At 37.4% G+C, this 50,635-nt stretch overlaps 1 long non-coding RNA gene and 1 pseudogene across 1 annotated transcript; both read left to right on the top strand.

The window, feature by feature from the left end:
* The first annotated feature begins 6,933 nt into the window (after positions 1-6,933).
* Positions 6,934-9,116, top strand: LOC119783755 (annotated as a pseudogene).
* Positions 9,117-10,604: 1,488 nt separating this feature from the next.
* LOC119783824 lies at positions 10,605-14,437 on the top strand. The gene is made up of 2 exons (XR_005280864.1): positions 10,605-10,974; positions 14,201-14,437. It is a non-coding gene; the product is annotated as an uncharacterized LOC119783824 (long non-coding RNA).
* The last annotated feature ends 36,198 nt before the right edge of the window (positions 14,438-50,635 follow it).

Below are 50,635 nucleotides of genomic sequence, written 5' to 3'. Positions count from 1 at the left end.
GCATGTGCAGCGCTGTGTCTGTCTCCCTGCCAGCTCCCAGATCAGCTTCTGTAAATGGTTGTTGTGGCGTGTTGAGCAGCATAAGTAAGAATTTTCCAACTCCCACAGTTGCTGCTTCTGAAGCACATCAGATGCGCCAGATGCTCATGACGCGCTGCTTCGGCTGCTCAAAACGCGCTACGGGACCTTTTGCTGCGCCAAGATTTGCGTCAACCATTGACTTTGCATGTAAACTAGTTGCTTCTGCTGCCTCTGCTGCTCGCAGTGTAAATGTAGCATTATTTATTCCCAAAAACTAAGACTGTTTATTTAAATTATTGGATGCAAATTACTGGTACATACCAGGAAGCAGATTTCTCATCTCTATCAAAATATTTATTTTATACAGAGAGGCTTAAAAGTTTAATCAAATCCAGTCCTTTCAAAAGTGCCTCTCACAACTTCAATAGAAACTTCTTATCACAGGCAAGGATGAAGAGATGTTGAGTTGGAAGTAGAGAACAAACAGATTTTGTATTTTTATCCCTACAATTATTACAAAGACCCACAAGAAAAATAAAATGTTTGGATAGAAACGTGTGCTATTGATGCTGATCGTGAGATTTAATTATTTCATATTAAATTAAAAGTTCATTACTGCATGTTTTTGTCCTATGAATTAAATAATATAGCGCATGCTCTCCTTGAACTCCAAGGACGTTTGAGCGGAGCAAGTCAGGAGGAACAGCGGAGGATGTAGGCTTTGCTTTGCGCTGGCGGTCTGGAACGGAGCAGGCGGAGCGGAAGATGTCGGATCTGGGGGACATCCGTGGAGTACTTTCTTGTGATTGGTTTATACAAGGGAGCTCTGCTTAAAAAAATGCATTTATGTATTGAGGCATGTCAATGAATTCTCAAAAACCACACACAAATGCATTGTAGCTTAAAGACCACTGGTATTTTTTCATTTAATTTATAATTGTTTATGGACCAGAAATACTTTGGTGAATCTTGTTCTGTGCATGTATGGATCTTGTACTGTGGCTGTGGATTTTTTTTTTTTGGTGTTTCAATGAATCATTCTGTGCATGTGTGAATCTTGTCCTGTGCCTGTATGAATCACATATGTATATTTGTGAAAATTTAGACCGATCTGGATTTCAGAACAAGTACCTCCCAGATCCAACTCTCTTACCCTTTCATCCCTCAACCCTTCCTCACCTCATCCCTTCCCCCTACATCCGTTATCCTTTCATCCCTTCATCCCCTCATCCTTCATCCCCTCATCCCTTCCTCGCTTCATCCCTAATCTCTTCCTTCCTTCATCGTTCATCCCTTCGTCCAATACCCCTTCATCCTCTCTCCCTTTCAACCTTTGATCCCTCATCCCTTCATGCTTCCATACCCTCATCCCTTTATTCAAGATTTTTTCATCCCTTCATCCTCCATTCAATCAATAAACCTTTAAACTGATATTAAGTTTTGGTGTGGTCCTTGCTAGGGAAAGGGAGTTAATAGGCTAACTTAAGTTCGGGAGCAGGCCCACATCCAAACCACCTTTCCAATTATTTAGTACTCTATTTATACTCCACTCACCCCTTCCTCTAAGTCTGTTATGATTCGTCAACCCCTCATTCCCTCCACCATTTTCCCTTTTTTCTCTCTGTTAATCTCATTACCTCATCTTGTTCTTCTCTGTTGCATGGTCCATCTAGGGGGTTCAATGCGAGCTCAGAGAAATGAACCAGAACCAAATTCTCTGGGAGATCATACTCCCACACAGACATCTTCACGCATTCTGTTTACTCCTCAGATGATGCCCACCCCCATACTCCCACCCGCTCATCCCTTTATTCTTTCCTCCCTTCATCCCTTCTTCCCTTCCTCCTCTCATCCCTTCATCCCTCATTCCTTCATCCCTATATTTCCTCATCCCTTTATGCCTTTCTCCCCTCATCCCTCAACCCTTCATCCCTTCCTCCCCGTATCCCTCAACCCTTAATCCCTAATTCCTTCATCCCTCATCCCTTCATCCCCTAATCCACTCCTTCCTTCATCCCCTCTTCCCTTTCTCCCTTCATCTCCTCACCCCTTCATCCCCTCTTACTTTCATCCCTTGAACCCTCATTGCTTCATCATTTCATACATTCATCCCTAAATACCTCATTCTTTCACCCCTTCATACTCCATTCAGTCAAACCTTTAAACTCATATTAAGTTTAGGAGTGGTCCTTGCTACTGAATTTTCTTTTGATGAATATACAGGTGCTGGTCATAAAATTAGAATATCATGAAAAAGTAGATTGATTTCAGTAATTCCATTTAAAAAGTGAAACTTGTATATTATATTCATACATTACATACAAACTCATATATTTCAGATGTTTATTTTGTTTAATTTTGATGATTACAAATGACAACAAATGAAAATCTCAAATTCATCATATCAGAAAATTAGAATATTGTGAAAAGGTTCAAAATTGATGGCCCCTGGTGCCACACTCTAATCAGCTAATTAACTCAAACCACCTGCAAAAGCCTTTAAATTGTCTTTCAGTCTAGTTCTATAGGCTACACAATCATGGGGAAGACTGCTGACTTGACAGTTGTCCAAAAGACGACCATCGACACCTTGCACAAGGAGGGCAAGACACAAAAGGTCATCGCTAAAGAGGCTGGCTGTTCACAGAGCTCAGTGTCCAAGCACATTAATAGAGAGGCGAAGGGAAGGAAAAGATGTGGTCGAAAAAAGTGTACAAGCAAGAGAGATAACCGCACCCTGGAGAGGATTGTGAAACAAAACCCATTCAAAAATGTGGGGGAGATTCACAAAGAGTGGACTGCAGCTGGAGTGAGTGCTTCAAGAACCACCACACACAGACGTATGAAAGACATGGGTTTCTGCTGTCGCATTCCTTGTGTCAAGCCACTCTTGAACCACAGACAGCGTCAGAAGCGTCTTGCCTGGGCTAAAGAGAAACAGGACTGGACTGCTGGTGAGTGGTCCAAAGTCATGTTCTCTGATGAAAGTAAATTTTGCATTTCCTTTGGAAATCAAGGTCCCAGAGTCTGGAGGAAAAGAAGAGAGGCACTTCATCCACGTTGCTTGAAGTCCAGTGTAAAGTTTCCACAGTCAGTGATGGTTTGGGGTGCCATGTCATCTGCTGGTGTTGGTCCATTGTGTTTTCTGAGGTCCAGGGTCAACGCAGCCACATACCAGGAAGTTTTAGAGCACTTCATGCTTCCTGCAGCTGACCAACTTTTTGGAGATGCAGATTTCATTTTCCAACAGGACTTGGCACCTGCACACAGTGCCAAAGCTACCAGTACCTGGTTGAAGGACCATGGTATCCCTGTTCTTAATTGGCCAGCAAACTCTCCTGACCTTAACCCCATAGAAAATCTATGGGGTATTGTGAAGAAGAAGATGCAATACACCAGACCCAACAATTCAGAAGAGCTAAAAGCCACTATTAGAGCAACCTGGGCTATCATAACACCTGAGCAGTGCCACAGACTGATCGACTCCATGCCACGCCGCATTGCTGCAGTAATACAGGCCAAAGGAGGCCCAACTAAATACTGAGTGCTGTACATGCTCATACTTTTCATGTTCATACTTTTCAGTTGGCCAACATTTCTATAAATCCTTTGTTTTTATTGGTCTTCAGTAATATTCTAATTTTCTGATATGATGAATTTGAGATTTTCATTTGTTGTCAATTGTAATCATCAAAATTAAACAAAATAAACATCTGAAATATATGAGTTTGTATGTAATGTATGAATATAATATACAAGTTTCACTTTTTAAATGGAATTACTGAAATCAATCTACTTTTTCATGATATTCTAATTTTATGACCAGCACCTGTAGATCTATGAATTATTTCTAAGTAACACATTAAATAGTTTTTTTAAAGTTTTTAAAAATTTAAAAGTCATGGTAAATTTTTTTTAAGCACTTTCTACAATGTTGACCAACTGCTCATTAAAGAATACAAAAAAGTTAAATAGATATTCATTTAGATTCTAGATGAAACGATTAATATTTAAATTCAATAATATAATTTTCCCCATAAAATTTTTATTTATCTTTTAATATTCTTAAATTAAACATTCTGTTTTTTTCTGTACTGCTTTACTGAAATTTGTACTATTGTGTTGTCATGACAGCTGTTGAAAGTACATGTAGACTTGTGTCTTATGTTACCATTATTATGTTTTTATGTTCATTTCTTATGCTTGAATGACTTTGTCTTCCTCAAAACCACAAGGTTTGGGTACACCCAAACAACTTTACACACATCTTCTTTTTTTATGTATTTCAGCTTCATATGAAATGCAAGAAAGGTTCTGGTAGAACTCTGTTATTTCAAAGAAGAAAAAAAAGCTACAACCAACATATAAATTTCCAAGTTTTGGGTCTTAACCTTTAAACACGATTGGTATTTATTTTACTAATTTCTTTTACAAAATTTTAAAGAAACTCTAGCTCTGATTTGAGACCTCATCCTACTGGCGACTTGACCACATGGCAACAACTGATACCTTCATAAAATTTGTAAACTGCCCTGAAATTCTTACATTTTGGGAATTTCTTGCACATCTCTAAAACAGTGGTGTCCAAAATTAGTCCTAAGGGCTGCTATCTGCTATGTTGAAATTGCATTTTAAGAAAGAAAAACAGCAACAGCAGATTACAAAGTTAACCTGAGCAAAAGTAACTAGCAGCTTCTTGGCAATGTAGTGGAGTAGAAAGTACAATATCTGACTTTAAAATGAAGTGGAGTGAAAGTTTAAAAGTACCCCTACAACAAATTACTCAAATAATGTAAAGATACTCAAAAAAGGTACGTACTGTAAGTACATCAATCAAGTAAATGTACTTTGTTACTTTCTACCACCACTAGTCATTTGAGGTTCAAGTACTTTTTTCATGTTATTCTACCTGTACACAGTAGCTTCAAAGTGCAGAAAATAGCACATTATAATATTCATTAATGTAAACACAGTAATGATGTCCTAGACACCATAGCATTTACTTTTAATGACACAACAAATATTTTGTCCATGGAAGAGTTCCTGTAATACGACACTTAAAAAAAGAAAATCTGACCTAAGACAAGCACAGATCTCTGATTGACATGCCAACTGGAACAGTGTGCTGAAGTGCCAGGGACAAACAAGCATGTATAGTCTTTTTTCATATAAAACTCATTAGGCTGGTGTAAGTCATATGTTGACAACACATGTATAAAGATGCATTTAAAGAAACCCATAACTGTACTTTAAGGGTATTGTGGAAGATGTCCTCTTTCAACAAAATCATTAAAATAAGTGGTCCTCCTAATTGTCAATCATTCTGATTATTTATTTACGTAAGGCCGTCCTATGTGCTGGTCCCCATTTTCATTTACTGGTGGTGAGTCTGACATAATGAAAAAATTGCAAATCTTCTTTTGGAAAATAATGCAAACAGCAAACAGCAACTATTAAACAGAGCGAGCATGAGGAGAAATTTGCTAAAGCATGCTCTTTTTAATAGACATTCCCTCTCGAGAGCGGGTACAGGGTTGTGCATATGCAATTTTTTTGCACAAGTGGAGAGCATGGGTCTTTTTTTGCGAAGATCCTCCATTATACCTTTAAGTTGTGATTTATTAGAAGTGTTTATTCAGCAACTGTGGAAATTCCAAACTTGACATGCACATGCAGAACTCTGTACATCACACTCCTAAACAAAATCTTAAGAAAGTACAAAAAGGTACTGTAATACCTTCTGAACTACAATTTTTTTAATATAATAATACATTTAAGAGTTGGATGAACATGTTTATTAAAACATCAGTGTCCTTTAAAAAAAGTTCAGCACAAGTTCTTATTCAGCACATCAAAAACCGCTACAGATGCATAAATAAATAATCCAAAGGGAAGATAAATATGTGGTGGCCCAAATTGTTTACTAATCTAGGCTTCCAGAACAATGAAACTGCCCGGTTTGTAAAAGCCCTGCTATTCAACATGCACACACCAGACGCATCAGTTCATAGAGCAGCGCAATGCTCCGTCTATACTTTATTTTCCTGCTAAATTCAAGTACACAATGAAGCAAAATCATACTCAGGAGTCAGTCTGCACATTCTCAGATATGGTGGCTGCAGCACTTAGATGTGAGAAACTAAAGGAGAGCTAACAGCTGGTGGATATTTGTGCTACATTTAAAGCATCTACTGCTGATTGTGAAAGAAGTTCTAGTGTAATGAATCATATCAAAAAAAGCATCCAGAAAGCTCTTAAAACGGAAAATTTGGAGAATTAATTGAGAAGTGAAAAGCACAGATGTAAAAAATAGATGCAATTTAAGAAAAATGTATTCTAGTGAAATGTATTTCTTTATGTATGGATATCAATCACAAAATGCTTATAATATTTTAAAATATGAGTAACAGGAATTTTCACTGCATCAGAAGCTTTAGCACACAATTCATTGTACGATATGTGAATGTTTTAAAGTGAACAAAAAGTTAGGTATGAAAGATGTAACATCTTGGAGAGTTTGAACATTCAAATTCAGTGATTTTCATGACACAGAAGTACATTGTTATCAGAATATTGCGGAAGGGGCATAACACTTCAAGTGAATTTGTTTTTGTGCCCCTAAATACTTTGAAACGGCCCTGCTTTCTTTTGTGGCATTGAAGTAGAGACTGTGCACTTTTTAGAATTGCTAATTTAAACATTGCGTTTGAGCTGGGTAAACTGCTTCTTAGGACTCTGCCCATCAGTAATTGTGCAGGAGAAAAATCCAATCCCATGATGGGTGTGTTTTTTAGAGCCAGTAGAGCAAGAAAATGATCAGGGTTAATTTGCATATGCTTTTTTAAAAAGTGTTTTTTAAACCTTTTTTTTTATAATTAATTTACTAATATTCTTCCTTTCTTACAGATACCCTTATGTCAAGATGATTAGCCACTTCGTCGTGCACTTCTGTATTTTGGGTACTTTTATATTTTAATATTCTATAGTGTGACATTATATGCCATCTGCATTGGAAATAAGTAATGCATTTTTACTTCAGAGTTTTTATTTCTTGCAGGTTCTCTTTACGGCACATCCCAGGCCTGGGATGTTAAAATGCCAAAACACATCAAGGGATTGTTGGGCTCCTGCCTCACCATCCCTTGCAGCTTTGACTATTATTGGAATCCACCTAGAAGACCCGATCGAGTGGTTTGGTACTAGTATGTAAGCAGGGGATATCCTTTGGTCTATGACAAGTGGTACCCAAATGATGTCATACCATTATATAAAGGAAGAACCAGCGTATTAGGATATCGGAAATCTTGCAACCTTAAGATTGAAACTGTGAAATGGAATGACCACAGACAGAAGCTTTATCCTTGGGTGGATCCAGAAAATGTTGGCAGTAGCACATGTGCATTCTATGAGACAACTGTGACGATTGAAGTAGTTGGTATGCTCTCAGTTAAAACCTTGAACACAATTACATAATAAGTTGTAAGATATATTTTCAAGTCTCTACATTTCTTCCATAGGCTCACCAAAGGATCCAGAGATTACGATCACCGGTGAAAGAAAAGCTGGAAATACTGTAACTGTAAAATGTTCTGCTGAACACACATGCTCCACCAATCGCCCAAATCTTTACTTGAACATCCCACTGAGAAATGAATATTTAACTCACAATGTGATGTCTGATGGCACTATTATAACCTCTTTAACAACAGATTTAGTCTTAGATAGAAACTACCAAGTTGTGGAGTGCACTGTCAGGCATCCAGGTGGTAAAACAGCAGAAAAATCTGAAACCCTTTATGCAGAATGTTAGTGATAACTCTTAATATCTAAATCATCAACCAAATGTCTGTAAATGTGTTTCAGTCATGATTCTCCTCTTTTTATTTCAGGTTCTTTTTCATCATTGACTATCAGCTCCTCATCAAGTGAATATCTTGAAGGAGTTGCAAGCACGGTAACATGTTCTGTTTCATACACTTGCTCTAACAATAAACCGACGTTTACTTGGAACTATGCTAACATGCCAGCTACCAGCAATACTTACAAAGATGGTACTTGGTGGAAAACTACTTCTACACTGACATTCACACCATCAGCCAAAGACCATGGAAATCATCTGAGATGTTCTGCACATTTTCCTGGACGATCAACCCAGGATAGGAGTATCCCCATATTGGTAAAAAGTAGGCACCAATCACTATTTGTATTTAAAATATTAAAGTATTTAGATTTTTATTATAACTAGTCTCTAGAAAATATTTCCCGAATTTAAAATGTGTAGAATGTAATGTTTTTTTTTTTTTATTATTGTGATATGTCATGAATGTGTGATCCTGATATAACCTTAGATTTTCCCTCCTTTAAAGCAAGCATTGTATGGTGGAGAAAATTTAAATACATAATTTTTTCTTAAAAAATTTTTTTTCTTTCTTGTTTTTTCTAAAACAATTTAAGGATTGTCATTAAGACGTTCTTTAGCTGAGAAACCTGCGTCAAACACAGCACTGCAATTTTATATACAATTTGACAGAAATATCCTCCACTATAGCATTTTATCCCACATACATCAGGTAAAATAATTATTAAGCACACCACCATTTCTCTCAGTATATTACTAGAGGTGCTATTGACATGTCAGATGTTCGTATCAATCCATGCCGTCCACACATACAAAGAAATCAAACCATAGATTTCCAGAAATTAAGTGAGTTGTAATAATGTGGAATGGAACAGGGAAAAAGTATTGAACATATAAAGGAAGGGAGGGGCAAAAAGACATGGAAAGCCAAGTCACCAGCCGTAATTAACTAATATCAGCTGGTTCAGTCTCAAAGGATGACTTATAAAAAGGTGTCTCTGTTATCACACAAGAAACATCTCATGATGGTTAAAGTAAAGAGCTTTCTCAAGACCATCGCAACCTTAGTGTTGCAAATCATAATGATAGCATTAGTTACAGAAAGATTTCTAAACTTCTGAATGTTCCAGTGAGCATTATTGGGACCATAATCCGGAAGTGGAAAGTACATCATTCCACCATTAACAACCATGACCAGGTGCTCCTGGCAAGATTTCTGAAAGAGGAGGGAAAATAATTATCAGAAGAGTTGTCCAAGAGCCAGAGCCCACCTGTCGAAAGCTTCAGAAAGACCTGAAATTAGCAGGTATAATTTTTTCAAAGAAAAAAAAAATAAGTAATGCACTCAACTACCACGGCCTGCATGCATGCTCACCACAGAAGACTCCATTGGTGAAGAAAAAGCATGTTGAAGCTCGTTTAAAGATTGCTTCACAACATTTAAAAAAGCTTGTGAAATACTGGGAGAATTTAGTCTGATCAGATGAAGCCAAATTTATCTTTTTGGATGCCATAATACACATCCCGTTTGGGGGTCAAATGGCACTGCACTTCACCCCAAAAACATCAGACCAACAGTGAAGTTTGGAGGTTAGAACATTTTGTTGTGGGGCTGTTTTTCAGCATATGAGTCTGGTAAACTTTAAATAATTGAAGTAAGGATTAACAGAAAAATGTAAAGAGACATTCTTGATAAACATCTGCTGCCATCTAAGAGGATGATGAAGATAAAACATAGGTGGACATTTCGGAAAGAATATGATCCCAAACAGACAGCCAAGGACACTCTCAAAGAATGGCCCAATCACCTGACTTGAATCCAATATGAAATCTATGGAAATAACTAAAGATCAGTTCATAGAAAAAGCCAATGAAACCTTCAAGATTTGAAGACTGTTGGTGTGGAAGAATGGGCTGAAGTCACACCTAAGCAACGCATGTGACTAATTTCTCCACGCAGAAGGTGTCTTGAAGCTGTCATTGCCAACAAAAGCTTTTGTACAAAGTATTAAATACATTCCAGTAAGTGTTTTCAGTACACTTTCCCTGATTTCACCTTGGTAAACATAACTTAAGCTCTGGACATTTATGGTTTGATTTCTTTGCATGTGTGAATTGCATGGATTGTTACCCACATGTGGTGAAAATAGGTTAATAATGCCTCTAGAAATATATGTACTGAGAGAAATGGTGGCATGTTTAATACTTATTTATCCCGTTGTATATGACAATTTTTGGATTGATTTATTTCATATCTTTTATTACATAAAAAAACAGGCAACGTGATCCACAGTCTGCACATGCAGTTTTTTTATTTCTGAACTTGACAGGATCTACTTTGCTTTTCATCAACTTTGTTTTTCACCAATTGTCTTTCTGCCTGAACAATCAAGCGGCTAAAATAAAACAGCTTCCGGCACCTCTAGAATGCACCGCAATGCATTCAATGGAATCACTCTGATTGTCTAGAATTGCAAGAATTACACATGGCGAGTCAAGATTTAAGAGTCAATATAGCTAATTGCAAACAACAGCCTATTCATTTAGCAGCCACAAGGCACAAAGAAAGACAAGACACTCTAGTAGCAACATAAAGTTGCGAATATAGATGTAGGCTTACAGTTTTCTCCTTAGCATATCTGTTACTATTTATTGATAATGCTAATTCTAATATGTAACAAAAATTGTTACCCTTTGGATTTTGCTTTTTTCAGGAAACATGCTCAATCTGGGATGGTCTGTCACTACTCCAAGAAGCTTGACAGGATTAAAAGGGTCATGTATCATCATTCCTTGCAAGTTTACCTACAGTAATTCCCAGCCAGGTGGCCTCCAAGTTTTATGGTACTTGTACCAGAGTAATGGCTATCCAGCTGTATTCAACCAAAAAGGAGGAAATATTTTGAACAGATATGATGGGAAAACAAGTTTAACAGGCTCTGTGTCAGAGGGGAATTGTAGCCTTAAAATAGAAAGGCTGGAGATGTATCACAATCAGGAACGACTTTACCCATGGATCGATGAGCACCCAATTACTTCCTACCATTCACAGGGACACTCATTTTTGGATAAAAGCACTGAGATTATGGTTTCCGGTAAGTATATACATATATAATTAGCAGTGATGGGCAGTAGCGCCGCTACATGTAGCGAAGCTATTAGTTTAACTACATTTTCCAGTAGCTTGACCGTAGCGTCGCTGCTTTATTTATCAAGTAACTTTCCTGTAGCGACGTTATTGTTTTGATCAAGTAGTGACGTAGCGTCCACAAACGCTACAAAATCCAGGGCAAAACTAAGAAATGAAACCAGGTTTTCTATTTCTAAACAACAATCAGCCACAAAACTACTGTAAATAGCAGTTTCAGCTGACGCTCTTATAAGTGGCGTAGTAGCACAGGCACACTCAGTAGGGTTAAACAAGCGCACCCTTTCCGAGGCTGTCGTTCTATTAGCTGGAAAGGTTGCTAGGCAACAATCCAACTGCAGTCTGAGAGCAAAACAAATCCGCAAGCAGAGCCTACGGGTTTGCGAGTGTAACAGAGCGCGGTTTGTGCGCGAAGAGAAGGAGGCAAGCGAGAGGAGAAAATATCTGTGCAAGAAGCATTAAATCTGAGAGAAGAAACAAAGATTTGAGAAAGAAGAGAAAATATTTGAGAGAGAGCGCATGTTTTGAGTGTGAGCATTATAAGTTTTGAGAGCAAGAAGATGAAATTCTTTTCTCTAATTGAAGTTATGTGCTCTTGCATTATGGCAGGATAATTCTCCCATATCTATGTGCCACTAAGATACTCTAATTAGAGAGCAGTAGTGAAACTTCGATATTGTATTTTCATGGCCTAGTTTACCTGACAGGATGTTTACATAAATCTGTTTTTAGGCTGGAGGAACAGCTCTACCGTATATAAAATAAATACATAAATAAATAAATGCTCAATAAATAAATAAATAAGCACTCAATTAATTGCCTCCAAAAATACAATGAATAAATATGTAGGTAGAAATTAAATTATATGGTGAGACATATATACAGGTGCTGGTCATAAAATTAGAATATCATGAAAAAGTAGATTGATTTCAGTAATTCCATTTAAAAAGTGAAACTTGTATATTATATTCATACATTACATACAAACTCATATATTTCAGATGTTTATTTTGTTTAATTTTGATGATTACAAATGACAACAAATGAAAATCTCAAATTCATCATATCAGAAAATTAGAATATTGTGAAAAGGTTCAAAATTGATGGCCCCCGGTACCACACTCTAATCAGCTAATTAACTCAAACCACCTGCAAAAGCCTTTAAATGGTCTTTCAGTCTAGTTCTATAGGCTACACAATCATGGGGAAGACTGCTGACTTGACAGTTGTCCAAAAGACGACCATCGACACCTTGCACAAGGAGGGCAAGACACAAAAGGTCATCGCTAAAGAGGCTGGCTGTTCACAGAGCTCAGTGTCCAAGCACATTAATAGAGAGGCGAAGGGAAGGAAAAGATGTGGTCGAAAAAAGTGTATAAGCAAGAGAGATAACCGCACCCTGGAGAGGATTGTGAAACAAAACCCATTCAAAAATGTGGGGGAGATTCACAAAGAGTGGACTGCAGCTGGAGTGAGTGCTTCAAGAACCACCACACACAGACGTATGAAAGACATGGGTTTCTGCTGTCGCATTCCTTGTGTCAAGCCACTCTTGAACCACAGACAGCGTCAGAAGCGTCTTGCCTGGGCTAAAGAGAAACAGGACTGGACTGCTGGTGAGTGGTCCAAAGTCATGTTCTCTGATGAAAGTAAATTTTTCATTTCCTTTGGAAATCAAGGTCCCAGAGTCTGGAGGAAAAGAAGAGAGGCACTTCATCCACGTTGCTTGAAGTCCAGTGTAAAGTTTCCACAGTCAGTGATGGTTTGGGGTGCCATGTCATCTGCTGGTGTTGGTCCATTGTGTTTTCTGAGGTCCAGGGTCAACGCAGCCACATACCAGGAAGTTTTAGAGCACTTCATGCTTCCTGCAGCTGACCAACTTTTTGGAGATGCAGATTTCATTTTCCAACAGGACTTGGCACCTGCACACAGTGCCAAAGCTACCAGTACCTGGTTGAAGGACCATGGTATCCCTGTTCTTAATTGGCCAGCAAACTCTCCTGACCTTAACCCCATAGAAAATCTATGGGGTATTGTGAAGAAGAAGATGCAATACACCAGACCCAACAATTCAGAAGAGCTAAAAGCCACTATTAGAGCAACCTGGGCTATCATAACACCTGAGCAGTGCCACAGACTGATCGACTCCATGCCACGCCGCATTGCTGCAGTAATACAGGCCAAAGGAGGCCCAACTAAATACTGAGTGCTGTACATGCTCATACTTTTCATGTTCATACTTTTCAGTTGGCCAACATTTCTATAAATCCTTTGTTTTTATTGGTCTTCAGTAATATTCTAATTTTCTGATATGATGAATTTGAGATTTTCATTTGTTGTCATTTGTAATCATCAAAATTAAACAAAATAAACATCTGAAATATATGAGTTTGTATGTAATGTATGAATATAATATACAAGTTTCACTTTTTAAATGGAATTACTGAAATCAATCTACTTTTTCATGATATTCTAATTTTATGACCAGCACCTGTATATATATATATATATATATATGTATCTCTTAATTAGCTTCTTTATTTTTTCACCTTCTTTTGTAAACAGTTTTGTTTGTTACTTGAATCAACTGTTTAATTGAGGTCTTTTGTAGGGTTTCGTTTTCCCTAGAGATGTCCAATGAATGCAAACTCATAGCCATGTCTCGGTGTGTAGAACACTACACAGTACCTTTAATTTGGTTCTAATAACAGCAGATTGTTTACTAGTTTGTCTACTAGTAATTACTTTAGTTTTTATTTTAATATGCTGATCATAAAGCAATGTTTACACTGTGTTATGTCATTGGCTGATCTTTAATACATATTTTAACCAGTGCATCAGACTCATTTTGAATTGACATTAGGTTGGTACAACGTTAAGTAGCTTCTGATGTAGTTAAGCTACTTTTAACACATTAGTGTAACTTAGCTTGCTATAATTCTTTAGGTGGTAGCTTTTGTGTAGTGAAGCTTAATTTATTGTTGAGTAACTGATAGCTTAGCTCACTACACTGGACAAGTAGCTTGCCCAACACTGATAATTAGATATATAATTGTCAAAAAAGAAAATAATCATTTATGCTAAATTCTGGGCCATTTTTCCCTTTCCTCTTTTTCTGGGATCTACCTACGTGTCATAATCGATTAACTTAAAATCTTTCTTTGACCTTATAGACCATGCACAAGCTCCACAACTGAGCATAATTGATCTCCCTAGGGTGGGGGAAAAAAGCAGAGTTGCCTGTATAGTGCAGCATACATGTTTTGCTGCACCCCCTGCCCTGTCTCTGGATGGGATACCTGGAACAGACCACATTTTCGACACCCCAGTGTCAGAAGGGATTTGGGAAAGAAAAATTGAAAGAACATGGACTGTTCAGGAAGACCACAGCAGGGTGGAGTGCACTGTGAGATATGCTGGTGGACAGAGTGCCAAAAGCGAGCTTCAAATACATGTCGAATATAAGTATAAATATAGATGTTGGTATTTAAATTCTGTTACTTTAAATATTCCTTAGAAGGTAAAATAAAATAAATAAAAAAAACTCTCAATTTGCTTTGTTAAATGTCCTAATGAAGAAATCAAAATGAATGAATCACCAGGAGAGTTGACAGAGGGTGTGGCAAAGAGTGTGATTTGTTCTGTGTCCTACAAGTGCAAAAAAAATAGACTGACAATTGAATGGAACTATTCAGACATGCAGAGTGAAGTAACAAACTACTAACAAGTTAGTTATAACTACATCCAAGTCCAATCTAACATTTATTGGATCTCGGGAAGACAACAGAAAACCTTTGACTTGTACTACACAGTTTGCCACTGGAGAAACCTCATACTCCACAGATCTCAGTGTAAAAAGTGAGTCTTAACACATAGCACACAATGTTCACCAGTGATGGGCAGTAGCGCCGCTACATGTAGCGAAGCTATTAGTTTAACTACATTTTCCAGTAGCTTGATCGTAGCGTCGCTGCTTTATTTATGAAGTAACTTTCCTGTAGTGACGTTATTGTTTTGATCAAGTAGCGATGTAGCGTCCACAAACGCTACAAAATCCAGGGCATAACTAAGAAATGAAACCAGGTTTTCTATTTTGAAACAACAATCAGCCACAAGCTACAGTAAATAGCAGTTTCAGCTGACGCTCTTATAAGGGGCGTAGTAGCACAGGCACACTCCGTAGGGTTAAACAAGCACACCCTTTCCCAGGCTGTCGTTCTATTGGCTGGAATGGTTGCTAGGCGACGATCCAACTGCAGTCCGAGAGAGCAAAAAAAAAAAAAAATCCGCAAGCAGAGCCTACGGGTTTGCGAGCGTATCTGAGACTCGTGCAGAGCGCGGATTGTGCGCGAAGAGAAGGAGGCAAGCGAAGCGAGAGGAGAAAATATCTGTGTAAGAAGCATTAAATCTGAGAGAAGAAACAAAGAGAGAAGAGAAAATATTTGAGAGAGAGCCCATGTTTTGAGTGTGAGCATTATAAGTTTTGAGTTCAAGAAGATGAAATTCTTTTCTCAAATTGAAATGATGTGCTCTTGCATTATGGCAGGATAATTCTCCCATTTGTGCCACTAAGATACTCTAATTAGAGAGCAGTAGTGAAACTTCCATATTGTATTTTCATGGCCTAGTTTACCTGACAGGATGTTTACATAAATCTGTTTTTAGGCTTTGCACAGACAAGATTTTTTTATTTATGGAGGAACAGCTCTACCGTATATAAAATAAATACATAAATAAATAAATGCTCAATAAATAAATAAATAAGCATTCAATTAATTGCCCCCAAAAATACAATGAATAAATATGTAGGTAGAAATAAAGGTATATGGTGAGACATAAATATATGTATCACTTAATTACCTTCTTTATTTTTTCACCTTTTTTGTAAACAGTTTTTATTTGTTCCTTGAATCGACTGTTTAATTGAGGTCTGAAGAAGTTTTCTCTAAGGGAGACCCTAAAGAAATAAGATGCCTTTTGTAGGGTTTTGTTTTCCCTAGAGATAACCATTGAATGCAAACTCATAGCCATGTCTCCATGTGTAGAACACTACACAGTACCTTTAATTTGGTTCTAATAACATCAGATTGTTTACTAGTTTGTCTATTAGTAATTACTTCAGTTTTTATTTTAATATGCTGATAATAAAGCAATGTTTACACTGTGTTATGTCATTGGCTGATCTTTAATAAATGTTTTAACCAGTGCATCAGACTCATTTTGAATTGACATTAGGTTGGTACAACGTTAAGTAGCTTCTGATGTAGTTAAGCTACTTTTAACACATTAGTGTAACTTAGCTTGCTATAATTCTTTAGGTGGTAGCTTTGGTGTAGTGAAGCTTAATTTGTTGCTGAGTAACTGATAGCTTAGCTCACTACACTGGACAAGTAGCTTGCCCAACACTGGTGTTCACTAATGTAATCAATTCAATTTATTCAGTTAAATCCAAGAGTCAACTAATATTGAATCATTTTCATTTCAATTTTAGTTTCATTTAATTGGGTTTTTTGGGGTTTTTTAATTCAAAATTATTTTCTTCTCCATTGTGATCAACGCTAAAAAGAAAAATCAGCTCCAACTTAAATTAATTTCTTCAATAATTTATAAATAACTGAATTTCGTGTGACTGAATTTATTAAAGTTTTTAACCTTATAGACTCAATAAATTGATTTGGATCAACTGGATTTCATTAGTTTACTTTATCAATTAAGCTAACTCTGTATTTTCTTTTGTATTTTCTTTTATGAAGAACTGTAGAGAACTATTTTTTTTTCTAAATACAGTATCCTTCAGTTTTAACATCTCTTGGAACTGTTCTATATAACATCTGAAAAGTACAAGTTTGCAACATAGTATTTGCTGTGTAAAAGATGACAGAATCAATATGAGGAGGGACCCCACAACATAATACACTGATCCTATCTAGAATGTTTTTAGACTTAATATTTAAATGTTGCCAGGTGATTTGACCTAAATAGATACTTTGATCCACTACCATTCACGAAATAAACCCATAATGTTGTGGTCGCACGCTGTATTGATATGTAATTGTTTTACTGAATATATATTCCTTATATCTGACAAAAACCTTTTCCTTGTCAAAATTACATACTTCACATCTAGAATAAAGATCCTGGATGTCTAGAAATTAATTTCAGATCTCTATATTCCTGTTGTTACTAGTGAGTATCTTCATTATTTTGATTATGGAGAAATGTATCACAGAAATCATAAATACATATTCAGTCAAGCTGATAAATGTCAAAATGGCCACTTAAAATATGTAAACATTTCTAGATATTTAATTTTTTTTCATACTACTATAAATCCATTTTTTTATTTTCCAAAATTTAGTTTCTGCTCCAAAAACATCATTGAGAAAATAAATTATTACAGTTTAGTCTAGGAGTGGGATTTTTATCAAGAAGAAACTTATTTTAGTGATCTACAAATGAAACAGAGAGGAGAGAACTTTTAATAAATGAAAAAATGGCCTGCCACTTCATATAAACTTAATCATTAATGAATGCAACAATATTTTCCTTAAACCATCTTGCCCTCCTTTGCAGCTGTAGCACTGTTTCTCTGTGTTTTATAAACATTCTCCTTTTTTTTCATTTCTTCATTAAAATCTTAAGTTCCAGTAGGGTGAATAAAGTACTTCCTGTTGCCTGTCGTCATGGTGATTTGTCAAATCGGGGCTCCACTGATAATGGCTCTTTGTTACGCATGTGTTCAATTCTGAATGGACCTACTTAGAGTTGATTGACTAAATTCATGGAAGCCATAGTCAAACCAAAAACTGAGTTCCCCACATTATGCTAGATCAATTTAGAGCTGTGGATTTGAATCTGAGTTTGTCAAACCTGCTGCATGAAATGGACCCCTGGTCAGAAATGACAATCGGTAAACTTTATAATCTATTTGCAAAACTTGGACTTATGGCTGACCATTCTTACAAAAACATTAGGGTGGAAACATCATACCATGGGGATTTTATTTTGCATTGACAGGGAAGCTGGTCAAATTTTATGAGAACATGGATGGAGCTAATTAAAGAAAACCTTTTTGAGGATGGAGTTTGATTACCTTATGGCTCAGTTATACATTTCAGCATAATATATATATATATATATATATATATATATATATATATATATATATATATATATATATATATATATATATATATATATATATATATATATATATATATATATATATATATATATATATATATATATATGAAATGCAGCCAGAAACAAAATTGTCTACACCAAAGCTTACAGATAAGTAAAAATAGTCCAGTCATATTTCTAGCTTAAATTTCATTGAGAATCAGTTGCATGACTTGAAAATTAGTTTTTGCTTTAGATTCTCACTAGATAATTTGAGCTTGAACCATTTTGAAAAGTAGAATTGTCAAACATTTCAGTGTTTAAACCAATAAGGCTAGTGAAGACTCAGATGAATTTTGGCTGCAAAATGTGACACTAGAAAACGCTGACCAGTAAACCATGCTTTGATATTCAGTTTAATAAGCTAGTCAAATTGGTAGTTTATGCTTATGTTTCAAATATAACCAAAAATGTCAGTTTAATCAAACTAAATCTTACATTTCATTCTTTCTTCTGTATCATTTCATATTATGGCTGCAAATGTGTATATCTATAAAGAAAACCTTCCCATTGCTGTAACATTTTACAATGAGTTAGACAAAATTTGACTAACCTCTATAGAACACCTTGGGAATTCATCCAGAACTAATGGGAAACCAACCATCACTTACTGGGGAACACACAACTTAGCCTCATAATATGCTACTGGAATACACCCTCCAATTTTAAAAACCAGACCTGACTGGGAAAAGCACTGCCCAGCCATATTACCCAGTACTTAGTGAGGAGCACACAGTAAAGCCTTATTGGGGGAATTATGTCTATTTTTAAGGAAATCAAACAATCAGGAACTAATTGGTAGTTGGAGTAGTAAATTATTACTAACCAGGAGAACACTTAGACTCTGTGTATACAAAGCCAAATTTTGTTTAGTACAGCTTTTCAAATAAATGAACATTTCCATTCAATAAAGAGACAAGCAGTGATCAAATGTAAACAGTGTGGGAGACAAAAACATGTTGCAAAAAATGCATTGATATGGAAGTTCAGAGCATAAATATATTTGGTGCAAATATGCTGTATCTTTGGTTTGGTGTTACCAGTGTGATATAGATTCTGTGACGTGAGTTAGAGATTTTTTCTTTTTGTTTGTTTTTAACAGTTCAGCTGCCTGATGGCAGTGGGGAAGAAACTGTTTCTGTATCTGCTGGACCTGCATCGAATGCTACGAAGCCTCTTCCTCAAGGACAGCAGAGAGAACAGTCTATGGTGGAGATGTTAGGGGTCATTGATGATGTTATGGGCTCGGGAAACAAAACGCTGGGATGAAATGTCTTTTATGGAGGAAAGAGGAGCTTTATTAACCTGTATTTACTGGAGGACAGAGGGCCAAGCTTTATTGGGGTTCAACAGGTTAGTTAGCAAAGAAACAGAGGAAATATTCTTTATGTAATTTCTGAATAAAACTTACAGCAGTGAGGTCAGAGCTTGTCATTGTCAGTGATTACTGATTTAATCAGATTATCTCTATTTTAATACTTTTTGATGAAAGACAATAGCATTTTTTTTATTTTTGAACTGCTGTCATCTTAACTATCTATTACTTCGTACCAAATCATTCTCTAAATATTTGTTTTGTTATTTTTTTTTGCAAACTCCATGTAGTTTAGCTCTGTACCAAGTACTTACTAATTAACCAGTCTTTACTTAAGCAGTACCTGACCATCCACCTGTTTTTGTGAACCCTGAAGTAAAGTGAAGCATCATACCAAGTACTAACTGATTAACTAATCATTACTTAAGCAGTATATGACAATTATCTACTGTTTTTGTGTACCCTGAAGTAAAGGGATGCATTATACCATGTACTAACTGATTATCTAATCATTACTTAAGCAGTATCAGACCATTACCTAATATTTTTGTGTATCTTGAAATAAAGTGAAGCATCATACCTTTTTGAACTCCTACTAATAAATTACGCATTCACTTAATCATTTAGGTGCAATTTCTATCATTTTATAGCAATGTAACGTCTCCAAAACATTGAAGATTGACAAAAACTACAGAAAAAAAAGGGGGGGTATTTATTCAAGAATCTACAGATAAAAAGCCAAATCCAAACACAAAGAAATATCCCTCTATTCTAAAGAATACATATATTTTACACATTGTGCTCTTTGCATATGTCATGGAGCAAGCGGACAAGTGGACCATTCTTATGTGACTTTGTCAGCCAGTGTGTCCATTCTATAGTCGCAAGGTGTGTTGAGTTCTCTGTTCTATTTCCACGCAGTCTCCAAACCAGGGATTTGTAGTTAAATCAGGTACTCTCAATGTTCTGTGTATTGTCACCTACAATATAGACTTAAACATTTACAAATGACCTGCTGTGATTAAATAGTGAACATATCCATTATCAGCCAAAGCAGTCATGTACACCCTCCACTGATCTGTGATGATAATGGACCCTTATCGGCGTATACCTGTAATTGGGATCAGGCAACGCTAGGATTGTTTTGTCACAAGCTTCAGGATGGGTCGTCTTCTTGTGTCTTTTATACCAAGGATGCCAAATACTCATTTCCCCTTCCTCCAGGTTCTTCCAAATCTTCCACGACAAACTGTTTAAAAGTAGAAAACATGTTAGAAAAAGAAAATTTCATTTTGTCAACAAAATAACACCACCTTTTACACTTACATTTAAAAGGAGACTGGAATCTAATATTTACATGTCTCCTGATTAGATTATTTTATTGGCTGTGTTATTGTCAGCTTTAATTTACAGGAATAATGCAATGACATTCATTCGTAAAATTTAGAAAAGGCCATACTATTTCATCTTTGGTTGACAATACCAAAGATGTTCTCACCTTTCTTGTGTGCTTTGGCTTTTAAATGAAGACAACATTGTCATATTCAAGAGATTTTTAACAACATAAAAATTCAAAAACTGAGAAATATTTACCAGACAAAATAGTAATATAGGGTTTCATATTTGTCTTAGCCCGACCAGAAATATTTTGGTTTCCCTTCTTTAACATTACATTGAATAAACATTAAATGAAACTTATAATGTTTAAATTTACATTATCCCCAAAGCAATCAGAAATGGTATTAGAAAAGTATTTCACTTGATTTTGGCACCACATTTTTATTTAATGATCATATCGTGTCTTATGAACTGTCAACATTACATTGCAATAGAAAAGATGCTTATGTTGTAAGGAGGATTATTGAATCATGGGGCATCGTGTGAAGAGCAAGCCGCTTCACATGCTTCCAACAGGAGCTATTCTGCCCAATAGAAGATCCCAGAAGGCCAGCAGGATAGTGGGGGACCCAGCTCACATCTCTCCTATCAGGTTGAAGGTTCAGATCCATCAAGACCAGAACCACCAGGCACCTGAACAGTTTTTCCTCCAAGTCTTAAATAAGGACATCTCCACCCTCCAACCACTTCTACAGTAACTTAAACTTTCCCGTTGTTTTAACTATCCTGTTGTTTTTAAATTGTCCTGTTGCCCTGGGATACCATGCACTCATAAAAATTTAACATTGACTTTATTTAAAATATTTTTGTCAACAGGTTCCACAATTTTTTTTATGTAAGTTAAAAACAAAATTGTTAAGGTAATCTAACTTTATGAACTTGTATTACGTTTACACAATGTGAATTGACCCAACTAGATACAATAGATTACAATTAACAAGAGATATTTAAGTTAATCCAATCTCATTTAGTTATGTTACATGGACATAATAATAATAAAAATATATTTACAGTCTACATATTTTACATTTGTCCTTTAACATGTAAAAAAGGTTTTACTTTATACTAATTAGTGTAACCCAAAAAAAATGATTTAAATGTATGTCTGTTATTTGCAACATACATACATTCTGTCTGAATATTATATTACTTTTAACCACACAAAGAATATTTAAATGCACTGAACCATTTGGTATAATGGCTATGGTTTAAAAGTTTCCAGAAAAACCTATGTGAAAATGAGTTCAATATTCAGCGTGTTATAGTTGACTAAAATTGATTCTGTGCCCGGTCAACACATTACACTAAGCAGAGCAGTCGACCGCCTCAAGATGGCACCCCTAAATCTCGTCAGCCTCTATAGACGAGTGCAGTCGATGCGGGATCTACTCTGCATATATGTCTATGGGTGTAGGTACCAGATCTGTTCGGGGTCCGGCACCTTCTTATGACGACATATGGCAACTCCCATCGAACAAACTGTATTGCACCATTTCTTATGGATCAAACCTCTTTTGGAGTTTCAACATATTATTACCCATATTTGGTATTATTTTACATTTCATTGGTGATCTAAAGTAGTTGAAAGTATTAAACAATCATTGTCAGTCTTGAAGGAAAGTGCTGTGTTCAAGACTGAGCTCTGCCATTCAACAAGGTGACAAAAAATTCTCAGCTTATTTTTATTCTTTTTATTAAGATCTGAGGGCAGGGGAGGATAAATTGGACATTTTAAAAATGGACTTCCTTAGAGATTTTAGACAATTAAAACAGTTATGCTTTTTGTAAAAAACTAATGGTTGTTGTTGACACAAAGTTAAAAGTAAATCCCTGCTGCAGTGTGTGCAAACCTGGTCAAGATCTACAGGAAACGTCTGATCTCTGTAATTGCAAACAAAGGTTTCTGAACCAAATATTAAGTTTCATTTTTCTGGTGTATCAAATACTTATTTCACACAATAAAATGGAAATTAATTATTTAAAAATCATACATTGTGTTTTTCTGGATTTTTGTTTTAGATTCCATTCCTCACAAGTGAAGAGTGCCTATGATAAAAATTACAGTCTTCTACAAGCTTTGCAAGTGGGAAAACCTGAAAAATCAACAGTGTATCAAATACTTGTTCTTCCCACTGTATACACTACTACTGCTTATAAAAATAATTAACATTTATATCAAATAAATGTTTTTGAAAATCACTTCTCAAAACTTCTGGATCTATCAACAGAAATGATAGCAGATGTCTCACTGTATTCTGAGTCACAACATATCAATGTTGAACACATTTAAGGTGGTGAAACGTATATCCGTGCAGGCTTCCATATCACTCAAGCTGGTCAATGAGGAAGGCTGACACATCTAGAGGATCTAATTGATGTTTTCTTCTGTAGAGTCCAATTCTTTGCAGGATTCTTCTCAATGTGTGCATGCTAATACTGATCTCATCCAGGGTGCAGCAGCATCAGTATCTCTCCATGTCCTAGACCGACAATAAAGCAAAACTTGATCAACTCCAATAAACTCGCCATTGTGCTGCTGAGGAGATGACATGCAGAGTGAAAACGTCTCACGATTACCTGGAGTAGTTATCATGTTCAACCAAACATTTACTTGGAGTGCCACCTTCAGAAACTGACAGACAAGAAATCGCAGTAAAGCGGTGTCCATCTGTTCAGCCATCCTCTCTCCACTTTCTTCAAAAACCCACTTGGAGCACAAAGTTCTTCATCTGAAATGAGTCTCGCGGTTACTACTGAATAAAGCATATAATTATCACGTTGATACAATATAATATTACATTTATATAATATAATTATCACGTTTACACAATAAAATTATCATGTTTATACAATATAATTATCAACTTTATACAATATATTTAGCAAAAATGTATTTTCTCACGTGACAGGATTATGCTTCCGTAAATTCCTCACCATCTGTCTGGATATCCTAACTCTCATTTTGCTGAATATATATATATATATATATATATATATATATATATATATATATATATATATATATATATATATATATATATATATATATATATATATATATATATATATATATATATATATATATATATAGTTATAATACTCCAAACCAGAACAAATTATTGCTAGAAAAAATAACCCTAAACTTCGAACACCTAAGATAACTTTATTTAACCAACAATGTTGTAATTGCTGGAGATCTTAACCTCTTCCAAGATGAATTTTATGATGAATCGCCTTCTAAACATAATTAGAGTTATCAAAACAAAATATTTAACAGTTTTTGTAATGAACAAAGTCTAGTAGACGTGTGGCGTCATCTTAATCCCAATTGTGAAGTTTTTTTTTCTTGAAACAGGCAAACATATTCCCAAAGTGGAGGAAGGCCTCAAACAAAAATGTAATAATCCAATAACAATTAAAGAACTTGATGCAGTGATTGGTCGTCTCTCTCTTAACAAAGTCCCCGGATCTGATGGTCTCACAGGAGACTTTTACAGACACTTTTGGACAGATTAAGGAGATCTGCTGCTACAAGGTTTTACTGAAATATTTGAAACCTGTGGGCTTTCACCAACAATGAGACATGGGGTCTGAACAAGGGCGCCACCAGGGGGTGGCCCAGGGTGGCCACGGCCACCCCACTGGCCCCCCGACTGGCCAGTGTAAATTGTAGTAGCATCGGTTTAGCGTTTCACCCCATTATGCACCCAGCATAGCAGCCGCTCTCCCTGTCCTTCTCGCACGCCGTAGTGCTCATGCTCTCCCTCTCCCCTACCTGATATTTGCTTGCGCATTCGCAAATGAGCTACTGGTACAGATTGCTCTTGTGCGCTCTGAGAACTACGGCTTAGCCCGTGCCCGCTTTAACGGTGAGAAAGCATATAAAACTAACAGTAAATAAATAAGTCAAATCATTTGTTTTTAAAAGAAAAGGGGGATATGTGAACTGTAACATTATACTGCTAAAGCAGCTTTTAGTGTGTTTTTGACATAGTTATGTAGCTAACTGGATGAGTTGGTGATTGTGGATTTCAGACATGAAGAGAAAGTCCACAGACATCTGTTCTGATTTTAAGAAGAGAATTACAGCAGAAGCAGAGAAAGAGATGACAGGGGAGAAACAGATAACCAGTGAGGAGGAGCAGGAGGAGGAGAAGAGAGAGGAGGAGAAGGAGGAGGATGGAGGAGGAGGAGGAGGAGAGAGAAAGAGGAGGAGGAGCAGAAGAGAGATGAGAAGAAGGAGGAGGAGGAGGAGGAGGAGGAGGAGAGAGATAAGGAGGATGGAAGAAGAGGAGAAAGAAATAGGAAGGAGGAGGAGAAGAAGAGAGAGGAGGAGGAGGAGGAGGAGAGAAACAGATCAAGCAGCATGATGAGGACACAGAGCAGCTTTAGTAAAGAACAGTGATGAGGAAAAGCATCAAACAGCAGCAGACCAGGGACAGTCAGCACCTTTGATGACAGAAACATGGCAGAACTCAGTGAAAGCAGGTGTTCCACCTGTTCCTGGACCGGTAGTAATTTTATGTTTTCAAAAAATGAATAAATGTACAACTTATTTCAAATAAAAAAAATAAAACACAACTATTGTTTGACTCAAAATGTTAACTGGTTTATGTCTGTGCACATTAGTAACATTAATAATCACACAATAAGCCAAAGGATATGAGTAGGTGTTTACTTAGATCTTTATGATAGTTTTCCACAGGCAGTTTTACCACAGCAGTAGAATAAAACCCTGAAATTATGTTTCTGTGTTCCACCCCAAGAATTTAAGAGCCCCCATTTGGCCACCCCTATGAAATATTTCTAGAGGCGCCCCTGTGTCTGAATTCCAAAACCTGGGAAAGATCCCAGAATCATAGATGACAGAAGACCCATTATACTAAGAAATTCAGACTTCAAACTTCTAACTTACATCTTCAAGTCTCGTCTCCAAACAGGGATTTTAGATCTAATTGCAGATACACAGTCAGGATTCTTAAAGGGAAGATCAATCCATAATAATAATAGATTGGTAATGGACATCATTGAATATAGAATAGAAGATGATGGTCCCCTTCTCTTTCTAGACTTCTACAAAGCGTTTGACTCCGTGGAGCATCCGTTTATTCTTTCGACTATTAAACACTTTGGATTCGGTGTCAAGTTTAGAGAATTTATCCGTGGACTGTATCGAGATATTAGCAGTTGTGTCCTACGGCGCAGTGGTACCACCCCAAGCTTCAAGGTTAATGTGGGTATTCCTCAGGGCTGCCCCATCTCACCATACCTGTTTATCTGAGCCAAAGAAATGCTAACTATCTATATTAAGAACTGTACTGATATTAAAAAACTTAATGTACTTGGCACAGACATAATCAGCCAACTAGCAGATGACAACAATATTCTTGAAAGATAGACACCAAATTTAAAAAAAACTACAGCTAAAGTCAAAAAAGTCTCCAAAGTCTCAGGGCTAACATTAAACCTAAAAAAGTGTGAAATGCTGGCTGTACATGAGACGCCACTGAAAAACATCTGTAATATCCCTAATGAACCTGAAATTAAATATCTGGGGATACACTTATCCAGAGACCAAAAACGAAGCCAACTTCTGAATGTAGAACTAAAATAGAAGAATACAAGTCACGACTAAACTTATGGCTACAGAGGGATTTATCAATCCCTATAGGTACGTACGAATCTACCTGGCTAAGACGGAATGCTTATCTAGATGTATCTACCCGGCCTAGTCCAATGCCATTTCAAACAGATTAATTAAATCTATTAACCAAATCAACTTAAATTTCATTTGGAGAAACAGACCACATATGAAGAAAAGTAGTACGGTTAAAGACAAACGGGGGAGGTCTCAAAGTTTTTGATTTTGACTGCCTAAATGGGACCATAAAAATAAATTGGTTAAAATCTTGGATCAAACACAGCAATTCCTTTTGGTTTTGTATTACAAGGACCTTGTTCAAGAAAGTTGGAGGATTGTAATTTCTTCTGAGAGCGGACTTTATTGTAGACAAATTGCCAATAACACTGTCAGTTTCACAAAGAAATCCTCTGGTACTGGAAAATGTTATATGTGCATAACTTCTCATCCCACACAACTGTTCTCTGGGACAACAGATATATTCTGCACCGCAATAAATCTCCATTCTTTGAAGACTTTTATGGGAGAAATATATGGTCCATAGCAGATTTAATGGATACCAACAGAGTTTTCTATAATTATGAACAGTTTTTCATTAAACATAATTTCAAACCTTTAGAGTCAGACTAATAAATTACATAGAGCACTACCCCAAGAATTTTTCTTTTTAACCAAAAATACTTTGGCATATTATCCAATTCTTCCACAATTAGCTGCTCTGTCAATTCAAAGGATTAATATTTTGGATAGAAAATGCACTAACCATTTTATTAGAGCTGTTTTAAGAATACCTTTACCCTTAAAGACAAAATAAAAATAACATCCTACAAAAATTTGATAAAAGCTAAATAACTAAACTAAGAACAATGTATCTAGCACTACCTATACCCCCAAAGGTGAAAGAAACACACTTCAAAATAACGAACAACATTTACCCCTCTAAAGAATTATTGAGACTTCGCTTTGGTATAGATGATGGTATAGATGAACACATGTACATTCTGTGAAAATTATATCGAAACTACAGACCGTGTGTTCTTCTCATGTTCAGTCGTGCAAACATTTTGGTGTGATTTGCATAGATGGATTAAACAACAGCTATCTTCATTCCCAACCTTTATTTCCAGAGTCGAAGTCACTTTTGGTCTAATATTGCAAAGTAAGGCTGATGAGCTCTGCACTAATACAATTATATGTCTAGCTAAAGTTTTCATTCATAAATGTAGAATTGCTAAATCATCTCACAATCTTGTTTTTTTTTTTATGAGTTTAAGCTATACTTAAAATCATTAAAGATTCTGAAAAGTCCTAAAGCACAAAAAATGTATGATATCCTAAAACCCCTCCCAACAGAAGTAAACAGCTAAACAAAGACTGAATTCTCCCCTCATGTTATACTTTTTTTATTATTTTATTTGATATCGTTGTTTTTATCTTATAATTATTCTTATAATTTTCTATTTGTTTATTTATTTGGTTTTATGTATCTGAATGTTTATGTTAATAACCCTCTATAGCAAGTCTACGTTATAGATCTATTTTATATTTGTATGAAGAGATGCTTCCCCTGGCTATATTTTCTGCTATATTAACCTGACTTGAAGAAACAAACTCTGTTGCTGCCACTTTTTCATTTATGCCTGTTTTGTGTGTATTTCATTGCTGATGTGGATATGCGCCACCAGGGGGCGCATGGAGGGGCTTTGTATGCAGAGTAGAGGTTAGTTTTCCAAGAAGAAGCGATCTCCAGAGAGAGCTGATGCAGGTGTCGGTCACAGGTCGGTCACAAAGTTTAAGTAAAGCAAGAAAGAAGAAAACCAAGAATAATTCCACTCTATTCTGGTACTCAGCCAACGAGGTATTAAGTCTGTTTATTTGTGGCAGTCGTCATATTTGTTAATTGTCTTTATTTTTTGTAAGCTAATTATTGTATTGTTTGTGCCTTTTAGTTTTCACGGTGTGGTTTATGAGTCTGAACAAGCAAGATTCAATAAATCCATCGGTAGAGAAAGCCACTTGTGCCTGTCGTACCTGGGGGGAATTACAAACTCTATGCAGCCACGTTTGTCTGTAAATTTCTATATTAAGAAAAAAAAATAATTGCACGTCCTGAATCTATTTCTAGAGGTATGGTAACTTTTAGAATATTATTAAAAAACAAAACAATAGAAGTCTGTTGTAACCTAATTTTGTGTTTAGCAAAAAAACTTTATTCATAAACAAAGAGTGCTGAGATCATCCCCAATCTTTAAAGTTTTTTTTTTTTTTTTTTACTGAATTCAATTTATATTTGAAATCTCTTAAATGTATCGAATCATACGAATACCTGACTGGAATACTGATGGGTTTGCCCACCAATGTTTATCAATACTAACATGAATCCCCTTGTTGCAATGTTAATAATTATTTCATTACTTTTTGGTTCCTTATCAATAATGCCTTGTACTTCCATTTTTGAAATCTGCCTCTACTATGCCTTCAACAGATTTGTAAATACTTTGTTTAAATAAAGTTCAAAAAGAAAAAATATATACAAATTCCTGAGATCATAAAGGATTATCGATTTGTCTACTACCACAGTCTAATTAAAGATATCAAAAGGAAGGGTGTGAGTCAGAGGGCCATCATGATCCAAATGTCAATTCTTTCTATATCTTTTGGAGGGATTCTTTGAGTTCCTGAAAAAATACAAACCCACATGATAAGTAACCTCTCTGAAATTAGAAAATTGGAGGAAAGCCTATCTGTAGTGTTACTTTATAAAAATTTTTTTTACCTGAGCATCTACATTTTCATAATCTTCAAGAATTGTGTAGGTCATTGTAGAAACTAGTTGGGACTATTACGTTGTCTACTTTTCAAAAATATATTTTTCAAACAAATAATTTCACCAGTTTTTAAAATGAAAATTAGGAACTGGTAATCTGCATCCGTTTTGGATTGAAATGCATAAGTAAGGACCAAAAATATTAAACTGGAGGTTTTATTGGAAAATTGTCGATCTGCTGAGCCTGATCAAATGTTGAAAAGCAGGAAAATGATGACAGTAAATTATATGCCAACAGTGGCTACAGTTTACTTGATGACTTCTTCTAAAATAAAGCAAAAAGAGAATGAAGCTGTGGGTATTTATGGTCTCCCTAATGAGGTACTCAGAAGCTCTAATTTGAGTATTATCTTTAATTCACCTGTCAAGGTTTGGTTGTGGTTTAGACGCAGTGTTTTTCAACTCTGGTCCTCAAGGCACATTGCCCTGCATGTTTTAGATGTTTCCCAGCTTTCACACACCTGTTATCAATTGATAGCAGATTATCAGGCTTTGCTGAACTGCAATCATCTGAATCAGGTGTGCTGAAGCTCAGAAACATCCAAAACATGCAGAGCAGTGTGCCTTGAGGACCAGAGTTGAAAAACCCTGGTTTAGAGGACCCAAATGCACAGGCTAAGAGGCACAGGTGACTTCTTGCAGTTTTAATTAGTAAACACAGGTAACAGAGGCAGGAATCTAAAAGTCCAAAAATCCAACATGAAAAATGTGACACAAACCAGAACCATGGAGACATCAGGCGAAAAGAATAACAAGGAGCCAGGGTAAGACGAGGTATGACAACCCAGTCTCATGGGAAAATGTACCCCCACTACGTTGGTCCACACTGCAAAACGTAGTGGAGGTACATTAATGGCCATTTTTTTGTGGTACTGTTATGTTTCTTCTGCCTATAGGCTACGCTTTCTATTTTTTTACGTCCCAGTCACGTGACTTTCAAGATTCCAGCTGGGAGAAGAAAAAAATATATATAGATGGCCAACATTCGCTAATTTTTTTGTGGAAAGATTAATAACTTGAGTTTGTTTTTGCATTAAAATGAGTTTTGATTACATTTCTAGTGAGAAATGTATAGTTTGTTGCCAGAATATTTACTCAGGGAATGTACATATTCACTTGCTTGTTCGTTTCTTGCAAAGATTTTTCAAGATAATGTGAAACTGTAACATTTTGGTATAAACATGGCTGAGATTTCTCTAACCTTTAGTGGGAAAATCAATAATTTCAATCAGTTTCTGCATTTAAATGGGTTTTGATTACATTTATAGCGAGAAGTGTAGGGTTTATTTACATAATATTTACTTCGTGAACATACATAATCACCCGCTTGCTAGTTTTTGCTACGTTTTTCAGATCTCGTCAGGATTATGTGAAATTGCAACGTTTTGGCTGCTACCCATCGCCTAGCATTTAGCTGCCGCCCCGATTCAACATTGAATTCTTTGTGATTAAACTCCATCTGACGGATCAAACCCTCGCCACTGCGTGCGTTGCGTCTGAGGTTGATTTTCAGATCAATGCATTACGTCGTAGCAAACGGGAGAAACTAATTAAACTAGTTAAAAAACGATCATGGGTTAAGATCGGATGTGTTTTATTTGGAAATCTACCGGATCCTTTGTGCAATTAACTTCCTGTTTGGTGCGATCTCATTGATGGGTTTTGACCAGATTTTGACCAAAGAGGAACAAAAAAAAACAAAAAAACAATTTGAATACACAACCAGCATATCTGGAATCAGTGACAGAGAGCGACTGGGACCAGAAGTTTATTAATTTCTCCCCATTGATTTCCATTCAAAATGTTTTCGATCCCACCGGGCTCTAGGGAAGGGGCAGGCATACCGCCACCTACTGTTCATGAGTGTGTAGCAACATTGTTTTACATCTATTAAATTCTATTTTTTAATTTTGTATTCTGAAGATAAATAAATAATGCTTTCCTTAATCTATAAATATCTTTTATATTTCCTTTATTTCCCAATAATCCTTTAAGACTCCATTCTTGGCCTGTCCTTTCAACTCTTTTCAATTTCTTCCTTTTAGGTCCAGATGTTTTACAGTTCATCAATACGTGTTCTATATTTTCTATCTCTCCACATCCTTCACATTTATCATTATTTTTCCTCCCTATTAAGTATAAATTGTCATTTAAATAAGTATGACCTACTCTTAATCTGATCATTATTATTTCTTCCCTTCGGTTTCTCTCATTAATATTTCTATTTAATACTGACTTTTGTACTTTATATAACCTTCTTCCTTTTTATCTTCATTCCACCTTTTTTTTTTTGCCATTTTTCAATTTCTTTCCTCTTAATAAATGATATTCCTTTCCCTAAAGGAGTTGTAATTGTTATTGCCTCCTCTAATTGCTAATTTGTCTACTACTACTACATTTTCCCACTTTGACCTTTTAAGGTTAGCATATTGACCAAAAGCTGACACCAAAAATAAAGCAATCGATTATGTACAACAATATGCTACATTTTATGAAAACTAATACAGATTTTACTCTCTTATAAGAATTAGTTTTAGGTTTTATAGGGGAGAGTTTGTATCGGCAGTCATCTGGGAATCTTTTATGTATTTACTGGTAAAGAACAACCTCTCAACCCATTTAATGTAAATGTTGTGTCGAACCAGAAAGTTATTTGAAGAGCATAGATGCATAAATATATGCATAGCTTTAACAAGGGCCTCTTGAAGGTCTGTTCTGTTATTCTCTTTTGGAGAATATAGACATTGTGGGCATTCATTCCCTGATAAGCTGGTGAAGATTCTTAGACATCCAGGTCATAATCATTCCAAAAAACAAACAAACAAAAAAAACTTTGGACTTTGTTTTCCAAGTTTGAAGACTTCCCATTCAGGACATTTTTCAATTCAAAATTAAAGTAGCACAACAAATCCTTGTTTTGGCTAAGAAAATATGCAAATTGAACCTGATGCCTGATCCCAATAGCTTGACTCTGAACCGAATTTGATCCCTATTACTTTTTGGCCACATGCACATTATTGTGCTGCCATGCCACGACGTAATGCATTGATCTGAAAATCAACCTCAGACGCAACGCACGCAGTGGCGAGGGTTTGATCCGTCAGATGGAGTTAAATCACAAAGAATTCAATGTTGAATCGGGGCGGCAGCTAAATGCTAGGCGATGGGTAGCAGCCAAAACGTTGCAATTTCACATAATCCTGACGAGATCCGAAAACCCGTAGCAAAAACTAGCAAGCGGGTGATTATGTATGTTCACGAAGTAAATATTATGTAAATAAACCCTACACTTCTCGCTATAAATGTAATCAAAGCCAATTTAAATGCAGAAACTGATTGAAATTATTGATTTTCCCACTAAAAGTTAGAGAAATCTCAGCCATGTTTATACCAAAATGTTACAGTTTCACATTATCTTGAAAAATATTTGCAAGAAACGAACAAGCAAGTGAATATGTACATTCCCTGAGTAAATATTCTGGCAACAAACTATACATTTCTCACTAGAAATGTAATCAAAACTCATTTTAATGCAAAAACAAACTCAAGTTATTAATCTTCCCACACAAAAAATGAGCGAATGTTGGCCATCTATATATATATTTTTTTTTCTTCTCCGAGCTGGAATCTTGAAAGTCACGTGACTAGGACGTAAAACAATAGAAAGCGTATAGGCAGAAGAAACGTAACAGTACCACAAAAAAATGGCCATTAATGTACCTCCACTACGTTTTGCAGTGTGGACCAACGTAGTGGGGGTACATTTTCCCATGAGACTGGGTTGGGTATGACGAGGAACCAGCACTGAGGAACTGCACAAGGAGAGTATTTATGGTAGACTGAACAAAGAGAGGACCAGTGTTGGGCACGTTACTTTGAAAAAGTAATTAGTTATAGTTACTAGTTACTTCTCCCAAAAAGTAACTGAGTTACTAATTGAGTTACTCCACAATAAAAGTAACTAGTTACTAGTAAAAGTAAATATTGCGTTTCTCACCCCCGTAACCCTCACCACCCAGCCCACCCTTCTCGCTGTGTGTTTCTAAAGCCTGTGTGTTTGGGTTGTTATAGATACTGTGACATCTATCTATCCATCTATCTATCTAGATGTATACTCTGTGTGTGACATAAAATATGGATCTCCATCCCTGCCACAAAGGCCATCAAATAATGTTTAAAATAAAATATACAGTAGGTTGAAAAGGCAGAGTATCCATCCATCCACCCATCCAGATTTCTCCCTTTCTCCATATAGGCTATCATTTGATCGTTCACGCTCTCCATAGTTCTCCTGTGGCGCAAGCACAGGGCGACTGCTGCGCGCCTTTAGGGAGCATGTGCGTTTCCTGATGCTTGCGCGGTGAATCGTGCCGCCTGCGCTGTGCGGAGATGCAGGGGAAACCGTATGTGATGGGGAAACGCAGCTCGACGTAACACCGGTATTTCCATCTGGAAAACGCTGTTTTGCTGCTGGAGTCTTCCTCATTCTCCATCTTTCTGTGTATGCTGTACGTTAACACCCACCAGCGGAGACATCCACCTATCCAACTGACAGACATAATCTCACTATACATCAGCCAGTCTCATCCTCCCCTCTCTCATGACAAGGCGCGCACGAGTCCTATCATGAAAAAAAGGTTAATTGTGGGACCTGAGTAACGTGCAGTAATGGGGTGTCGGCAATGGTAACTGCGTTACAGTTACAGTCAAAGTAATTAGTTAGATTACTCGTTACTAAAAAATGTAACAGCGTTAGTAGCACTTCCTCTGATATAGGTATGCATGTGAAAAGAGAAGTAACATCAAGCCTACGCTGGCCATACAATCAAGGTGTGACAGGGCTTGAGTTTGTAAAAGGGTTTTCTCAAACATGTAAAGGTGTTTTTTTTTACTTCCATACTCCTGTCCACCTTAGTATTCAACAAGAATATTTCATTCATTCAGATCTAGGGTGTGTTATTTTAGCGTTCACTTTATTTTTTTGAGCACTGTTCGTGATTGATAATGTCAGTGTAGGGTTGTGCTTCTGACCACTGAAGTTCCTTTTAATATTGTCAGAAGGCTGAGAACATAGGACCCAGAATTCCAGCAAAACAGACAGTGATACATTGAAAAGAGCATTAACTGAAGTAATGTGTGGCTACTTGTCTGCTGTGGTGGACTCACTGAAAACTCCAGGAGTAGATGCTTGGGTCATTAACTTCAAATCTCAAAAAATGGAAAATAATGAGCATGAAAGCCACAAACCTGACAAAGTTCACTCTGTGCCGAAAAGAAGGAGAAGCAAAACACTTGCTTTTTACTGAGCCGGCAACAGATATCCAGGAGAGAAGAGGAGCAGTGTCCTTCAGCAGCCAGAGCATGCAGAAGAACTAAAACATACAGGGCATTAATCCAAGCCGTGGTCAGAAGACATATCAAACAAACCTAGAGGTAACAACAGGTTTGACCGAGGACACATGGGGTGCCCTTTCAATGAACGAGGGAGGTGGACTCCCCCTGGGTTCACCACCTTAGAAATAGGGAACGGGACGATAAAGCGAGGGGTCAGCTTTCTACTATCCTACTTAAAGGGGAGATAATTAGTGGAAAGCCAAACCCTCTGACCCATCTGGTAATTTGTTGTAGGAATCCTGCGAAGGTTGGCAGTTTCAGCTTGATCAACCAAGGCCTTAAAAATGGCCTTTCTAGCTTTTCTCCAGGTCCGCTGACACTTGAGAGCAGAAAGGTGGGCTTAGGGAATCCCCCTTCTGGATCGTGAACACCGGTGGTTGAAAACCAAGAACAACCCAAAATGGAGAGAGACCACTGGCGCTAGAGGGAGGAGAGTTAATGGCATGTTTGACTCAGGACAGTTGACTGGCCCTTTCAGTGGAATCGGTCTCAAAGAGAATACTGATCTTGGTCTCAATTGGGAAACAAACTGGGGACCCCTGTCGGAAACAATGTCTGTTGGAAGACCATGGAAACGAAAGACTTCATGTATGAGAGTCTTCCCCATCTCCATAGAAGAGTGGAGCTTGAGCAGTGGAACCCAGTGAACCGTCTTAGAGAATCTGTCAACAACAGTGAGGATGACTTTGTTACCTCCAGAAAAAGATAATCCAGTGATAAACTCCATGGCAGTATGAGACCACGGCTGAGAGGGAATAGGAAGACGTCGGAGAAAACCAGATGGAGGCCTTCTGGACATCTTGAACTGTAGAGGGGACAGACTGCCACAATTTTGTGCAAATTCTGAAGACTAAGAAGGCCACCAAAAGTGAGCCTTGAACAAAAGTGATAGTCTTGAAAACACCAGAATGACAGAACAAACAAAAGCCATGACAGAAGTTTAACATTGTCTTCCTTAGGTACTCTGGGACAAACAAGCTATTACTAGTGCAAACACTTGGAGAAGGATGGTTAAGGATGTCCTGTCTGACTTCATTTTCAATATCAAACATAGTTTTGGAACATCTTACAGACTCTGGCAAAAAAAAACTCCTCAGCACAACCAGAACTCCCCTCATCCACTTTAAAAATCCTGGAAACAGCATTGGGTTTGACATTTTTGGTCCCAGGCCTGAAAGAAAGGGAGAAGTGAAAGCAATCAAATAAAAAAAAAGTGCACAACTCGCCTTTCTGGGATTGAGTCTTTTGGCAGACTTGAGATACTCTAGGTTTTTGTGATTGGTCCAAACCAGAAAATTAGTCTTAGACCCCTCCAACCAGTATCTCCATTCCTCTAGAGCTAGCTTAACTGCCAGCAACTGTCTGTACCCAACATCATAATCTTTTTCGCAGCTGAAAGTTTCTTATAGACAAAGGCAAAAGGGTGAATCTTGCCATCCTTCAGAACCTTCAGAACCGTCAGAACCCCTGTAGTGGGAGCATGCACTTTTACAATAAATTGTCTCTCGGGGTCCGGTGACACCAGAACAGGTGCAGAGGTGAATAACGACTTGAGCCTTTGGAAATGCCTGATCAGCTTGATAAGACTACCAGAACCTGACTTAGCAGGAGATGAGACCGTGAAGGGGAGTGGCAACCTGACTGTAGTTCTTAATAAACCTACAGTAAAAATTAGCGAACACCATAAAACCTCTGTAATTGCTTTCTATACCCGGGAATCAGCTAGTCGGTAACAGAGTGCACCTTCATGGGCTCCATGGAGATCTGATCGGAGGAAACAGCAAAACCCAGAAACGACAGTGTTTAAATGAAAGTCACACTTCTCTCTCATAACAAACTGTTGGCTCTGAAGCAGACGAAGCAAGACAGACCTGATGTGTTTTCTATGGGACTCCAAATCCAGAGAATAAATTATTATATGGTCAAGGTACAAAAAAATAAAATCCCATACCATGTTTCTGAGCACCTCGTTAACTAGGTTTTGGAAGAGAGCAGGAGCATTGGTAAGCACAAAAAGCGTCACAAAGGAATCACCGTGACCGGTAGGAGTGTTAAAATCAGTCTTCCATTCATCACCCTCACGAATGTGAACCAGGTGGTAAGCCTTGTAGAGATCCAGCTTGGAGAAAATTTTAGCCCCCTGGATCTGATCAAAAGCTGACTTAATCAGAGGAATGGCGCAGCGATTCTTGATCGTAATGTCATTTAGACCTCTGTAATCAATACATGCCTGAGAGGACCATCCTTTTTTCCCCATTAAAAAGAACCCTGCACCAGCAGGAGAAGAAGAGGGACCAATAATGCCTGCTACACTACAAGAGTCTCGGGGGTGGACAAAGAAAATAACCTACCCATAGGGGTTGTGGTATCTGACAAATAGTAAATCAATCCCACAATCATAGGGCCTCTTTGAGAGTGTTTTACCTGAGAGCGGGGTGGGGGGGGGGTCATATTTGTAATTAAATATACCTAGGTCTACGTCATCAGTGTCACCAACACCGCAATGATTTCAGCGGAGCAACCAGTGCAGCAATCAAATAGCTGCCTGAGCTGGAACGCTGCAGAGGGGCGAAAGCAAGAATATTTTTACAATAATAAGCACCTGGCATATTTCTTTGGGGGAAAACTATAATTCAAGTGAACTCTGCTCTCTCTCTCCTCTCTCGTCCGCTGCAGACATGCAGACAGCATTGTGAGACTGTAGTAAAGTTGGCATTATATTCACAGATTCGGTTTTTCCGGATTAATAACGTTGTCAGCGAATTATTTATTCTACAAAACAGACACCTCTCCGCATCCACAGCAAGGCAGACAACGAGCTACGTACACCCGTAGTTTCTTTAAAACAAGTCTCCTATCGCGCTGCTAGTTGCAACATAATCAGAGAGAAATATTCAAAAGCGTCACCAAGGAGAGGTGGATTATTATCACATTTAGTGGATTCAAAAATAATACTTTTCTCTGACCATGCTCCGGTAGTATTGGCTATGCAGCCTTTAAGACATATTGAGCGATCAGCATCTTGGAGAATGAGCACAGTATCTTTGTTGGACGACAAATTTGTACGTATTTTAGATGAACAAACAACATTTTATTGAGAAACTAATGATATCTCATACACAAGTCATAAGAGAAAGGAACGATTAGAAAGGCAGTTAGAGATTGAGAATAATATTAAACAGTTGGAAAATCAATTCTACTGTACTAAATCTACAGAAACATTAAATGAGCTTAAAAGCGCTAGGACAGCTCTCCAAAATTTAATAATGCATAAGGCTGAGAAAGATATTCTTTTTGCCAAACAAAGACTTTTTGAGTCAGCTAATAAACCTAACCGATATTTGGCTCGTCTTGCAAAAAACACCCCAGCAAAATCTATTATTACAGCGATTGTCGATTCTAATGGTGAGAGACAAATGGAAAATCATAAGATAAATGATAGCTTCAAAGAGTTTTACGCTACATTGTATAGCTCTGAGATTGACATGACAAGCCTGTTATCAGGATTTTTCTTAAATGATGTAACATTTCCCCGACTTTCTGAGGAGCAGGTTATCTTGTTGGATTCGCAGATGGAAGTAGATAAAGCTATATCTGCACTTCAGTCCGGTAAAAGTCCGGGAGCAGACGGCTTTCCAGTGGAGTTTTTTAAGGTAATGAAGGGAAAATTAAGCAGTTTGCTGCTGAGAATGTTCAACAAATTGTTTGAGGAACTAAAACTACCAGATACTTTGTACAGAGCTAATATAACACTTATAGCCAAAACAGATAAAAATCCTGAGCTATGTTCATCCTATAGGCCTATCATATCAGCCTTCTAGGCGTGGATTATAAGATACTCTCAAAAGTTTTAGCTCTTAGGCTAGAGAAAGTTTTGTGCTCGATTGTAGATGCTGACCAAACAGGTTTTATTAAGGGGAGGAATTCGTATTATAATACAAGACGCCTTTTTAATATTATCCATTATGTTAACTTTTACCAAATTCCGGGGTTGGTTGTTTCTATGGACGCCGAAAAGGCGTTTGATAGGATAGAGTGGGAATACATGTTTGAAATTATGAGAAGATTTGGGTTTGGACCACATTTTATGAGATGGATTAGAATAATATACAACACTCCAATACCTTCTGTCTTAACAAATGGTCTGTTGTCTTCTACCTTTCAACTTGGTAGAGGCACAACTCAAGGTAGTCCACTCTCACCACTCTTGTTCGCTCTGGCCATTGAGCCTCTGGCTATGGCCATTAGACAAAATCCAGATGTTCATGGGGTCAAAATTGAGGAAAAAGAGCACAAAATTCTGCTTTATGCAGATGATGTTCTTCTGACATTGACAAATCCAACTGTTTCACTACCTGTTTTGATTAAATGTATTAAGGATTTTGGTCTTCTATCTGGATATAAAGTGAATTTTGATAAATCTGTCATAATGACCTTGAACAACTTGGTGGGGGATAGTGAACCTGCATATATTAAACCTTTCCGATGGGCCCCTTTAGGATTTGTATACTTAGGAATTAAAGTTACACCAACCATTAACCAAGTGTATAAGCAAAATATCGATGGACTGACAGGTGATTTGTGCGAGATGCTGACAAGATGGAGGGCTCTTCCAATATCATTTTTGGGAGGATAAATCTTGTTAAGATGGTCATCCTTCCTAAAATAATATATCCCACAGCTATGCTGTTTGTAATTTTGAAATCAGAAGACATTAAGGCTATTAATAAGGCAATGGTTGATTTCATTTGGGCAGGAAAAAACCCAAAATTAAACTAGAGATATTACAACTTCCCAGAGATTTAGGGGGGTGGGGATTACCAAACATAGAAAATTATGTTCTATCTGTACAAGCCAGGATCATTTTTGCCTGGATACATGGACACCCTGACTCACCTTGGCTCAACATTGAAACATCATTATGTAAACCTTCCTCACCTGTTAACATGCTAGGAAGACGTTTGAATGACTTGCCACAAATAGTGAAGGATAATCAGTTGATATGTAATGTCTTGTGGGCATGGGGAAAGCTGATTGTTTAATAGTACTCATCTGCTTAATATGGTATCAACACTTATAGACAACCCAGATCTCCTGCCTCAAGACATAGGTTTGAGTTTTGTGGGTTGGCATAAAGCAGGCATAATTAGATTTTCTTATCTCTTTGAACATGGGGCATTCAAATCGTTTGAATCTTTAAAAACACAGTACACGTTATCAAATAAGGAATTTTATAAAAATTTACAAGTTAGGCATTATGTCATGAAGGAAGCAAAATCATTGATACACCCAACAAACTCGTATAGACTGGAGAAGTTCCTTCTTGAAAATAAGGATCACAAACATTTTATATCAAAATTTTATTCTGAGATTTATCAGCTAAATCTGGACAAACTGGCAAAGTTGAGGAAATCCTGGGAAACTTTACTCAAATGTGAAATAAGCACTCAATTATTGGATAAAATCCTGCTCCTGCCATTTAAAATCTCTGTAACAGATTTAAAGAAATGCAGTATAACATTTTGCATAATGTATATATTTCTCCTTATATTTTTAGCAAGTACAATGTGGGAACCTCTCCAGATTGCCCCAAATGTAAAATTTCTGTCGGCACCAGGTTTAACTGTTTGTGGGAATGTGATGTTATTCAGTCATTATGGAAAGACGTATGTGCCAGAATCAGTACACCTACAGTATTGGTCAAAATGTGTCAGAAAACCCACTGATGTGTTTGTTGGGACATATTCCTAAGCCACTAGTAAAACATGAGCATGTGATACAGTCACTTTTAATGTTAGCAAGGAAGGCCATTATGGTGAAAGGGGTGGGCAGGGAACCCCCCTCCATTTCTTTATGGAAATCACTAATATCTGATGTTATGACTCTGATTAGACTTGGACATTACATTGATGGAAGTCTTCAATTCTTCACAAATACCTGGAGGAAGCCACTGGAAACACTGGGAGTGGAATGTAAAATGGACTCTAACGTAGGGTGACCAAACGTCCGTATTTCCCGGGACATATCCGTATGTCCCGGGCGTCCCGGGTTTTTTTTAGAAAGTGAGGAAATGTCCTGATTTCACTGCGCACAACGCTCCGTGTGACGTAATCCCTGAGCCGCGTCAGTGCGGGCAACCCTGTTCTTAATCAGAGGCTCTGTTCGAAAACCTAGGACGCATCCTCCAAGGACGCGGTCTACCTAGACTGGATCCTTCGAAGTCCTTGAAAATAAGGAGGCCGGAAGAGTTTTGGCTGTAAATTCGAACAGGTCCTCCCTTCAGCGGGTTTTACCGCCGTATGCTCTGTTGCTTAGCAACCGTGAAAGTTGACACACAAAGCAGGAAATAAATGAATACCGAGGTTTTCAAAACTGTTTGTTTATTTATTTATTTTTTAAAAAGTTAAAGTGAACAAAGACTACACTCACAAGAATCCAGAGTGGAATAAAGGTTCCAAATCAAATGTAATGATAGAAACCTTAGTCAGTTAAATAACCTGCTGCTGTCATTCTGCACATCTCTGATGTTGCTGCTATTTTCAAATATCCATTACTGTAAAAATGTCCATAGCTGCATGTTGGTTATTTATTCTCCAGTTTTATATTGTTAAAACACTTTACAGAATTTTATTTTTATATTTTAACTCTTCCCTATTATGTTATTCTTATACATTTTTCTAAGGTCCTCATTTGTGTGACCATTTTCAATCATCTTTCTGCTGCTGTAAATCTGCCCATTGTGGGACAATAAAGGGATTTTCTATTCTATTCTATAAAAGGGGTAGAGAGATATAAGTAAATCTAAACAATGTATCTACAAACTGTATCTGCAAAATCTCTAATATTCAACAACAAAAAATACTTAGTTAAGCATATCGTGCAAAACAACAATAAAAAAATTAAACTCCTATCAGATTTATAGTTCCCACTCTGCAGATTTATTAGAATCTGTCCTTAAATGACAGCCTAACCCATTTACACAGTAACAGATAAAAACCTTTAGATAAATCAAACATTACCGCCACATACAGTATCTGACTCTATAACCATTAAAACAACTCGTAACAAGTAACATTTCCTCTCATCACGGAGAAAATCCTGATGATGAGACATGTGTTCTTTCATTCCTAGATCATTGTAATGCCTCCAAACTTGTAGGATGCATAGATAACCTCATCTGGATCATCCTACAAGTCTTACTTTGGGAAGATGGGCCAAACTGTATTTTTTGAGATTTTGTCTTTGTAATTATAAGCAGATAATAGCCAATAATTACACTATAGATCATTGTAGCGCCTCCAAACTTGTCGCACACATAGATAACCTCATCTAGTTCAGACTACGACTCTTACTTTTGGGAAATGTGGGGGGGGGGGGAATTCACTCTCATTATAAGCATATAAAAGCCAATAATTACTTATGACTTAGACAGATTTATTTTTGTCATTTTGTATACACAAGTGTAAACAAAAAGAAATTAATGAAAAATAATAATATTAACATATGACTGTATAATTACAGTTCTAACATTTTTTTTCCTTACTCTGGGAAGACAGTCCAAACTGTATTTTTGGGGATTTTCTCATTGTTATTATAAGCATATAATAGCCAATAATTACACTATAGATCATTGTAGTGCCACAAAATGTAGGACACATAGAACCTCATCTAGTTCATACTACAACTCTGATTTTCGGAATATGTGCTAAACTCTATATTTTTTTTAGATTTTTTCATTGTCATTATAAGCAGGCCAGGTGTGCAATCTCTGCGACAGGAACCACAGCACTGAGCGTCGTGTGCACTGCACAAAGTATACCGGTCACAAATGCAGGTAGGACTCACCTTGGGTTTGTAAAAACTGCTAAACGGCACAATTGTAGCTTCATATATAGTGCTTTTCCTTGGGTGAAATAAATGTTACTCCAATACTGAAATCATACTATATGTCATTCTCTAAGCTGAAATGTTGAATGACATAAAAAGGCGAGACAAGACAAAATCCAGTTATTCTCTAAGTTTTTCTTTCACACAGTGAGCTTTGCAATACAAATGAGTCTGTTGGTGAATGGACAAAATAAATAGGCTCTCTCTTGCCTTGTTGGAAATGCATGGTTATGACCTGTTCTCAGCACAGGAACTAGGATCCGTATGATATCTGGTTACTCAATAGGTTTGCCTAAATAAAAGATTTAGATATGGCTTATCAAGATATTCCTGCAAAAAGGTCTGATGTTGCAGAGGAAGGTAATGAAAAGTGTTTGGAGCATGCTCTTGTTCTAATGCCGGTTTGTTTCAGCCTTTATCCAGGCTCATGTAGAAGGGCTGGTCATATCACAGGTTATTTGCATTACAACAAGGACAGTTTGCAAGATAGAGTGAATACACAAACTTGAAGAGGGGAGGGGGGCTTGCAGGAAAACTGGAATTCTCCAGGACTTCTAGGCCCTGTCCACACGAAGTCAAACCCTGGCCTAAATTCACAATTTTTTCACCAAACCAGCCTCTCATCCATACGAAGCCGGCGTTTCGGGGGTCTGTAAACGATCTTTTTTTTATTAAGCCTTCAGAGTGGGAAGATTTTGAAACACCGTTTTCGCGGTTCCATCTTTAAGCTCTGACCGCATTTTTTTTCTTACACTCATGCGTCATAGCGTCGCCTCTAAACACGCATGCGCAACACAGTATCACAACAACAATGGCGCCGTACTGTGTTGAATGGTTGCTGCTCATGCTACTCACCCTGCTGTCGGGCTTACAACAGAATCTTCTTCTTCTGGAATATCTCCAAGAAGAACAGAACAATATCGACGACATAGTTCAGCACCTGAATTTGACTGAACCACGAAAATGGACCCGCAGGGCCATTTTCCGGTTTTCCGGGTTGGTTGTTGTATAAATATTACTGTGCACGCCCAACATTTCGTTGCCTGTTTTCGCCTAGTTTTGCTTTGGCACCACAGCGCCACTTACAGGCCTGGCATACATTTTGCAGCGTTTTCATGCATTCATGTGGTCGATCACATTTATTTTACGTCTCGGTCTTTAAGACAAACGTTCTGGAAAATATTAGCGTTTCGTGTTCGTTTTGACTTCGTGTGGACGGGGCCTTAGTCTTAAGTGGCTTCAGTAGCTTCTGATCTTGCCGGGCGCAGGCAGCAACCAAGACAGGAAGTAGACCAGCCTAAAACTTCCAACTTCTGCCAGTCAATATGTGGTTTTTGCTTGGAAAGCCAGGTTAATCCTAGAATGACTGGAACTTGAGGAGAATCGAAGAAGAACCGAAAAAATTAAAAACAATCTACTGGATTTAGCTTCCAAGTTTGAAGATGTTTTGCTATGCATCCTTTTTCAATTCAAACTGTCACGAATAGTGTTCGGTTTGAGGTTTTATACAGTAGCCCAACAAGGCTTGTTTTTGTTTTGAAACCATGCAGATTGGAACAGGCAAAGGGGTCCGCCCCTTGAAATGGGGGTTGTTTGTCTTCTTTTGTTAAACTGCAATACCCCATGCCCATCCCCTGGAGTGGGGTGGGGCAACATCTCTTAGCCAGGACCAAAGTATCGCAATACTACCAGCAGACAAAGGAAGATGCACCGTGGTCCTCAACACTTCCGACTGCCAGGACAAAATTATCACTCTACTGAGTGACACTAACACAAATTAATCTTTGAAAAGAGATCCAATCTACGCTTACAAAAAGAAAATCACGGACTGCCTCAAGCAACTTGAAAAAGACAGGTTTATTTTAAATTATATACAGGAAGGACATTCCATGCCTATATGGAGTCTCAAAAATTCAGAAGGAAAGAACACTAGACCCATTGTCAGCATTAATTCAGTAGCATACAACAATGCTAAACAGCTTACTAATATTTTTGCCCAATACATGGGAAACATAACCACACTACATAAAAAACTCCAAAGACTTTCCTAACAAAGTCTAACATTTAAAGATGACGCCAGGAGAAACCCTGGTGTCTTTCGATATTATCTCTCTTTTCACATGCATACGTACCTATATCAGAGGCAGTGGAAATAGTCAGGAAAGGTCTTCAACAAGACAGTGACCTAAACAACAGGATCAATTTCACTCCAGACCAGATCTGCAATCTACTGGACCTTTGCCTTTCCACAACCTATTTCAAGTCCAGGGATGATTTTTAAAGACAAAAGCATGGTTGTGCCATGGGATCTGCCTTGTCACCAAATGTAGCCAGAGAGCATTGGAAACCTTCAGAGGAACACCACCAAGCCATTGGTTTGGATATGTGGATGACACATTCATCAAAATCCAGCAAAAAGAAGAGGAAGCTTTCATAAGACACATCAACACAGTTGACCACAACATTCGGTTCACCAGAAAGGATGCCAACAACCTACCTTTCCTGGACTGTTTGGTGAGCATGGAAGGATATGGAAACCTCAACATTGAAGTCCATAGGAAATCCACTCACACAGACCAATATCTTTTATTTTATTTTTATTTTTTTTTACTCACACCACCCATTGGAACACAAACTTTCAGTGATCAGAACCTTACAACATCGCGCTGAGCATGTCCCTACAAAAACAGAAGGGATACACAAAGCCAGAAACACATCAAACGTGCTCTTCAAACCGGTGGATACACATAATGGAGAAAAGATCAAATGTAAAAACATCTCCATCCCAAATGCTGCTGGAGTATCTGAAAAAACTCAAGAGGATTTCCTCCAAACACAAAATACCAGTACATTTCAAACCAAACAAGACCCTTAGACAGAGGCAAGTGCATCTCATCATGTCCACAGGGGTACCTCAAGGTTCTATCTTGGGCCTTCTGCTATTTTCTCTCTATATAAATGACCTCCCTTCAGTTTGTTCAGATGTCTGTATGCAGATGATACTGTCATTTATACTCACAGTAAAAACACAAAACAAGTTGCTGAAAAACTAACACAGTCTATGGTCAATGTCTCTGAATGGCTGAATCAATCTTGCTTAAAACTTAGTGTAAATAAAACCGTTTCAATGTATTTTTCTAAATCCAACAATGCAAATCAGGTTGAAGATATTTGTGTGACAAGGGAAAAAAGTAAAAGTTGTGTCAGAATTCATATACCTAGGCATCCTAAGAGACTCTAAACTAACTTAAATCCCAGATCAAAAAGGTGCGTAATGGAGTCAAATTCAATATTACAAATTTCCGTTTCATAAGATCAAACTGTTCATGTACAGTATGGTTCTGTCACACATAACCTACTGTCTTACAACCTGGTCACAGGTAAATAAAACTGAACTAAAACCTTTAGAATCTCTTTACAAACAGATAATACAAATTTTGGATTAAAAAAAACCCCATCAAAATATCACCATTGTGACATTTTACTAAAACATAAGCTTCTAAGCTGGGAAAACTTCATTAAGTATGCAAACCTCTGTCTGTTTTATAAAATAATCCATGGTCTGTCATCTCCTCCACCCAGTCAGTTTGTGAAAATCAGGAACACACCAACAGTAACATGAGGATCAGCTAGAGGAGACTGTTGTTCCTCTGCGTAAAATTGCTTTTAGTCAAAGAGCCGTTGCAGTTACAGCATCTCAGGAATAGAACTCTGTCCCTCAGATCATCAGAGAACTTAAAACATACACTATTTTCAAAAAGCATCTAAAAAATTGTCTCATAACACATCAGCCATGTCAGTATTAGTTGAATATCTATCATTAACAAGCCATATGTAACAATTGGGGCTTGACTGACTGCCAAATGAGCTCAGAAGTAGATTCGGCTACAGAGTCAAGGGGTGTGAATAAGCACAACGAAGAAAATTATGATTAATAGTTGTATATTTATTTTCTAATAGAAAGAGTATTGGTTACATATACGTGTTAATGAGCTATATTATATGATTTATATGGATATGAATTGATAGAATATACACACACAAATTAGATGATCAATATATTTTCAAAGGAAAAAAAAACAAACAAATATATTCCAACAGGATAATTCAAAAGGGAAAAAAAAAACAAAGAGCAAAAAAAAAAATTGAAACACTTCAGTTCAGTTAGTTAAAGTTCATGAGGTCCATTGGGAAATCAAATTAAGAGGATCCGGGTTTGAACAAAACTTTTCCTACCACACTGTAGCAGTGGTTCTCTGGTAGCTCGCCACCCAATGGACAGTCAAAAGAACAGCACACAAAAAAAACCTGACCTAAAATCAGGCCATAATTTTAAATTAGTAAAATAATAAACAATAAACTTAATCTTAGCAATAAATAAAACAATAAGTCAGTTAGTCATGCCATAAATCAAATTGTTGGGATCCAGAGGCTTGCCCACCAGATGGCGCCGAGGATCCCTTCCTGATAGTTTGTGCTGCTGTTGGGATCTGGGGTGCTGTCTACCTTCCTCCACCAGAGGGCGTACTGGATCTCCTAAAGCTGGAGCTGACTTCACCAGCTGCTTCTCATCTGCTCATCAGGGGACCAGTACTTAAAGGAATAGTACACCCAAAACATGATTAGCCTTCATTTTCTACTCACCCCCATGCTGAACAACACCCTGGAGTACTTTTTTGATATCTCAAATGCATCTGGAGATCTGGGAGGCTTCTTGCTGTCTGCTGACATTCAAATAATGGAGGTCTATGGTGACCGAGACAGAAAGGTCCATAAAAGTCCACAAAAAACGTGTCAATATTCCTCCATACTGCTCGTCCAATGTATTCCAAGTGTCCTGAGTGGGTAGCATCCAGAATTTACTCGAAACGAAGTCATTTAGAATGTTTTTAGAGCATAAACAGTAGTGTATAGGATTTCCTGAAAGCGCGCACATGCGCGCTCACGACGCTACGGAAGCCGGCAGACCAAACCAGATGAAAGTGCGCATTCAGCATCTGCTCTGCCAATAATGCAAGCGTAGAAGAAGAAATGTGCTGTTTACCTGTGCAAAGAAAGAAACAACAAAAGAAAAATGTCTGAGGACTTCAGTGTTGAGGAAGAGCATGAGTTCTTTGCCGAGCTGAATGCGCTGGTTTGGTCTGCCGGCTTCCGTAGCGCCGTGAGCGCGCATGTGCGCGCTTTCAGGAAATCCTATACACTACTGTTTATGCTCTAAAAACATTCTAAATGACTTCGTTTCGAGTAAATTCTGGATGCTACCCACTCAGGACACTTGGAATACATTGGACGAGCAGTATGGAGGAATATTGACACGTTTTTTGTGGACTTTTATGGACCTTTCTGTCTCGGTCACCATAGACCTCCATTATTTGAATGTCAGCAGACAGCAAGAAGCCTCCCAGATCTCCAGATGCATTTGAGATATCAAAAAAGTACTCCAGAGTGTTGTTCAGCATGGGGGTGAGTAGAAAATGAAGGCTAATCATGTTTTGGGTGTACTATTCCTTTAAGTGGGCTGTGGACAACACTCCAGTGCCAGAGTGTTTTGCTAGTTATGGTTAGAAAGTCTGAGCCAATCTGCCTCTCTGAATCTAGACTCCCTGATTACCTGAACCTAACCTGTTCTTGTCCTCTCTGCTTCTAGGAAGAACCTGTTTGAAACCTGAAACTTTGGAAGAGTTTCTCTGTCTGAAACCAGTCTGCCTGATTACTGAAGGACCCTGGAGATCAGAAACTCTGGAAGAGTTTTTCTGTTTGAAACCAGTCTGTCTGATCACGGAGGAACCCTGGAGAATCAAACCTGTCAGCCTTCAGCCTGCCGTCAGCCTCTGGACCCTCCTGGTTTCCCCCCTGTGCCACTCTGCTCAAATCTCAGAAAAGGTACAAACCTGCACTCAATCTACCAGCAAGATTACCCGGCTTCTGCTAACCATTCTGTCCCCCTCTGCAGTGAGAATCAGTCGTGACCAGTCCTGGACCAGATAATCCCCTGAACCAGTTCTGTATTCAAACCTGTGTGTTTAAATAAACCTTTGAACTTTTTCCCAGTCTCAGAGTGTGTTCTGCATGTGGGCTTGTAACCTGATACCCATCATGACATAAATATTAAACAAGATTTCTTTATGAAGCTTCAATGTTTCTAAATATCTCAAGGTAAATTAAAGTGCACTTATCATTCAAAGATGAAATCATGGGTCAACAAAAACCCAAATTATTTCAACAGTTCAATCTTAATTTTATTGCGAAACAACAGCTTCTAAGGCTGGAAAAGTTCCAGACAAAGTTCTATAATAAACCCAACCATAAAATAATGTATGACCAATACATTTACTGCTTGGGAAAATCTTATTGCTTCTTGGTTGGGGAAAAGTTTCCCTCCGAATTAATCAAAAATAAGAGTCTGAGTGAGGCTGTGGGCGTGTCTGGGAACTATTAACTACCCATGTTAGCGTAGCATGCAACCGGTGTACTGCCACATCAAACTCAAAATAAGGAATAAAAATATATTTTGACTCACCGAAGAGTAGATGATTTGGGAGAGGATATAGGGAATGTCCACCAGGTTATGAGTTGTAAATCTGAGGTATTATTTAAGTTATCAGTAAGTTTGAATGAACAATAAAGCATGAGCCAATAGATGAAAACAAACTTTCCGAGTTGAAAGAAGGTAAAGTGATCTATGGTGAAGGCATCAGAGTAAATTAAGCAGTGGTGGAGTGTCAAGGTGGGTTTTTTTCAAAAAACAACAGAGAAGCCACAGCGAGGAGCAGCTGGGAGCAGCTTTGGCTGTAGCATCTGTGGAGCAATCTGTTTGGGTCAGGGATCCGTCCTCTTTTTAAAGGAACAGGGCGCACTACTAAAAAATTGGCTCATAACACATCAGCCATGTCAGTATTAGTTGAATATCTATCATTAACAAGCCATATGTAACACTTGGGGCTTGACTGACTGCCAAATGAGCTCAGAAGTAGATTCGGCTACAGAGTCAAGGGGTGTGAATAAGCACAACGAAGAAAATTATGATTAATAGTTGTATATTTATTTTCTAATAGAAAGAGTATTGGTTACATATACGTGTTAATGAGCTATATTATATGATTTATATGGATATGAATTGATAGAATATACACACACAAATTAGATGATCAATATATATATCAATAGATGAAAACAATCTCAGATTGAACCTGGAAGTAGGGCCTTATGTGCTGTGGGTTACCCCGAAATCCCACATACTCTGTCAGCGCTCCGCCCAACTGCACTCCAGACCGTCTGCACAAAGCAAAGCCTACAGCCTCCGCAGTGGCTCCCGTCCGCTCCGCTCGGAGTTCCTTGGAGATCCTAGAGGGCATGCACGAGATGAACCAGGGTTTCCACGGATCATTAAAAATTATTACAATTCATTCATTTATTTATTTTTTTAATCAAGGCCTTAATTGGCACTAAAATGAATTAAATATGTTTATCGTGGCATTTATAATTAATTAATTAATTTGTGTGGAACTGATCATAAAGCCGTATTTTCGGAAAGGAAGCTCGAGGCGGAGAAAAAGCTAGAGAATATATATATATATATGTGTGTGTGTGTGTGTGTTTACATGCATACAAGAGTCATGGTACTGTGCTTACAGCTCCTTCATATTTCATGTACACTAATAACTTGTGTACATGCTACTTGTTGATGGCATTAAAATAATTTCTAATAGCATTAAAATAGCATTAAATGAGTGTCACTCATTCCTGTCTGTACCCTGTGAGCGTTTAATTTAATATGGCATATTAATAAAATCCCACCATCATCCAGCATATGTTCAGTTTCTGCCGAGATTTTTTATTTTTTTTTGTAGATTTTTGTAACGGGGATAACTAGGATAATTCAAAACTGCTTTTTTTGAATGAACTTTGTTTGTTCTCTACTCCCAAACTCAGCATCTCTTCATCCATTCCTGTAATAAGAAGCG

The sequence above is a fragment of the Cyprinodon tularosa genome, unplaced genomic scaffold (assembly GCF_016077235.1).
Source record: "Cyprinodon tularosa strain WSP-4 unplaced genomic scaffold, ASM1607723v1 ctg210, whole genome shotgun sequence".
NCBI classification, from domain to species: Eukaryota; Metazoa; Chordata; class Actinopteri; order Cyprinodontiformes; family Cyprinodontidae; genus Cyprinodon; species Cyprinodon tularosa.
The sequence above is the reverse complement of the archived record's forward strand: the minus strand, read 5'-3'. Positions and strand labels throughout refer to the sequence as shown.